General features: G+C 43.0%; 3 protein-coding genes across 10 annotated transcripts; 2 read left to right on the forward strand and 1 right to left on the reverse strand.

Annotated features, from left to right (window-relative positions):
- Positions 1 to 5167: 5167 nt before the first annotated feature.
- Positions 5168 to 15259, forward strand: PRDX4 (peroxiredoxin 4). 2 transcript variants are annotated; one of them, XM_061453281.1, is made up of 8 exons: positions 5168 to 5454; positions 9208 to 9325; positions 10320 to 10436; positions 10993 to 11115; positions 11766 to 11896; positions 13491 to 13525; positions 14751 to 14797; positions 15137 to 15259. In XM_061453281.1, exons 1-8 carry the CDS (start codon positions 5223 to 5225, stop codon positions 15138 to 15140), a joined length of 807 nt encoding a protein of 268 aa, XP_061309265.1. In that variant the 5' UTR covers positions 5168 to 5222; the 3' UTR covers positions 15141 to 15259. The 2 variants fall into 2 exon arrangements, with proteins under 2 accessions (XP_061309265.1, XP_061309264.1); XM_061453280.1 differs by lacking the exon at positions 14751 to 14797.
- Positions 15260 to 18435: 3176 nt separating this feature from the next.
- Positions 18436 to 40762, reverse strand: ACOT9 (acyl-CoA thioesterase 9). 6 transcript variants are annotated; one of them, XM_061453273.1, is made up of 16 exons: positions 40691 to 40762; positions 39114 to 39205; positions 36786 to 36812; positions 33787 to 33832; positions 30002 to 30172; positions 29884 to 29921; positions 28015 to 28098; positions 27371 to 27474; positions 26234 to 26307; positions 24066 to 24133; positions 23021 to 23132; positions 21794 to 21884; positions 21215 to 21300; positions 20276 to 20363; positions 19939 to 20089; positions 18436 to 19694 (listed from the first exon to the last, which is right to left on the reverse strand). In XM_061453273.1, the coding sequence occupies exons 1-16, from the start codon at positions 40702 to 40704 to the stop codon at positions 19636 to 19638; spliced, it is 1305 nt and encodes a 434-aa protein (XP_061309257.1). In that variant the 5' UTR covers positions 40705 to 40762; the 3' UTR covers positions 18436 to 19635. The 6 variants fall into 6 exon arrangements, with proteins under 6 accessions (XP_061309257.1, XP_061309260.1, XP_061309259.1 ...); XM_061453276.1 differs by lacking the exon at positions 36786 to 36812; XM_061453275.1 differs by lacking the exons at positions 36786 to 36812; positions 40691 to 40762 and adding an exon at positions 31877 to 32715 and having other exon boundaries at positions 39114 to 39206.
- Positions 40763 to 47528: 6766 nt separating this feature from the next.
- On the forward strand, positions 47529 to 50535 carry SAT1 (spermidine/spermine N1-acetyltransferase 1). 2 transcript variants are annotated; one of them, XM_061453300.1, is made up of 6 exons: positions 47532 to 47800; positions 48096 to 48147; positions 48232 to 48315; positions 49502 to 49603; positions 49693 to 49733; positions 50018 to 50535. In XM_061453300.1, exons 1-6 carry the CDS (start codon positions 47735 to 47737, stop codon positions 50186 to 50188), a joined length of 516 nt encoding a protein of 171 aa, XP_061309284.1. In that variant the 5' UTR covers positions 47532 to 47734; the 3' UTR covers positions 50189 to 50535. The 2 variants fall into 2 exon arrangements, with proteins under 2 accessions (XP_061309283.1, XP_061309284.1); XM_061453299.1 differs by having other exon boundaries at positions 47529 to 47800; positions 48096 to 48315.
- Positions 50536 to 71021: the final 20486 nt, after the last annotated feature.

Consider the following 71021-nt stretch of genomic DNA (forward strand, 5'->3'; position numbering starts at 1 on the left):
GTTTGTTAAAGGAAGAAGAAGTGGATAGACCATAAACACACTTGTAACCCACCACCCGGACACTGCCCTGCAAAGACTATGTTATTTATTAGGTCAAGAAGGTGGTTTCACAATATTTGTATATATTCACAAACTCATAGATTCTGTCAGCACTTACAGAGGTGGTGTTTTAGAAACCATAATCCTTCATTGCCCAGTGACTAGCCGTATTGTCGCCCATTCTTGCCATGCTCATTCAAACACATTAATAACAAGCTCCATGCTGTTCCCATCACACAGGACATGCAGGGTTTCTGAGACCAATGTCACAAGAAACGCACCTGGCTGAAAAAGAAAGGGAAAGAAATGAAGCAGAACAGCAGAACTTTTTTATGGCAGGTATGTTTGCAGAGGAAAACCTTAAATGCATTTTCAAGTACTAGCATATTCCCCAAAAGTAGGTTGTAGGAATAAATATATCTACGATACCTCACACTGCTGAGTGGCAGATTTTAAGAAGTTTGTGTTTACATTACTCAGCTATACTGCTTCAGCTAGCTGAAAATATTAGCAGCAGTGAGAAGTCAAGATGAAGTTCCTGTCAAAGTACCACTCAGCACTTCTCAGCCTGGTATATTCTTCAATAACTCTTTGCAGTCAGTGCACACACAGCTGATCCCACCAGTCTAGCCTTACCAAGAGCCAAAAAGGAGAAGACTTCTCTAATTGGTAATTTTAATTATGGTCATTTTGATCCAATACCACTTACAAAACAGATGTTTTCTACCCTCCTTTCTCCATAAAAGCTTTCTATGCTATAGATTCTCTGTCATGCATGACAAGCAATGCAATATATTTGTTAAAATATCCCTGTAAACCATGAGGAGGATAGGACCAACTGCTAGTTTCACCAGTGCAATACTGAACATCTGCTCCATCTGTTCCAGGAAATGGTGACAGGCATCTTGCTACAATATATCATGCTAATTTTTCCAAGATATTTTTATAGTAGGTCATTTAAACGATAGTGAGGCATTTTATCACTACAAGCAAGAACAGATTGAACCTCCATAACCATTCTGCTTTAGTAGCCTGAATCACTTCCTGTTTCTGCAACTTTAGTGCTACCATGGCAGTGACACCCTGTGACAGTCACACCCTTTGCCAAAACTGGACCATCCTTGTGGGACTGCATATGGCATGGCATGCAGGAGCACAGCCCATAATGCAGTGGAGGAAAGGAAGGATTTAAGAGTTTCTCCTTTGCACATAGTAAACCCTACCAACTTCAAAAGAGCTGTGCAACTGGATGAATGTAGCACATTCGCACGTATTAAGAGCATCACTTAATTTCATCAATTTGAACACAAAAAAAAACAGCATTCAGTTCAAGTATTTCATCACTTGCTAAAGAAAGAAGGCTGCCCATGTTCTCCATTTGGATGCTGAAGAGTGATACATATTTGGATTTCATCTTGGATTGCACTTACAAAATTTTAATTTTTTTAATCACCTGCAGAAATCTTGATAGTACAGCAGCAGCCAGAAAGTCTTTCTTGTTGCTCTTTCAAACTCTGTTCCATATATTTAAACACATATAAACCTCAAATTAGTGCTACTTAACTAACATTAGATTCTGCAGATAAAACCCATTTTTGTCCTTCAGCATTTTCTCCACTCTCAAGAGGCCTTATTCTTTTCTATTTCTATAGCATTGATTTTACTGGTTTCCTTTTATAGGTTTTTGGGAATACCTTTTGACTGAGGGATGTTAACATCATGCAAAGCACATACCTCTCAGCTGCTCATTTTTTTTCAGGTTTACTATGTGACTACTTTTCAAATCACTGCCATTCCCTATGACTCAAAACACCAGCAAAAATTGAAGAACAGGAACAACCAAAATAACTTCCTATGTGAATTCATGCAGGCCACAAATGTCACTTTCCTGACAAGCACTGACATTGAGGAAAGCTTGGTAATAAATTCAGTACTCCCAGAGTTGGATCATATAAGACATTGTCCTGGGTTCAGCAGTAGCAGTCATTTTTCTCCTTCTTGGTAGCTGGTGCAGTGCTGTGTTTTGACTTTCGGCCTGGGAACAGCACTGATAGCACTGATGTTTTTAGTTACTGCTCAAATGTTTTAGTCTGACCAAGGACTTTGTGAGCCTCATGCTCTGCCAGGGAGGAGGGGAAGCTGGGAGGAAGCAGAGACAGGACACCTGACCCAAGCTAGCCAAAGAGGTATTCCATACCACAGCACATCATGCCCAGGATGCAACTGAGAGTTACCCAGAAGGGCTAGTGCACTGTGGGGTTGAACAAGGTATGGGTCAGTGCTCGGTTGGGTGGGGTGGGGTGAGTTATCGGTCGGCGGGTGGTGAGATGATGTATTCTCTTCCCTTGTTATTTCCTTTATCATTATTATCATTGGTGGTAGCAGCAGTGATTTGTGTTATACCTTAGTTACTAAACTGTTCTTATCTCAACCTGTGGGAGTCGCATTCTTTTGATTCTCCTCCCCATCCCTCCAGAAGCAGGGGGAGGGCAAAAAGGGGTGGGGGGGGGAGAGAGCAACTGCGTGATTTATGGCTGACTTTGTTTAAACCATGATAGTGCTTTTTGGCACCCAATGTGGGGCACGAAAGGTTGAGATGACAACAGATCTGACCGGATTAATAGTCATTTGTCACAGTGCTGATTTATTGGCTCTCAAAGTTGTTTCTCTTGATGTCACAGTTTCAGAATGTTGTACCTTACTTAGACCCGGTATTTGCTGTGTTAGTGTTTGTCCTGGGTTCAGCAGTAGCAGTCATTTTTCTCCTTCTTGGTAGCTGGTGTAGTGCAGTGTTTTGACTTTCAGCTCAGGAACAGAGCTGCTAACAAGGATGTTTTGGTTTGGCCAAGGACTTTGTGAGCCTCATGCTCTGCCAGGGAGGAGGGGAGGGCGGGAGGAAGCAGAGACAGGACACCTGACCCAAACGGACCAAAGAGGTATTCCATACCACAGCACGTCATGCCCAGGATGTAACTGGGAGTTAGCCGGAAGGGCTGTGGGACTGCAGGGTTGTAGGAGGTATCGGCCGGAGCTTGGTCGGGCTTGGGGGGCGAGTTATCGGTCAGCTGGTGCTGAGGTGTTGTATTCTCTTCCCTTGTTATTTCCTTTATCATTATTATCATTGGTGGTAGCAGTAGTGATTTGTGTTATACCTTAGTTACTAAACTGTTCTTATCTCAACCCGTGGGAGTTGCATTCTTTTCGATTCTCCTCTCCGTCCCTCCGAGAGCAGGGGGAGGGCAAGAAAGGGGGGGGGGGAAGTGAGCGAACGAATTACCTGACTGGGTTTAAACCACGACAGTGTTTATTAAGTGTGGGGCTTGGGCTAAGGTCCTTGCCTTATTGAACTTTATGGTAATTATTTGTAATACGGGCAGGCTCCATCAGCAGGGTGGGACAGATGTGGACTTGTACCTGGCCATCCCACTGCCCTTCACCATCCTGGCCCTCGTCCTCACCTCCATCTTCGTGAGACTGGGGGAGCCAAGGGGGAACAGCCCCGGGAGCCATCGGCAGCCAAAACAGCCTGGGAGAGTGGTCCTGGGGACCAAGCAGCAGCAGCAGCAGGGCCAGAGGCTGGCAGGAAGCCGGTGGAGGAGATCAGATGAGATCAGGCGTTTTCAGGGTGATGGGGCCATAGGCTTGAAAATCTATCAATACATTTTAGCAATCTTAAATGTAAGTGAGGCATGCCTGAATCTGAAATCAGGGGGAGTACAAAGACTTCGAAGTGTTTTTTTCCACCAGAGCCAGAGTGCTTAACACAAGTGGGATTTGTTCACCCTCCCTTTAATGAGATGCCCTTGATAGAGGAAGTAAGTCAAACAGCAGCACTGCAAAGAAGATCAAATTTTATCCTGCTTTTAGCATATTAGGAGGTATAATCAGAGACTGGTCACCATCAACTCATTGTGAAAAAACAAGACAAGGGGATCTCACGTGCCATCAAGTCCATTTCCGCTGTAGGCAGACATCTAGTACAACTTCTTATAGTTTCACACACATTGATCAAGCCCAGTATCAATGTGAGTGGGCTGTTGCAGAGCCTTACCATTCTGATCCTCAATAATCTTCAATCCCTTCAGGTGGGTAAGTTTATTACTGTGACAATAACAGTATGAATGCCATTTTACAAGCATGATCCCTAACTTGTGGAACCTCGACTGGAACTTAAAGACAAGTATGACAAGAGATGAGAAAGGAAAGAAGCTCCCTCTGGAGAGGAGTCGGAGCTTTGAGAGAAAGGAACACTAAAATCACAGGCTAAGAAGTGTGAGCATGCCTGCAAGGTCTAATTTCTCCCACTTCCATGAATTTCATTTTGTTAAATACCTTTTTAAAGGGTGGATTCTGTTGTAGGAAAACAGAAAACTAGTAGGATTTGTTTAAGATACAACGGATAATGGCAGGTGCCTTACTAAACCCTTTCTTCTTTTACAGAACCTGTATTCTTTGGAAACAGCCCCCAGCGTGTTCTTTTGGCTCTGCAACATGCCTGTTCTGTATCGTTTTTAAAAGAGAGAAATGGTACTGTCCATTCTGGCATGGGGACCTTGCCAGCCTGAAAGTACGTTTATCACAGCCCACCTGCAGAGACAGGGCGCAATGCAGATGTTCCTCTGTTAAGCACCTGACACGGTTAGCCTGGAACCACCAGTTTTCCCAGATGGTGGCATCCACAGTGCTCCAAGCACGAAAGGTCAAGGGTATCTCCAGCCCTTTGGTGTCTGAATTTTCAAGGATCCCCGTTGCAATTTAACTGATACACTTGGTAGATACTTGGTACACAGCGCCCTCCCTGACACAGGTAACAGAGATACCAGATGGGAAACCTCACATAGAGGCAGCAGTTCCCTTCGGCAGCCGCCGGCACTGCGCGACACGCACGCTCGCTCTCCACATACACGTGCCTTTTTCTTCTCTCTTTTTCCCTACACACGTATGCGATTGCCCTTTTCCTCCACTAGAACGTAGCCCCGCCGGGGCCCCGGACTCCAGGCAGCGCTCGGCCCCACCGAGAGGCAGAGCCCAGGGCGGGGAGCTGTGTGGCTGTGTGGGGTTGGGGGGAAGGCGTCGGCCTCGGGTTTCCACCCCTCCCTCCGTGAGACCGGGAGCGTGTGCGAGCGGGCCGGCCAAGCTCCTCCCCGCCGCCGCCGCGGGGACGTGCACTCGCTCGGCGGACCATGGAGGCGGCGCGGCGGCCGCTGCGGGCGGGTGGCGGAGCCAGCGCCCGGCGCTCCGCGGTGTGGCTGCTCCTGCTGGCGGTGGCAGCGGCGGGAGGAGGCGAGGCGGCGGAGTCGGCGCGGCAGCGTGGGGACGAGCAGTGTCATTATTACGCGGGCGGGCAGGTCTACCCCGGGGAGGCGGCTCGTGTGCCCGTCACCGACCATTCGCTGCACCTCAGCCAGGCCAAGAGTAAGTGCCGGGCGGGGCTGGGGCTGCCGGGCGGGGGGAGCCGAAGGGGGGCCCTTTGTAGCTCTGAGGGGCCGGGGCTGGCGGGAGGTGTCCGCAGTGCGCCGTGGGCTGAGGAAGAGGGGCAGCGCCACGTCAGGAGGGGTGGCGGCCATTTCACACACACACCGTCCTGTCCCCTCCTTCCTCCGGGGGTCCCTCGGGGTCCCCCGGTGGCGAGGCTGTTCCCCGGAAGCCGGCGGCCTGGCAGCGCTGCGCGCTGTCTCCAACGAGAGCAGACTCTGGCCCTGCAAGGCCTCCCTGCCTGGGGACCATAGCGGTTTGGTTGCGGGTGGCCCCCGCGGCGCTCAGATCTCTTCTTCTCCTTTCCCTTCCCTTTCTTTCCCTTCCCCACGTCGGCTGCTGGCCGTAGCAGTGAGCGTGCTGCCCTCCAGGAGGCCTCGGAGGGGAGGGACGGTTCACACCCCCTTCCAGTCCCATGTTTTTATCGTGGTGTACTGTCAGCGAGTTTACTGTTTCACGGACATTTAGCACGGTGTGGGATTCCACAAACAGCGACTGAGCTAAGGGAAGCGCTTTAAGCAATATACAGGAGTGTTTTGTGCTCGCACTGTGATTAGAAATACCGAACAGTCACCTCTCGTAACGCTTGCGGGTTATTACTGGGCTTGGTTTGTCGCTTGCCTTTGTGCCTAACCTCTCTTGTTGTTTAAATACTTTATGGCAGAGCTAGGTGCAAACATCTTCAATGGAGGCACAGCGAGATGCTCAGAGGCGTTATCTGAGTTCCCGTGTTCAGATGCTCTCCAAAAGTCCCATTCTGCAGAACACAGAGTAGAGAGAAGTCACATAGAAACAATCCTTGCTGTAGGAATTTACTGGTTCTGCTGAGCCATGGCCTAACTTTCATTTTAAATGTTTGCAAACAGATACTATGAAAGAAACACAGCCAAGATATTTGTAACCAATACTGTTTGTATTCTCCACCCTCTGTGGAGGGTGCTCTGTAATAGCATCTCAGACAAGTGTTTTTAACCTCCTCAAAATCCCCTTAACTGACAAAGGGGTCAAGATACAAGGTATTTTATTTAGTTTCTTTTCCTTCTCCCTCCTAATCTGAAGGTCAGTTGAAGAGAACATTTTGTTACAAAGAGATTAGATTTGGGGTGTCACAATTTCGTAAGGAGCAATGTATTTGAAACATTTTTTTAAAGCTTGAAATAACTTGGAGATCAATCATTGCTTTCACTAGAAAATAGTCCCATATGTGCAACGGCTCAATAAAATATTAGAAGTCCAGGGCCTGATATCTGATCAGAAATAATTCTGCAGAAGGCATGAGAGATTAAGATACTTTCTTCAAAAATGTGAACTGAATTTGTCAGTCAGTCATAACTGCTGACCCTCTGTACTTGTATTGCTGCATCCCTTGTGGGTTGTATTGAGTGAAGCCAAAGACGACTGACTTGACTGTCTTCTGCGTCACAGGCACCATCAGTCTGATGATTTGGGGTGGGTTTTGCAGTCCTTGTTATACATCCTCACTATATTTTACAGCTGTGGGACGTACTAAGAAAAGGCAAGCCAAACAATGCAGTCATCATCCAGATAATAAAGATTCCATATATTTTTCTCAGCAGCGTTTCCCTAATTTCCTAGAGCTGTATGTCAATGTCCTTGACATCACAAGTGCATTCACATCACCTTGTATCTCCAGCATACCCTGTCCTTTTTCTCAGAATTCACATTACTTCGTTGAGGAAACAAATGCCACTCCAGTCTTCATAAAGGGCAGGAAGGAGGACCCTGGGAACTACAAGCCAGCCAGAAGGTGATCAGGATTAGTCAGCATAGGTTCACCAAACAGAAATCACACTTAACCAATCAGCCTTCTATTGATGGTTCTGTTCCTTCTGGCTGGATAGATGAGGGGAGAGCAGTGGATGTTGCCTATCTGGACTTCAGCAAGGCTTTCGGCACCATCTCCCATGACATCCTCATAGGCAAGTTCAGGAACTGTGGGCTGGACAAGTGCATGGTGAGGTGGATTGAGAGCTGAGGAATGACAGGTCTCAAGGGTTGTGATCAGTGGCACAGATTCTAATTGGCGACCTGTAACTAGCCGTGTCCCCTAAGGGCCACTACTGGGTCCAGTATTGACTTGCTCGTCAATGACTTGGGCGAGGGGATAGAGGGACTTCTCAGCAAGTTTGCTGATGATACAAAGCTGTGAGGAGTGGCTGCCCCCAGAGCTGTGCTGTCGTTCAGGGGGATCTGGACAGGCTGCAGGGGTGGGCAGAGAGGAACCTTTCGAAATTCAACAAAGGCAAGGGCAGGGTCCTGCACCCAGGGAGGAGTAGCCCACAGCAGGCTGGGGGGTGAGCTGATGGAGAGCAACCTGGGGGTCCTGGTGGACAAGAACTTGTCCATGAGCCAGCAGCAATGTGCCCTTGTGGCCAAGAAGGCCAGCGGTATCCTTAGGAAGAGCAGTGCCAGCAGGTCAAGGGAGGTAATACTCCCTCTCTACTCAGCCATGGTAAGGCCCCACCTTGAGTACTGTGTCCAGTCCTGGGCTTCTCAGGACAAGAGAGACGTGGAGCTCCTGCAGCAAGTCCAGTGAAGGGCTACCAGAATGACTAAGGGTCTGGAGCATCTCTCATACGAGGAAAGGCTGAGGGAGCTGGGCCTGTTCAGCCTGGAGCAGAGAAGACTCGGGGGATCTGATCAATGTGAATAAGTATCTGAAGGGAGGGTGTCAAAAGGACAGGGTCAGACCCTTCTCAGTGGTGCCAGGCAATGCGACAAGAGGCAACAGGCATGAACTAAAACACAGGAAGTTCCACCTGGACATGAGGAAGAACTTCTTTACTGTGAGGGTGACTAAGCATTGGAATAGATTGGCCAGGGAGGTTGTGGGGTCTCCTCCCCTGGAGATATTCAAGAACCATCTGAACACAGTCCTGACCAATGTGCTCTAGGTGACCCTGCTTGAACAGGGAAGCTGGACTAGATGACCACTGGTGGTCCCTTCCAGCCTCAACCATTCTGTGATTACTGTGAAAATAGCACCTGGCAGAAAACTTTTTTAGTATTTTAAATTCAAGGTTAATCCATTTTGATAGGACTAGCAAATATACTTCGTGTGTTTTAATTGGATTTTTTAAAAACACAACTATGTTCAAGTTACAATTTACTTGAGAGTTTTAATTTAATAAATATATACTGCATTTTTAGACATTTATCTCTAAAGATGCTGCATGTATTTTTTTGTGAACTTGAACTCCAAGTAGTTTTTCATAGTTAAAAAGCAGCAAATTGAATTTGAACCATTTTATGCTTTTACGCTTTCGGTTCACAACAGCTATCCATAACAAAATAGTTAAGGTTCTTGAAATGTTCAACAGCTTCCTCTTCAGTCTAACAGGTGTACTGCTGTGACCTGGTCATGCACACACATGGTTTGTTCAGTATGCTCAGATAAGGTTTGTGTGGCCTTGGTTAGTGATTCACAAGGCCCAAGTATAAGCACTAGTTGGCCAAATTATTTACTTTCCACGTGTACTGAAACCTACATTTCTTCATCCTGTAACCTCCGTCTCAAGCAGTAAGGCAGTTTCATTTTGTAACTGTGTACAGTAGGTTGTTTTCAAGCAGGAAGGGGAGTAATGGTTGTCCTTGCACACATGCTATCTAATGCACAGCTTTGAACACATGCTTTGGATTCTATCTTTTAAATGAATGTTCTTCATATTTCAGTCTCTAAACCAGCACCTTACTGGGAAGGAACAGCAGTCATTAATGGAGAGTTTAAAGAGCTGAAATTAACGGATTATGAAGGAAAATATCTTGTCTTCTTCTTCTATCCTCTTGACTTGTAAGTCAGTCCACTGTCAACATACCAAGACTGAATGCAGCTACGCTAGACTTGTAGTTCATTAATTATTCTTTTCTTTGTGGGTCTTGTTTTTTACTTTGGTAAGGGCTTGGGGGAAAAGAAAGTGATGGAAGAAAATATATTCTTTGCATTTGTGTTTTCATCATGCATTGGTAAAATTGTAACACAATCTTTGTCCTAATAACTGTCTCCACTAATTTGTGTCTCCACATAAAAAAATAACCTTCATTCTGTAATACCCATCAGGCAGCCAGTAATTCTGTATGCTGCTGTAAATCACTGCTGTAAATCACTGCTGCAAATAGGAGACAGCATCCCATCTATACTGGGGGATGTATCCAAGAGATGGCATTTTCCCTTTAAGCTCATCCCATAAAATCCTAAGAACACTTAACGTTACCTTTCTTTATTTAGAATTCAGTAACTTCCCTGGTTGGGTAAAAGCATCTCTGCTTTCTACCAAACAATCCCATTCTTTTCCACAAAATGAAGAGGACAGAGATGCATAACTACCTTAATATTACAAAGGAAATAACCCACCTCTTCGCCCTTGGCTTCAAGGCCCTAGATATTGTGATCTTTACTACTCTATTTCTTCTGTAGTGGAAAAAGTTCAAGTCAAAATAGTTAAAACTTGCAGACAAGCACAGTAACAACAAATTACAGTATGGGCCTCTGGGGAAAAAAAAAAAGGGCTTATTGTGCTTAAATTCAGCCACTTAATATTCACAAAGTCTAAAGGCAAGTAACTGTAAAAACACATGAACCCAGACTGTAAGCTAACTGTAGCTTTATAATCTTCAGTAACAAATCATTTATACAGCTAAGCTAGAGTCTGAGGCTGGAAGATTTGTCAGGCAGCATTCAAACAAAAGCTGAAATCATTTATGATAAATCCACCATTTTAAGTTAAACAGAGAACTTACTGGATGCTTCATGAAATTCTGAGTTTATCTTATCTTACATTATCTAGTACATTTGTGTGTCCAACTGAGATAATCGCCTTCAGTGACAGAATCGAAGAATTCAGAGCAATAAACACCGAAGTAGTAGCATGTTCTGTGGACTCAAAGTTCACTCACTTAGCATGGTATGTATCTTATCCTTGTCTTTCAGTAAAAATTATCCATGAGTCCATCTTAGCTGAAGAACATTATTGCAGATATTTAGCCTATGTAGGTATATCATAATGAGTAAAAGCATGATGCTACTTATACTGATGTTTAAAATATTTTTCAGTGGTAAAAATTTTTAACCCTAGTCCATGAAAGTGCCTTTATCTTTGAAGCTTGTTCAGTATGTTACTTGAAATATATTATGTCTCAGTCCAAAAAATACTATGAATACACAAAAAAAGAGGTAAGAATACAAGTATCTGTCAGTGCATTACACTGACCAAATTCATGAGCACATTAGTATAAAGGACCTATGACTGATAAGAAAGAAGTTGTTATTAATGGATATGGCAAAAAAATCTACTGAACATTTTTCTCAAACCATAAATAGTATTCATCTCTGTGTGCAGAATAAAAATGTCACTTGTATTAAGTCCTTCTGTCTGTGCTGCTCTGGTTTGTGACTTGTAACTTTGTGTAGGGAATATAAATCTTCATGAGAAATACATCTGTATCTCATTTCCTTCAAAGGATTAATACTCCCCGAAAACAAGGAGGACTTGGACCTATGAAGATTCCACTTCTTTCAGATTTGACGCACCAGATTTCAAAAGATTATGGAGTATATCTGGAAGATCAAGGACATGCGCTTAGGTATTTCACTTGGTTAGAGTTATTTTTGGGGGTTTGGTTTTTTTTTCCTAGGGTAGTACTTACTATTTTATATTTAAAAAAAAAAAGCATTTTAAAGTCTTTGAGAGCAGGTTTTACCTGAGGATTCATGCCAAGAGACAAAATAAACATTGAAGAACACAAAAAATAAAGGTTATAATGAGTCAGAAGAGGGGCTGAGGTTAATAGCCTGTTTAGCAGCCATTAACATCAGTGGATATCTAGGGCAGGGCAAACAGAATTCCCCAGAACTGCAGTTACTCAGAGCCCTCCCAAGTCCAAGTGGAATCAAGACTAAAGGTAACTAATGGCTTCAAGAGATGTATCTTTCATAAACTTGATTAGTTGCTTTTGGGATCCCTGTAACATCATAGCATCTGCAACATCCCCTGGCAGGGCCTGTCAAAGCATAGTTTTAGGTACTGCAGAGAAGTAGCCTATTTTGGTTTTAACTTATCTGCAGCTTGTGTCATCTGATATCCCACATAAAATAATAGTAGGTTACTAGCATTCTAACGTGTTGGGCATTGTATGGTGTTTGCAGAGATCAAATTCCTCCTGTTCAGCAGATATAAAATAAACACAACACTGTAATTCTGTTTCCTAACACACAGAAAAAACTGTTTTCACAGAGGCCTTTTCATTGTTGACGATAAGAGAATCCTTCGACAGATCACGATGAATGACCTTCCTGTTGGGAGATCAGTGGATGAAACACTTCGTTTAGTACAAGCATTCCAGTACACAGACAAACATGGAGAAGGTACTCTTTCAGATACGTTCATGTTGAAGATTGTTTTACTTATACTGCAAGCTGTATTTGTAGCTTTTTGGAAGAAAGGTACTTGGTAGCATTAGAGACTAGTCTCATGCACTGAGTGAAGTGGTTTGATTGCCCTGCTACAAGGACCCAATATCTCCAGAGGTAGTTTCTAGAATAGTAATTCACACTGTGCCTCACATCCATGAGAATGCAGTACATAAAGCATTCCTTAATCTGAATTAAGTCCTTATGTACCATCTGTCACAAGCATAAACCTGCACAAAACATGAGGCCATGAAGAATCAGGCCAAATATTTCAGTACATTTAGCATACTACAGTAATTGAGATGCAGGCCATTCTTGTCCTGTGTCATTTACTGAGGATCTGTGACAGGTAATTGAGAGTGATTCACATCAAGATACATGCTGATACTGTGGAAGTTAGACCGCCATTACTTGTATTTTCTTTACAAGTGCTATGTGATTATCTTCCCCTGACAAAGCAGCTTTCACTTCAGATCATTACTTTGCTTCAAGAATTCATATTCCCCCAGTTCAAGCATAAGGTGAACTTTTCACATTCCTTTAAATACTGTGTTTAAGAAACACATTAATTTATTTAAAGATTTGTTTAAATGTTAATACACATGTTCAGCAGCTTATCTTCTATTTCAACTCAATTTCACCCAGCATTTGAAAGTACCTTTATGTGAAGGTACAAAATCATTATTATGCTTTCCTGTACAGACTTAAAAAGATATATGATGATACTTAGGCTACATGCAGTTCACAAAGGAAATTCAGCCTCATTGAGTTACAAAGTTGTCTTACAGAATATCAATCTCCAGAGCAGCACATTTTTTTCCAGCTTTTGCAGTAATGATGAGAATAGCCTCCCTAGACACCTTATTGGATTCTTTGCACAGAATAGGAATTGTGGAGAACTCTTTCTCCTAACTGCATTTGTGGCATTTTGTCTGACAGCACACCTGAAAAGCAGTGTAATATGGCATAACTCACTAGGGTAAAGCCTCAGAGGGAGAGCTCTGAACAGAAAAGAGCTTCACTCCAGAATGTGCAACTGTACAGGTGGTCACAGTTAACTGCGTGTTAACTGCACCCTCTAACCCCTTTACTTCTGAGCAAGGCTTCAAATAAAATCACTCGATCTCTTGTGGAATCTTTGAACTGATTTCTTTGTTAAAAAGTTCCCCTAGCATTGGTTTTCAAGGAATGTAGGTCTCTGTGTAGTCACCTGAATTTCATTAAGAAACTTCTGTTTCTACTAGAATAGGGGCTCATTCTCAGATACTGCTTTGCCAGCACTTTGTCTAGAAGGGCATGAGAATTAAACGAAGGCATAGATATCCATCCAGAGATAGGCGGTTCCCAGTTAACAGGAGTGGTAGGTGGTATCAGGCATAAACTGTTACACCACCATCCCATGTATAAAGAAAAATGCATATTTATTAGTTACATATATTTACATGTGATGCCTGCATGCTCTTTTACTTCAAGTTCAGAAAGAGAATATCAAGTGTGCAAAAGTGTATGTAAATATACTTTTACTAACTTTGTCCTTTTTCTTTTCCAGTTTGCCCTGCTGGTTGGAAACCTGGCAGTGAAACTGTAAGTCACTGATTATATTTAAATGCATATACTACTAAAAAACACTCAATTATTATTTCCACTATAGCTAAATCCAAAATCTTTGCAACTTTCAGTTAGATGATACAAGTAAACTCACATTGTTACAGTTACAGCTTTCGGATTACTACCAATTTCATTAGAAGCTCAATTATGTCTAGTGTAGAATTATAATTTCCCTCACACTAGACTTATTCCAGTTGTTTCAATTCCCCACGTGAACAGAACTTTCTTAAGCAGCAATGAGTTTGTGATCAAGAACTTGTTTCCTGTTAACACCTGATGGAAGAAGTTGGAAACTCTCGAGTCTGTCCTGCCTTCTCAGGTTTTGTCCGTATCAGTTGTTGGTTCTGTCAGGTCTTACTGTGGATCCTAGGCACTACCCAAAAAAAGAAAGACACAAGGTCCCAGGCTGCTGTAGTATCTGACAGAGCCAGTGCGCCATTAGAGCTCCAGCAGAGAGCACTGCTTTGCTGCACAACAGCTCTTCCTCCTTTGCTACTGTTCGCCTACATGTAAGAGGACAAGGAGAAAAGTGAGGGTTCAGATAAACACCCATTTAAGGTGTTTGTGTTCTGTGGCTTTCATCAAGCCTCAGCAGAATAATGAAACTTTCACTAGAGGGCTGAGCTGCCTAGTTCAGATGAGCTCACTGTCATTTATTTGAGCATGTGGCTTTCTTCTGAACCATTTGGTGATGACAAAGAGTTGTTGTTTAAGAGCTGTCTCAATCAAAAGCAGGTCCCAACAGCCTCTAGGCAGAGTAGCCATCGTTGTAACTGATTGATAGTAAAAACACCGGAATGTTAAAAACTGTGTTTCTTTGCTGGAGTACTTCCTGGGATAACTGGAGGCTAGGAATCACCTCTTTCAAGCTAGAGGAGGAGCATACTGAGAGAAACTGGATATTAAGACTATAAGATGAAAGAGGGTTGGCTGGCATAACAAACATTTTGGCACTGGGAAGTTAGGCCCTCCATAACCATGGATCACCTAAATAATACAATATTAACATATTTTTAAAAAAACAGTCTAAGAATGCTGAGATTAACAGCTTTAGTACTATCAGTTTAAAAATCTAGAACAATACATAAGCATTCTCTTTCTCCTCTGTGCAAAAGATGCAGATAATCTAAGTAGCAAAGTAGTTCAAAAAGCCTGTCTCAAAGATGTAGCCATGCCTTCTAAATGTGTTTGATTTAATTAGATCAAACCAGAGGAAGCCATGAGAGTGTGGTGGCCAAGGGAAGAACTGTAAGTAAATCCTAAGACTGCTGATTACAGACGTTAATTGATTAAAATCTTGCTTTGGGGGCAAGGAACATACATGTATGTGCTCCCAACTGCCAGAATTCTTCCTTTGGTAGGCTGCACTCTCTCTTCCCCCAGTCAGTTAAATCTTTCTGCTTTCAAGTATCTTCAGAAGTAAAGAGTAATCTAGTATCAAGTCAGCTGATAAATTACTCTCCAGTGTTGCTTGTGGGTTGGCCTTAATATCATGTTATGAAATATGATGCTGTTCTGGTTTTATGGTTTGTTGTGTTTGCATGGTTTTGGTTTTTGACTAACATTTTCACTTTCTTTCTTACACAGATAATTCCAGATCCAGCTGGAAAACTGAAGTATTTTGATAAACTAAACTGAGGCTCGCTCCTGTTGAATTACATAGGTCACATTCCATTTGATTTTGCCAATAAAATTTCATTAATTTTGTTACTTTCCTGAGTTTGACTAATATGTAACTGCGGTAGACTACTGAAGGCCTTGTTGCTTAAACAGGAATCTAACCTGTGTGAAGTCCAGGGTGAGCAGAACTCCACTGAGCCCAAGCCTCCCCATCCACCCCTGCAAGGGGAGAGGAGAAGTTCCTGTCTACATATAGAGGGTAAGGGAAGCACAGCAGGACCAGCACCAAACACCCAAGGCTCGTACTGTGCTACGAAGCCCCTATGATCTCAAGAGGGGAACAAGTAGAAAGCCAGTTTTTTATGTTACCAAGCTGTAAATCAGATGCTTGAATTTTACTCAGGATTTTGTTTACAGCTTTTATAAATCCTGAAACACCAAAAAACATCAACACAGAGAATGTTCAAATAACTCCAAGCAACTGCAACGTGATGAATGCAGGACAGGCTGTTACATGGCTATTCATAAGCAGCCTAAGGCAAAAAACAAACCTAACACTTGTGCCTGCCCTAGAAATGGTGCTTGTGCCCTGAGCTGAGAAAATAAAACAGGACTGAGAACACTTAGTGACTGAAGAAAACCAAGGCCATCTGCACACCTTGAACATTGCAGAGTTAGGTCCACAGCAGTGTAGCTATGTCAAATTTGAAGGCCCCAGCCCTCTGAACACATGTGGCAAAGAAATGATTAGCTAATGGATGAAGGAAATGTGTTTGTTTTTTTTTTATAAAAAAGCAGTTTAATGGGGATGAAAAGTTTTAGAGAAATAGTCCTTAAGCAAAGACTTGAGTCATCATGTGACATACTTGAAATGAAAGATTATGTATATGGAAAAAGAAAATAGGGTTTTTCAGAGATCTGGACATGCTGATGGAGAAGTTTACGAGAGAAAAAAGAATGAGGAAAAAAAAAAATGTTTGAGGTGGGAAAGGTGAGAGTTGACCAGGGAAACAGGGTGGAAACAAAGGCAGATCCTTAGTTACACACTGCCTCCAGGAAAATGAAGGAAGCAAAAGAAGTGAAAAAGAGATTCCTGAATGAGAGAGTAACATTGGAAATCAGGGGGAGGAAGAACCCTGAAATCTGTGGGTTTGGGATCATTAGTATTTCCAGAGATGCAAAACAACTGGCAACCTAAGGATTTTGCTTACTGTTACCTACAAAAGCTACTGCACTGTAGCAGTGCAAGACCCACTCCTCTTCCACACACATCACTAATTCTTGCAAAGTGCTCCAGTGTATTTTCTATGCAGGTATCAACTACAGCTTCCACAAAAGGAGTCCCTGCTTTCTCTTTCATGAAAGCTGAATATTTGCCTTTTTATATTCCCATGAGCTAGTGCCTAGCCCATGAAGAGATAATCTCTCCCACAACTAGGTAAAACTGCATTTAGAGGAGTCATTACTGTGCCCACCAGGCAAAGGCTGAACTGAATGTGCAGTACAACCAATTAAACGTGCAGTAAGTTTGGAGCAGGTTTCTAAACTGAAACCCTTGCTCAGTGGCCCATACTGCACCAGCTCCAGCAAGCTTCTTCCCAGAACACTGCGCACTGCAATGTGGCTGCAAAGGATCTGTGCGCATTTGAAGAAGGGCTACTAGAAACTGTTCCAGTAATTCTGAGAAAGTCATTTTATTATTTTTTAAGCACAGAAACAATAAAACCATTTGAAACAAAGTGCTTTTTCAGGCACTGTGCTCAGCCAGTCCCACAGAAATCTTCTTTTATATCACCACTATGTGAGAAGGTATGCGGAGGCAATCCAGCTAGCACACACTTCCTCCTCCTCCTCACTGTATTCCGAGATGTGATGGGCACAGAAACATTTACCTCCCACTGCAGAGCCACAGCCAATTACATAGAAAGGTTCACTACAAGTAAGAAGACTTTCTACCAATATCTTTAGGCACAAGCCATGCTAATGGCTAGTCACAGACAGCAGTGATGGGGTGGCCATTAAGTTGCAACATAAGCTCACCATTATGTTAAACATTTTAAATTTGAATGTGAGATACAAGAACAATTTTCTCTCACACATAAAGGTACAGAGCGACATGCATAAATAACACCCTTGAACAAAGACACATTTAGCCTCTTATCAGAGAGGGTAAAAACTTGGAGTTACCTTCTTGGAGTAAAAAATACTTGAGCACATACTCTTTATCTTTCTGTTTACTCCTGTATATGTTTGTATATCTTTTACATATATGTATATATATACACACATTCTGTGCAACTGTACATACATTTCTTTATCTACTGTGATAGTGGTATGCGTTTAAGTTATGATGAACTCTGAAAACACACTAATTTTTCTAAGCATCTTCATCTGTGGTACTCATTTTCTTCCTACTCTTGCTCCCTACTCTACTACATATATTTTGCCTCTTTCATCCCTTCCCAAAGCTGAATTGACAAATTACGATATATACAGCTGAAGAGGCATTAGAGGAAGAACTTGGTACCCCCTTAACTTACAAGCGTTATACAAAAGTGACCCAGGTAGGACCACTGGGTTGATGTAATCCTTCAGACAGTCTGACATAGATCCCTCCACTTCCTGCCTTCCAGAGTTTCAGTTCAGTGTCTCAGTTCTTTATATGTGTGGTCAGCTAAGCATATTCAGCTTCAAGAGGTTTTTTTAAAGGATAAAAATAGAAAATACAATATGTATATACATTGTTATATCTGTAATAAAAAGACTGTAACAGCATACAGCTGGATCAGCACTGGAGTGTGTCTGAAGAGAGGAACTCCATGCAAGGAACCAAGAGCTTGCTATCACTTCAATGTATCCAATACAGATCCGGCAATGCCCCTGTGCCTCCCCTGGAAAGATAACTAACTTCTGAAGGCAGCCAAATGTTAGGAAAGGCTGATGTATAACACACTGATTGTTTCAACACTCACCCTCCTTGTGGGAGTACCAATCAGCTGTTAGGAGCCATGACCTTCATGCTATCCTAGCTCCAAAGGAAGCTCATCTTAACTGTGAATTTCTCAAACTTTCCAACTAAAAAAAAATTTCAACATGTTGCTTTATCAACCTGTTTTGTGCATCTGTGCTGATTCACATAACTTCTACATACTGCTTCCTGATTTCAAGATTTTAAACCTAGCAGGGAAGCCAGAGTCTGTTCTTGTGTATTGTAAGATGTCATATTTCATCCATTTAACCTATCATTGAGCCTAGCTACTCCTGATATTGGAGATTATTTAAACTTTCTCCACCACATCAGAAACACTTTGGTGCCAAGTACTTTCTCCCTGTTACTTAGATACCATAGTTATGTCCCCACGGTGTCCCTTCTGTGACGGAGAATTACTCTGCGCTTCACAGATAAACTTGACAATTTTTAAAGCTGTGCAATACTCATATTTCATTACAGTCTACAAAGGAACCAGAAAATAATCCAGCCAAGGGGGCTTTCCTCTAGCTCCATCCTCAGTGGGATAAAAATCCTCTCTCCATTCAGCAGCTGACTTGGGAGCTGCTCAGTGCAGATTTGCCAGACCCCTAATGCCAGCATTAAACATAACCATTGCCATTTGAGCAGCATTTTACTTTTTCTGCTCCCAATCCCTAACAAACCAAAACAATCTACCCTACAGTGCTGTTTCCCAGTCCCACCCAACCTCACCAAGCACATCTCTACAGACCATGAGAAATAATTCATAAGGAACTTACAGTTATATACAACAAAAAAAGTTAGAAGAGGCTGGCAAGGGCTAGCTGTACACAGACAGAATGCCAAAGAGGCCATATGGTCACCTCATTCCATCACAAAATCCATTTTTCTCCCAAGGGAACCATGAAAACATCCAAAACAGGAGCTGTACAGCCTTGTAAAATCCCAGCTAATGGAAAGCACCTGCTTTACACTGAGCACACACTAGGAACTTCTGAGCTTATGCTTGCTGCCCAATGCAAAAAAATAAACCTAATTTACACAAGAATGTAGGTCAAATGGCTTTATCTGTGTGTATCTACCTATTGCACACTTTTTTCTGATAAAACTTCTATCCCTTATCAGGGAAGCACAAAGGAGAGCTACTAAGAGAAAGAAGGCAGATGGTGACAAGATAGCAAAGGTCATAATGCAATTACTCAAAGCAGACAAAAAGAAGCTACCTGAAGCTTAGTACTGTATTTTTTCAGGCTTTTTTCCTAGCATTAGCATGTGAAAATAGATTTCAACAAATCCTAGTAGCAAAGAATAAAAAAATCCAAATATATGCAAATATATAAATAGCATTTAAAAGGTGTTTTCTGTTGTGGGGTTCAGGTTTGTGGTTTTTGGTTTGGAGGGGATTTGGTTTTATTTTTTGCACCTGTCTGTTAGCCATCTCTGGTGACAATTCTTTCCAAGACAGCATGCTGCTATTCTGCTGATCCAGTGCCTGTCAGATTTCTTTCATCACAGCAGCAAAGTGTCGCTTCCCATCTAAATACAACATGGACTCTGAAATAAGGTGGAGAAAAGAGAACCACATTAGTACCCTAGTGTCAGTACTGCGCAACTTCATAATTGGTAAGATAAGAAGCAATCCACATGGTCATGAAAGCACAAAATAAACTCGGTTTGCCATGAAACCCTGTTACATTATTCAAATGCCATTAGTTCAGTTATTAGAATGACCAGTGTTCCAACAGAAAGTCATCTTTTCTACAGAGTTATGACAACAAAGCATTAATTGCATACTTGCCTCCATATGTTTTGGGGACAACTCGTGGAACCTCATTTTCTGATATAAATGTAAAATGGAAGATATTGGTTGTGTGGTGATCCCTGGTGTCTGCATCATAAACCTCAGTGTGTACTCGAACCTGGATGTAGTTTTTTTCTGTGTAACAGACCTGCACAGTTAAGACAAGATTTGTAGTTCCTACTTTATTACTGGCATTGACACACTGTAACAGACCTCATTACACTGTCTAACAATCGAAGCGCACACTCTCATAATGCACTGCTCATTATCAGTGATTAACAGCGACTACAGCAAAGATAAGTTTTTCTCTTTTAAAAAAGAAATTGACTCCTACCTGTCCAGAAAGCAGTAACAAGGATCCAACCTCAACTGGCCTCTGAAACATGATGTCATCAACAGATACAATAAAAGGTCTGGAACCCCTGAGCAAGAAAAAGAGAAATTTCTTCTCAAGACTAATGAGGGTGTTTGGAGAAATTTAAAAATATTTCCTCATCAGCTTTTGAATGAAGGCTTACTACAGCATATACCTTTCCTAAAGACAGGCCACAGGAAGTGCTACAGAATTATGTTATCACCCACAACAAAAATAACTGGAGGCAAACTCTCACACCAATAAAAGCACACATTCTCTAAGGACACGGCAGGGGGGTTGGAACTTCATGATCTTAAGGTCCTTTCCAACCATAACTATTCTATGATTCTATAACATGTTATTGCATCATTATTCTATAACTTATACTTGCTAGGCAATCTTCGTGCCATCACTGCCAACAGTTTTCCAAGCACTGACATGAAGCACTTCTCTTTGCATCAGGCTAGACATACTCCCATTAAACTTATGAATAGACCTTTGCTGGCTGATGACCTCAGTCACACTTTCTAAGCACAAGAAGCTACTAGAAGAACCTCAGAAACTATTTTGCTTTTGTACGGAATGATATACTTATTTGGCAAAATGTCTATTTTATATGGTTAGAAAGAAAACGTATCTTCAAAAGTCAATCTCAATGGCTTGGTAAGATAAAAGAAAACAGAAAAAGGATGTATTTTCTAGCTTGACATGTGATGCTTAACAAGAAGCAAGATGCAAAACTCTGTAAATACAAGAGACTCTCTAGATAAAGCAGTGCTGTGCACTAACAGTGCAAAATTCTACTAGACACCTACTTTTCTACTCAGATTGTCATTAGGCTGGTTAGTTTGGCTTCCCAATCTATGTGTATGTGCACAGTGCTCTGGATTATATAAATATTGAAGGTCTACAACTCACCCATAGCTGCAAGCAATTGCCCATCCAAGTTCAAACGCCTTTCTCATGAGAAAACCTCCAAAGATCCTATTGAAGATGTTTCGTTCCTATAGGTGGAAACAAAAAAAAAAAAACAAACTGCTATATTACATACATTATTTCCAAAGCATCATGTTGAAGTCTGCACTTCAGTTCACAGTATTTAACAGAACTCCCAATACCTGAATATAGAAAAAGCACTACTGAAATACATATATAAAAGTCAAAATAACTGAGGCAACTTTACTTCATAGAAGCTGACTCTGACATCATTTGACTCATTTGACAACATAAAACCTCAGAATTGTGCAGCAACCAGAAGCCCAACCTTAACACTTTGAAAAGGACTCTCTTTACATAAAATTAGTAGTCTGGTAAGAAAACAAGGTAATTAAAAATCTATTTTGCAGTGGTAACCAATATAGGTAACAGAAAAATGACAAAAGAAACTGAGATCTAAATACATTGCAAGGACTGCAGAACTGAAACAAAATAATGGATTGATTAATCTTACAAGACAATTCATAAGTAATTGCTTCTGTAATTTATTTTTCAAAATACCTGAGGATGGCAAATCTGTAGCCCTTTTAGCTTTGTATCTTCCATCCACACTGAATTGGGTGGTAATTTACGACTCCGGAAACTTACTGTCCTTTGGAAGAGATAATAAATTTTATAGCCCACATTAGGAGAATTCAGCAAGTGAAAAATGCACAAATAGCAAATGCAGACACACACTGAGGAAAAGGAAAAAAACAAGACCAATAAAACAATAAAAAAGGACCCCCCCCAAAAAAGTATAAATTCCTTCACTAAAAGCTGTTCCAACTGACCTTGAAGCCTTATCTAAAGTGATACTTTGATTTTTACTGCAATAAGCCTATGCTCCTGATCTTTCAAAAACTTCTGTTAATGCTCAAGCTTATGTGAATGAACAAGCTCAAGAAACGTACATGAAAGAAAAGATGAATCACAACCACAAAGCCTGTCAGAGAAAGTCTTACTGTTTTCTAAGTCATAACAGGACTTAAAAGCACTCAATGAGCTAACAGTAATTAAACATCAAACATGTAGACAGTTTGAGGTTTTCAGATCCAGACAGAATGTGTACAAAATACATCTGCTAATTTTAGGGGAAAGCATGTCTCACTTTGGTAAACAGCTTTGAAAATAACAACTGTGTAATAAGTTAAAGAAATAACAAATTATCCACAAATACGCCACTGCATTAATGCCCTTAGGCATTGTTCTATCACCACTGGCACTGGATGATTTCCCACAAAGCTCAAATGTAAGAGAAGTACATCAACAACAGTCTCCCCCAAATACTGCTTTCATGTATTATATTTAAAACACATGGCAAGGTTACCTGATCAAAATATGGCCAATTCCTACCCTGACAGGTTTTTATCTAGATATCAGGGCAGAAAACTCTCAGACTGCGCAAGTCACACAGCTGCAAAACCATTCCCTTCCCTTATTTGGTTAAGCATCACTAACACTTTTCCTCAAGATTCTTCCTAACAACTGGCTCAGAAGCATTTTGTGCTTATAGTGTCACTTTTCATCATCTTGGCACAGCTAACACTAACAACAGAAGACTCTTTCAAGAGATGTACATTAAAATTTGTACCTGTGTTTCAAATAAACTGCCACAGAATTTAAATGGTGAAATGGGAAAACAAAATGCATGCTTTTATTCCAGACTACCCTCTTACAAGCACCCACTTAAAAGGCACATGACTTTTCCAAAAGACTTCAGTTCTACTCCACCCCTCCCCTTCTTGCCTTGTGTCCAACGTATTAAGGAATATGTCATGAATAATGTTTCTTTCTTCTGCAGTGGGCGCCATTTTCAGTAAGGAAGCGGTGCTGAAATCAATCCTCTTCAGTTTGTTCACTAAACATTTTTAAAAAAAACATATTACAGTTCAAAGAAAAAAAAAAAACATTTGACTTGCTCTGAACATTTTAACATGGAATCAGCCGTCTCTTTCCTTTTCTCTTTTTCCCCCAGAAGCTAAAAGCTGTAACTCCACAGTCCCATAGATTCAAACAGAAATCTGGCTTTTAGAATTGACCGTATCAAAGAAAAATAAGGTAGAACTTCACTGTTTCCTCACCAATGTGATATACATAACTGCTACCCACCCATGGCTCCTACAGAAAACTTCAATATTCCCCTCAAAATATAAAAAAACATATCAAAGAAGAAACCTTACAGAACAACCAACCTTCTTCAGGTTTTGCCAATGGTACAAGAATTCAAATTTATGACAGACTTTACTACCGTAGGCCACAAGGGTTGAAATTTTAGATCTTCAGTTCATTCAGTCTTTAATGTTTCTCTAATTCTCTGCTTTAATATTCCAGCTTCAAACAAAATAAGATGGAGATACACAGTCCTTCCCTGGTTCCCCCCCCTTTCTTTTTCTGAATTTCTTTCCAAAAAGAACAAGGAACTCGACAGGCAGGAAGCTGTGATGAACCCAGCAGGCCCACCATGGGGGCAATCAATCAGCCAGAGCATTAGGAAAGCCTGTGCTGCGCTCAGATCTGAAGTGGAGAGAGCATCCTAGAAACTGAGAACTCTACTTGGGGTGCAGAGCACATAAGGAGTGCCCTTCTGTGTCAGTTTAGCCAAAGAGTTGCCAAGAATGGTGATAGCAGGCTTTTAACCTCTCTTACACTACTGACATATGAGACAGAACAAAACATAGTTTTGAACAAATTAGGAGCATTTCTAAGTAGCAACACTTCTGAAGTTTATTTCCTTCTAGCTATTAAGTTGAATCTGAGGCACATGTGCATACTACCAGGAAATCTGACATACATTCCCCTTGATTGAAGATTTTTTCTTCCTCAGGGCTCTCAGGAACTAGTGGATTAACAAATGCTGGCCTATGGACAGGAATTTCTGGTTTAGTTACAAACTTTACAATAATATTTCCTCCAAAAACATTATAACAGTCTTCTATTTTTGCTTATATACACAGTACAAGATGAAAAGAGATACCTGAGGTTATATCATAGAAATAGATTATTTCATATTGTGCAGCTGCCAGCAGAATACCAAATTAGCTTTAACTCTCAAGAGGCAGTTAAATGATTCAACCACTGTACAGCATAATTAAGAAAGGGTGATGCATCTACGCTTCTTAAAGAGCTAAATCTGTACACATGGATTAAAATGAAGATTTTTCAAGCTGTTTAAAAATTCAGCAAATGAAGATGTGATGACCTAGGATAGTCCAAAACGAATACATAAAACTTGAATGGTACCACTCCTCATGGAGCAGAAAGCGCACAGTGCTGTAGCTAGCAAGTGTTTTTATAATCTACATGTTCCCGTGGCAGTCTTATCAACAGCTGAAAGCTGTTTACCACATATACCACTTATCAAAGAAGATATGAGGCTGCCTTGAGCCCAAATTTGTGTGTTTATTTTTCTGCACAACTAAGTTTATTCTGACCTAATTACATAACATTATTTATTGTCACAAGGAAAGGCAAACACTTACTTTCAAGAGCCATTCTTCCCCATAATTTCTAATTATTATTTTTCTATTTCAACATTAATACAAATGCTCAGAACAATATATATATATATATATATACACATACACACAAACAAATATCTGCTGAACAAGACAACACTGCCCCAAGCCTTTACTTGAGATGGTGACAGAGGCATGCAGAGAGGATGTTTTAGCTTAGAACAAACTGCTCTTTCCTGGTTTGCTAAACCTCTGGATTTCAGAGACACACCAGCTCCTTCTCCATGATAGAGCTCATGCACTCTCTCCGCAGCTCAGGACACATCTACAGCAGCTGTCCTGTTCAAGACCCAAGCTGCAGAGATGAGCGTTTGCTATAGCCCAAGAGCCACACATCCATGTTTTTATGGCACTATAACTAACCTAACATACCCTGTGCCTCTCTGAAAGGTTTTTACTTCACATAGAATAAATATCTTCCTTATATGGACAGAATGCTTCCAAAACGTAGCTGGCTTGAGAACAGCAACTAAAGTTTGTATCTATTTGCACAAGTTCATATAGGCTTGTCCTAGGTCAATCTGCTAGTGTCTAATTACATCAGATTTGATGTAACTCTTTTGCAAAATAAGTCCTTAAAATGAGAAGCATAATTATATATAGATATTTTAACGTACACTATGTTAATAGGGTCTAAGAAAATATTACAAATCTGAATGAAACCAACCTAATAAGAACTTCTAACATTATCAGGACTAAATAACTATGTCAAGCTAACCCCCCCTCATTAAACATATCCTTTTTCATTAAATACAGGCAATTATTAAAACTAGTTAGAAAATCATTTATCACTTTTACAGGCTACACAAGAAAGAGGTAAGAAATACAACCGATTTTTCTGGTGCTAGAGGCAAACCAAAACTAAAATTAAGCAGCCCATTAGTTTAATGACTGAGGAGTTACAGAATGAGAAAAACCAAAAAATGGTTTATGGGTTGTTTGGGTTTTTTTTATGTTCTGTAAATATTTATTAGTTCCATGCTACTTAGATAAGTAAGTTTTAGACTGAATTATTCTGATGAAACCTATCGTATCTATTAGGGAATTAATGGCATTATTCACTCAGACTATTTAACCATCAAAACTCTATCTTTTCCAGTTTTATGGCAAGATGGCAATTAATTCTAACAACTCTTAGAATGCAGGTGGGTTTGTAACAGACTCATTCATTTCTGGCCAGTCATTCAAATGCAGAAAAAAAAAACCTAAGAAAAGGGTCCAATCCCAAGATTAACAGCAATTCCTGGTATCACCTGTTAAATCAGTGCTCCAAAGCTTGTCACAGGAAAGTAACACTTACCAGCAGAAAACATCAACTATGTGATTGGTCACCTATGCTACATGCCTTATATGTGGCTACATGCCACACACATAGCAAGCTGCCATGTTTGCTGTTTTCACCACAGTAGGAATCTGAAAACTGTTTTCCTCTCCTACAACTTACCCTTTATTCTCTGGATCCCGGGCTACCATGACAAAGGTTGCATCTAACACAGGGCTGTAATCACCATCATGTAGCTAAGAGAGACAGGAAACAATTATATTCTAAAAATACAATTATAAATGTGCTTAGCAAACTATTCAGTTGACATCAACTATGCCATCACACTGTTAATGCTGTTTACTTTCCCATTCTGTCATCCCATCCAAGATCTCTCACAACAGGTCAAAAAGAACGAAATAATGCAAATTAAAACTCTAGTTTCAGGAATACTTCAATGTAAATATTACACTGGGAATACTTATTAACTACTACTTTCAGCTGGGTGGGGAGGAAATCAATGCAGGCATTGTAAAAGGACCCTTTATTCTGCGAAACACCAGAACATTTTCTGTCAATAACAAATTGCCACTAATGTCAGCACTGTGAGGAGTTCAGACAATAAAGGTAAAATGTTATTGCCTATATCAAAGGCTCCACTTAGGGAGACCAACTGAATAAAAAATATTTACCTGTTTCTCTGAATTATAGCCACTAACATAATTTAAGTGGTCATAGCATATCTTTGCTGTCCTAAATAATTAAATAACGGAATTAACATCTGAGTTAACTAATCAATTGACAGTAAACATTCAATAGAAATTTTTTAATTTAATTATGAATATTCCTCTTGCTTCCTGCACAGTGTAGTCTTGTTACACCTTCATTTATTTTCTATTCTTTAGTATTTAATTATTTACTACAAAAGTTGTGCTACACAGCAGATAAGATGAACACAAGAGATACAATTTAACACTGAAACTGACTACCAAATAAAAAAATAAAGTTTGCCAAAAGCAGGGGGAAATTAAGAACATGCAGAGCACAGCCACATTTTTTTTTCCTGTAGGAGTACTGTGTCACAGTTTAATTACAAAACACTGGTTAAGAAAAATGCATCTTGAAAGAAAAGTAAGCAACAGAGTAATTTGCTGCATCTAGACTACTTGAAGTTATCTTATTCTTGAAACACCAGGACTGCCTCAAGCCCTTTAAAGATAGTTATACTAGAAAATGTAATTCATATTGCTAATATCATCCAGAATTCCTCCGAAGCGTTTCATCCCTGTGATGAGATGGAGAGAAGTCACAGGAACTAACCTGCAGCATGTGCATCTTCACTTCCATTGAGGTCTTCCCAACCCAAGAAACATTGCCTATGAATTTGATGTCACAATCTGGATATATAATCCTCTTGCACAAATCTACAACACAAACATTAGAGGCTGCTGGATCACTAACATGTAACATTAGAAAGACTGGATTTTCTAAGACCTTTTGTGTTCTGCAAGTGGCAACACACACAAAGTCAACCCAGAAAAGACAGTTGTTGCAAGGGACCACACTGCCAGCCTGCAGTTTCTGCCTTGTCAGAACAGGAGAACAGGAGAAGGAACAGAAGCCAGAACAGAAGGAAGTACGCACACAAATGGCAGACCCACAGCAGTGTTCAGCAGAACATGCGACACAAGCGAGATCTAACTCCACCAGAACAAAAACTGTTCAATAATGAACCCAAGAAGCTCGTGTCAAAATGAAACCAAACACAAATGTCCATGAAATTTGTATTTGAAAGGAAGGGAAATGCGAAACATGAAATGCTCCCCCTTCAACAAAACAAGATGAAGTGAACTAAACAGGAGTGTGAAGAAGGTATCTTCAGTAACAACCCAGGGACAGCAGTAGCTGCTGAAAGAGGAAGACAAACAAATGAAAACATTCCTACTGACCGAATTGCCACTTACTGATTTTATCCACCAGAGCTGTAACTATTGATAAAGGAGACTTTGGCTGCATTTCCTGCTTGGTGTGAGTGTAGCAAATAAGAACTGTGGAGAGACCAAAAATGAGTCAGCTCTTTAACAAAAAACTTCAGTGGAGCAGATCAAAGCCATCTTTGTGAAGCATGAGAAGTACGTGTAAAACACAAACTAAAGTATGTTTCAGAGCGCACATGACTTCCACATTTTGTGTAACTCACAAGATTGCTATAAAGAAAAATGATTCAGTAGCTGTCCCAGTTATACGCATATTTACTGGCTACAAATAGAAATGTAATTGACCACTTTAACTCATCGCTCCACATCCAATCCCACATAATCTCTTCCCTCTACCCCTGCAGCCCACAGTCTCAGATCCTTCCTACCTTTTATTTCGATTTCATGCAGGTTATCCAAGGATACATGCTGTCTGAAGACTTACTTTCAACTACAGATTCCTTTAAGGAGGTGCAGATTAGATAAAACTGTGCCTTACAGGTATGAAAGCATAGTCAGACATATTTATCACACTGTAATTACTACTAGCTGAACCACTATTTAAATTAATTAGCTCTGCTCAGAAGAGCATATCCAAGTAAAAAGACTTCTTGGAGTAATACAAGGCTGCAAAATGGTTTGTTTTTTTTCCTAGTACTCGTGACCATTAAAACAATATAACCCCAGCAGAACTGACTGAAGCCCAGTATGACTACAAACAAGGCAAACATTCTGTGCTCCAACACAAAAAAAACTCAGAACTTCACAGGTTTCCAGAAGAAATAAGACACAGAATGAAAACCAGGCTCATCTCATCTACCAATAGAAGGTAGTACAAATTGTTTCAAGTTTCCTTCTCTAATTCAAGACAGGTACTGAAGCCAGCATCTTCCCTGTCCCAGAAAGAAATACCAATCATCTAGTTGTTTTGTCTATCCTCAATAGGTATATGACACATTAACTTGTTTCCCTGCCTTCCTCAGTTTTGTCCACCTGACTCACAGTCTTTCATTGCTGCCCCTCCACCCTGGCCCAAAAAAAAAAATCCCTGTTCCATTCAGAAATTCCTCTTAATAAGCACTTATTCTTTGTCAAAAACCTCAATCAAAATGCTCCCAACCAGCTAGAGAACTCCAATGAAGAAAGAAGTCACCTGGTGACATTTTAAGAGAAAAGTATCTCCAAGTTACATTAACAACCTGCCACTTGTTTTAGCTTAAAACAAAAGTCAAAGAACTTGAACTTTTAAAGCCCATAAATAAATAGAGGGGAAAAAAACAAACAAAAAAAACCCCAACCCTAACTCATGAAACAACTGAGTAACTTTTACCCGTAATATCAATTTGGAGACAGAATCCAAGAACCTATAGACTGTTTTCCATTTTTCCTCAATGGATACAGTCTGTTCATTCCACATTATAATATCTTCTCCCCAAAGGGAAGACTGAAATAGTTGCACCTCACGATCTGTTAGGTTTTGTGTTGGTTTTGTTGGTTTGAGTTTCCTTTTTTTAAGAGCAAAATTTGGTTTAATTTGAAATAGCGCACTTTGCAAATTTTCTGATTTAACACTCAATGCATATTCATAATCTAGGATCATTTCTTAGTAAATTATTCCTGAGCTGCTCCTTTACAGAACTGGCAGAGGCAAGAATGTGAAGCTGAGCAATTTTGCTACTGTCCTTTGTCATCCTTCCTTCTCCTTCAGCATCAGTATCTTTCAGGTTTTTTCCTTCTCTTTTGAGAAAAAACACTGATGTGATTCCCTCCCTGAGGTCATACTATACCAAACAGTAGTGAACAAACTCACTTTCTCTGCATTACTTCTGCATTCTTTACACGGGCGTAGATACGTACCTCCTAAACTGTCAAGATCTTCAAGTATCCTTCCAAACCTGCAAGATACGGGTTTTGACAATTAAATACCTACATACATAGTAAATGAAAATTAACACTATGCTGGTTCCCTTGTTACCTTACACTGTTGTGTACATTCAGGTACTTTTCTCTTATTTCAGGTTGACTTCCTAGAGGTAGAATAACTTCCAAGTAGCTATCCTTCATCCTCCTAGGAGGGAGATCTTCCTGCTGTTTTGCCAGTAAAGTATGAAGAGCTTTTCTTTCTTGCATTGCTTGCACATGATCCCTTGTAAGGGGAAAAAAAAAAAAAAATGGAGCATGACAACAGAACTGCAACCACAGCTAAAAGATGTCACATTGAAGATTATCAAAATGAAAACAAAACAGTAGTAAAAATAGCAAGACACAGTGAGTGTGCCGTGAAAAGAATGTGAAATACTCCTAATGAGATATGCTAAGCAGGACTACTGCAGAAAACTTTTAAGTATTTTTGTGCACAAGTGGCAAGCACATACTTTGTGCTAAAGAGATAACAAAAATTTTCTAATTCCGAATGCTACCAAAATGGTTCCCCTTGAAAAGAACAAATCAGGCATAAACCTATGAGGTTTTGTGTACATTCATGTCTTCCATAGCTACCATATCACAACTCTTCCTACAGCCACAATTTTTGAAGGACTGCCAACTTATAATCTTTCCCAAAAAGTAAAGCATGTATAGTGTTGGTTAGCACTAACAACAAAAGGAACTAATCTGATAAGACTTGCTAGCATCCACAGGTGAGCTCTCCCTTTACAGCATCAGTTCATACAGCATACACTTGATCGGCAAGCTAAAGGAAAGGGGAAATTAATCTATTTCCCCTCTCTATTCCTACCCATAGTCACCTTACAACCACATAGGAAGGTTATAGAAATAAATAATAAAGGAAAAGGAGCACTATCCCTTCAGAGCTGCTTTTCCAGCACCAAGTCAGAGGGGTTGTAACTCCCACAAGGGAGTAAAGGACAACTTGCTGTCACTTCTTTACAATCTACCCAGTTGGTTCCTTGCACAGGCATCTTACAATTACCCTGCCCAACATTTTCTCTTACCTGTTCCTCCAAATGTTTCTCCCTTTAAAAGTGCAACCTGACTAAAAAAAAGCAAGTATTTCGTACAATTCCTAGAATCAACAACAAAGCATTAAGTGTCTTAAGGGTTAAACATGCAACAGTTCCAGTATAAAGCCAAAAGGTATGGAAACCTATGAATTCATTTCACAGAGCAAGAGAAGGCATAAAACACTATGTAACCAAACTTGATTTTAAACTTGTGGAAATGTGCTATTCATTCAGTTGTGCATGCTGCATTGCTGAGACCTGAGTGCCATTGTGTTTTACAAAACCAATTTAAAAAATAGAAAAATAAAGAAAACAACAAAAAGAACCTTTTCACCAAAAATTAAATATGTCTTCAATTTTGACTTTGGATAAATTCTGGGCATTAGCCATTTAAGATTAAGACTTTTCTGCTTTGAGCCTTATTTTTGGAAGAGAAGTATAAAGCCGTCATCCTGCAACATATATATATTCCCTCTTTCCTGTTTAAGAATTTGGGAGGAAATATGAATAATCCATGATCAAAGAGGGTAAAAGTCCAGCAGAAATTTCTGTTTGTTTTAAACATGAAACATGGTTTACCACATCTAAACAACAAAAGTACTGCAGAGTTCAGAGAAAATAGAAAGATAACAACCTCCTCCAGGGGGTTAATGTTTGAAGGTGTGCCACTGCATAGAAACAGAATATACTAGATGACTAAGAAAAGATGCAATGTCCAAGATGATGCACCTTTATGCTTTTTAAAATATTTGTTTCCAAGGTCTTTCAGTGAAAGGTTTCAGAGAAATTATATCAGAAAGTAAATCTTAATCAGACAGTAAACCAGAAATTTGTCTACAAGCATATAGAGACCAAACAATAAAAATTTAACTATGTTTTGTTTTCACCAGTCCCATCCTGGCTCCTCTGAGGTCAGCACCAGAACTCTTCTTGACTTCAGCTTCAGAATGTGCTCTTCAATATACAGAAGTACTGGTCTCAAGGCAATAACATTTTTCAACAGATAAATACTGTTACACACTGCAGCACCAGTCATATAGTAACAATAGTTCATCTAAATATTAACTAATGCCTGCCCTAAACATTCTGAGAAATTATGCTATTTATTTCTGAAATGGCCACAACTGTATCTAGACTGTAATTAGCAATGAGCAGATTAACAATTTTAATTACAATTTAAGTTCAAAACCAGAATAAATACATACCCAAAATATTTCTTTCTGATACAAAATGTTACCGGCCGTTACAAGAGAAATCATGAACCAAAGTTTCCTTTTAGCAAAAATAACAGCCAAAAGCATTCCTCCAACATGTATCTCTCCTCTCTCCCAGTAGACCAGTTGCATGCGCACCAGTCCTTCCCTGCCTCACATTTAGGGACCCCTACCTATCAAGCTGTTCTTAGTTTGTCCTCTTTAATCATTCTTCGGCTTGACTTAACTAAAGCAGTGGCTGTTCAGTCTCCACACATATCAACTCTTTGTCACTTCATTTTAAAAGTATGATCTCAAAGGCAACATGATCCATGTCCTTCAGACCTCACATATTAACCCTGTCATTCCCAAGCACTCCCAGCCATGGGCTCCCCAGCTTTACTTCTTCATAGTAGTTACATACAGTACTCCACAAACCATTTCTGTTGTAATTTATACACCACAAGAGACATACCTATCTAAGAAAAGCACTGCTGTAGTGATCCTGGCTTCAATCTACTCTCCTCCCAGGGCTGGAGCAGTGGGGAAAAAGAAATGGATAGAAGATCAGATTTTTCCAGAGCCTCTAAAGTCTTGATCCTCAGGTGGTATTTCTATATAGCGGGGCTCCTTCCCACCCATTGTGGGCTGCAGGAATGGTTCTTTTAAGTGCCCTTTTCAGCTGACTTAATGAAAATTTCAAGCCCTATCATGCTTAGGTAGCAGTCTTACTAAGCAAAAATCAGCTTTTCAGATTCAGACCTTTTCTTTAGTGTGACTATAATCCTGTCTAGATAAACCTAGTCAGAAGGCCTAGACACATCAAACACTCCACTCAGGCAAGCGTCTCTTCATTTCCCTATCAGTGTACAAAGTGTGAAAGAAGAACTCAGCAAACGCAGCCATAAGAAAATTAACAATAAATACAAAGAATATGGCAACAACCAAACTACAATACATAATTCCCTCAGGCTATACTGATTTTAAGAACTGATAACAGTGGAGGATTACAGTCAACTCTGGCTTATTCAACATGATGGAGGGGAAGGAAAGTAACCTAAATAAAGCCAAATCATCACTCATTTAAATTATATGTAAATTAATATTAAAGTACAGCAGAGAAAAGAAATGCCCAAGATGCTCCTGACTAAGGAGACCCCAATCCCAAGCTGACAATTTTCCAAAGTGACATAAGTGCTGCCAGTCCATTAACGATGCAGCCTGCTTCACACTGAGCCAGCTCAGCTGCCTCTGAATCCAGTGCAGTATAAATCCACCACGTTGGTAAGACACCAACAAATAACTCAAGAGCAACCAACAGCAGTGTAACATTTCCAGCCAGACTCTAGAGCTCTTACACCTTCATTGGATTCAAAGCTGATGGGAGAATCTTTTAAGCATCAAGGTCACTTATTTTGTTCCTTTGGTGGTACAGACCTTGTGATCCTCAAAGCGACAATTCAGAAACCTTGCTTGCATTACTTTTTAGCTGTATCTCCTTTCTTCCCCAGTCAGCAAGCTAACATGTTAACTTCCACTACCACAGCCCTGAGCTCTACCTGGGTTTCACAAATAAAGTAAAATACATTTAATGCACACTGTACCTCCAGTTGGTAGATGCTCCCACTATTTCCCTCAATCTGCTTCGCACTGAAAAAAAAAAAAATTAATCAAAAGCAAATCAAGCTTAGCTCTGCAAGTGATGAACATGAGGTTGAGGCTGCCTGGTGCTAAGAGGCACCATCCTCATCCCAGAACAGGAAAATTAAGTAAATTCATGCAAATAGCATTCCAGAAACAAAAGTCTGGCCAAATTCTCTGCTGCTGTTAGTAGGCATGTCACAATAATGGATTGAGTAACATGATTCTGTAGCTTATTGTGTTTAGCCAACAAAGAGTATTTGCTAATGCAATCAAACACCTGCAGTGCTAATTAGCAGTTGAAAGACACAGCAGATCAGGATCAGGTTAAGGAATTTTGATGTGAAAATATTTCAGCCTAAACACAAACAAAACTGGAGATAACACAAATCAGAAAGCCATAAAAGAACATAAACAGGAACAGTGAAGCTGGGAGACTGCGACTGAGGAGAGTATTTTTTAAATAATCCCACTCATGAAGGCAGGTAATAGCATCAGACTGGCTCTTGCCAGCAGGGTTTCACAGACTAAATCTTTATCAGTCTCAAAGAACACGTTGTTAAGACACTGAAGACAGGTCTATAAAATTAATTCCTGCACTATGTGCACTTAGAGTTGATGCCAGTTCTGCACAAGTATTTCATAAACTTCAAGAATAATCTGCATATGCAGTTTCTCTACTCTCCTTGGATGAGGTTATTAAGTGTGCTAACATCCCATCAACTCTATCTAACTGCTCCATCACGATTAGGCAGGTAAATGTATGCTATTTGGAAACACCTGAAAACAAGCAGCAATAATTCCCAAGCTCAGAACAGAAGCTGAGAATGTATAGTTGGGATTCCTTGCTTATTTACAAAGACTTTTATACAAAGGGGTTAAAATACTGGGACAAAATAGGGACACATCTAGAAGGGCTACCAAAAAAAAAAAAAAAAAAAATTTCAATGAAACAGAAAGAGGGCTGCTGCATTACAAGCTAGTCCTTTATACTTGCAGGTTATTAGGTACCACCAGGTTTGGCACTTTTCAAGCTAAATGCCTGGTCAGTGTATTCGCAGTGATCAGCAAGCTATCCTGTGAACCCTGGAACAAGCAGAGTTTGATTTCATCAGTATTTAAATCACATTCCCCTATCAGCCAGACCAGCTCTGCCGTGTCCCCACTCCTCCACACAGTCACTTTTCTGCTGCTTTCCAATCCCAAATCCCCCACACCACCACCACTGCAACACCCCTTACCTCCCTTTTGTCCCTTCCCCTGCAACACCTTCAGCTCTCGTTCCTGCACTCCCAGCCTAATTCTATTTCGCCTGCCCCCTAGACAAGCACTAGCATGAGCTATGGTTAGCCTAGACATATGCAAGGGGCTGAACACCAGCCAGTCAGCACAGAGATCCCAGTCGCTCACCAGCTGCCAGCAAACACCACAGTCCATGGCTGACCCAAACACTAGCTCTGGCACCCTAATGAACCTCTGATTCAAAGACAGTTTTCACAAAGATTGTGGAAACACATTTCTCTTCAAGATTTGTTTCTCATCTATTTTGGCTGACATCAAGAAACAACTGGTTCTGGAAGAAGAGGGTGACAAGGAGATAGACAAAGACAAAACAGATTGCTTAGACCTCATTTCTTTAGGAAATTTGGCTAAAAAAAGTATTTTGAAATTAGAAGAGTTCCACTACAATTCTAAGGAAAACAAAAATTATGAAAGAAACTGATTTCAAATCTTAAGAGTTAATTTTTATTTTTTTTAAGGGGGGAAGGTCAGATTCTTTTTTCTTAAGAAGCAGACAGCTTATTAACAGAGTAGGTACTACTTTTCTGTTACTCACACTCCACTTGTGAAGCTGCCATAGCATGCATTGGATCGACATAGTGTTAGTAGAAACACTTTTACAGCTTCTAGAACACAAAAATTCAATTTTCCGATAGTGCACAGACTGTGCTGGGATGGAGGGGGAATAAACAGCACCTTCTCTTTGTTTAAACCAAGTTCATCTTCCTTTTCAACTCTAAACAGTAGAAAACTCTGAAAAAACCTCTGGTCCAAACCTGTAAACATGTATATACATTGTTAGTCCAATTTAATACTTCTGATTTCAATTTTAGGCATACAAGTGAACATTTGCCAGGCTGAGACCACATACTTTTTATTTTAACAATAAAAGGGATAAAGCATAAAAATGTTCCTAAAATGTCGTGAAGCTAAATTTAGTCCATTTTACAGGTTCATAAGTACATAGTTTCTCTCTTCCCTTCCCCTGGGGAAGACTACCTTGCTCTTGCAACAGAAATTTAAGTAAGTTATTAAGCACAGACGTCCATAAACTCTTTCCCTTTTCTTATTTGGCAAATGTCTTAAAAGTGCAAAACAATTGCACCAAATGGGGCTTATCTATTGTTGTACATTTCACAGTATCTCCTAAACTACGATCAGTGGATCATTAATGCCAGAGCAGGAGGGTCTGAGTATATTTGCACTGTGATGTGAAGAAGGACACAAGGGCAGCTGGACAAGATCACTGCATTCATCTCTGCCAGTGAGATTCACGTCCTCTTCTGCTGGTGTTACCCCAGGCTGTATCCAGGTTCAGGTAGACCACTGTCACGTATTTTACCACCACTATAGAGGTTGGTCTTAACTTACTGAAAGACGCAGATTCAAATGTCTAACCTGAAGCTAAGTACTGCAGGAGTTGCTGTATAAGAGATTTTGTATCCCACAAGCTCTACGAAACACGTTATCCAGCACACCACCAGAAACACAATGTGCTGAGAGAGATCTAGGACAACACTGCCACAGAGCCATTCACTGAAGGCGAAGAGGCTTTAAGCAAGTCAATAGACAAGAGTAATAGCATTTCATTTTTCATTAATGCTCAAGTAATGAAAAACAGTAGCTGTTTAGTTTAGTGTTATAGCAAATATTTTAATATGTACAGATTACCACAACACACCATTATTCACATGAAGGGGTAAGTGTCCTGTGGAGTGGAAAACACAGGTTAGATTATCAATTAAAAGAAACAACGCAAACTACATCTAGTAAGGAGTTACCCGATCATTCTACCTGCTTGAGTTCCATTTAAGCATGTGTCCTGCAATTTTAGTAAGCAACTGTAGGCACCCTGTCTTCGCCTGATTTACACTCAGTATCTTCATGTTTTCAACTGAGTTCATCCTTTCCTTCAAAGCCAGTTTTGTGGTTACTTTGTTTACTGGCTCTGTGTAGTATCTGCTTGCAGTGTAATTCCAATCAGTTTTTCAAACTCAGTGTTACCATGTGCTATTGACAAACACTATTAACTTTGGAAAGAGTATCTGGAAGATTTTTCAAAACATGGGATGAGTTGTCTTTAAGAAAACTTCCAAAGTCCTGCTTCATGTAGCCTTTGGGAGAATCATGGAGGAAGTGGGGATATTCACAACTGAGACCCAAAGTTGCGAGGAAGCATATGAAAAGCTAGTAAATATTTGGTGTTTTGTGAAAACAAACTAGTTTACATATCAGTGAAAGTTTGTATAACATTATTTGTTATAATTTTAGAACAGAATCTCAAATACTTACAGTTATACAGTCCACAAAATATTAGTATTCCTTGAAAACCAGAGGAAGGCCAGCATGGCTTCACAGATTCACTGTTTCCACTCGCCTTCTAGGTGGCATCATTACAACTTAGATATAGAGAGCAGGGTAATATTTGCAAGAATGCAATATTCTGTATCCATGCTTCTTTCCTTTCATTTTCCAAATTAGCATTTATTAACTAGCATGAAAAGAAATTCACTAACAATGAATAACCCTCATTTTCTCTTGCACTGGATAACCTGCGATTTCTATTTAGGCAACAAAATGGGCAAGAAGATCTCAGAAACAAGCAGAAATCCAAGTCATAGAATCATAGAATCATAGAATAGTTAGGGTGGGAAAGGACCTTAAGATCATCTAGTTCCAATCCCCCTGCCATGGGCAGGGACGCCTCACACTAAACCGTGTCACCCAAATCTCTGTCCAACCTGACCTTGAACACTGCCAGGGATGGAGCATTCTCAACTTCCTTGGGCAATGCATTCCAGTGCCTCACCACCCTCACAGTAAAGAACTTCTTCCTTATATAGAATCATAGAATAGTTAGGGTTGAAAAGGACCTTAAGATCATCTACTTTCAACCCCCCTGCCATGGGCAGGGACACCTTATGCTAAATCATATCACCCAAGGCCTCGTCCAACCTGGTCTTGAACACTGCCAGGGATGGAGCATTCACAACTGCCCTGGGCAACCTATTCCAGTGCCTCACCACCCTAACAAGAAAGAATTTCCTTCTTATATCCAACCTAAACTTCCCCTGTTTAAGTTTTAACCCATTACCCCTTGTCCATGAAGGAATTATTTGTACCTGGCAACAGCCCTTTTCCTCCTCCCCTTTTCTCAGTACCTGGGATTAGAATGCAAGAAAACTTTTTTTAAAACTTCTGCAACAGGCACATTATGGCTTATTACTACAATTAGAGTGCCAAAACAATCCTTCAACACAGAGCGCCATTGACAAGAACATTTTCACAAGGCAATGCTGCTGATCTGATTAAAAGATTTCTCTAAGTTTACAAAATTAGTGTTATTAACACACTAAAAGTTCTGTAAAACATTATTCCCACTTCGCTCCTTCATCTGTTGGTCATTTTATATTCCTGGGTTCTAGCTATGAAAAAAAAAGGGTAGCAAAAAAGTGATACTATAAATTCAAAAAAGATCAAGGACAGGTTTAAAAGGCCATTAACTTTTTTTTCTGCTCCCCAGACTTTGCTAATTCAGGACTCATGACCCATGTTGCACTTAAACCCTTTGATTATGGCTTCATTTATGGTAATGAATGTCAGTTAGAAAATAGCAATATTCTTTACTCTGACATTTCATTTTATTCCTTCTGCGATAAGATTGGATGAGGATTTGAGCAACCTGGTCTAGTAGACGGTATCCCTACCCATGGCAGGGAGGTTGGAACTGGATGATCTTTAAGGTCCCCTCCAACTCAAACCATTCTATGGTTCTACAATTCTCTCCAGTGGTCACAGTATCTTTCTGTACTACGTTTCCTTTCTGCGCAGAGCCAACTTGAGAAGCAGTTGTCCCTCCAGAAGAAGAATCACATGTTCTGCCAATGCTAAAGAACCAGATGAGCCTCCATGTCTGTAACTTTAATGCGTGTGCATATTTGTTGCCATTAATCTCCAAACACACACAGAAATACTGCCACGTCTTCCAAAGTACAGTCAATTACCTTACCTTCATTCATGTCAGGAAGCTCTGGGGAGCCAGTGGTCCCAGAAGTGAGTGTCCGAGCCAGAAGAGAAGGAAGCTTCCTCATCATCCACAACCTACAGGCAGAAGAATTTACTGTCATTAAAACTAATGCCATGGAAGTAGTTTAGGATTTATTTTTGGAACAGTGCTGATTACTTTAGAAACCACACTCTTAATTTTTAATCCTGATTTTTAGAACCACACACAATCAGTACAACAGTTCCAAGCCAGCTGAAATTTCAACTGATACCTGTCCTCATCTGAAAATAGGAAGGAAGAATGATTCACTGGCAGTAACTGGTCTTTTCACTGACTCAGATGTCCTGGGACAAACAGCATCTTCTATCCTGTAGGCAGGTCCATGTGCATCTGGGAAATCATCCATGACCCTAACCATAAACCTGTCCTGAACTTGGCAGGTGTCCATAGCAGTGGAAGGTGGAAAAGCCGAAGAAGGATATCACAAGGCCTACCACACAGTCACATTCAGCTAAGCCCGGTCTTCTCCTCCCTGGCTTACTACTGCTGCAACTCAGAACAAGCCTAATGTGCAGGATATAATCCTCTTAGCTGTTCAGCAAGAAGGGACAACCATGAGAACCCTTCAGAGAATGTAATCCACCCAACAATTCACTAAGAGTTCAATCAGGTAGCAACCAGTGCAGCTCTTCCAGGCAAACAAAATTGTGATAGCACAAAAATACACAGAGGGTCACCAGGAATAAAACTCCTCATGATAATTTATAGTGTTATCCTGACAAGAAATAGGAACTCTGCCCTTAATTTTATTCAGCTGAGGCTGGGGTTTCAGGTCAAAAAAGAGGCAAGTTCCCGGGCTCCAGAATCATAGGATGGTTTGGGTTGGAAGGGACCTTAAAGCTTACTCTGTTCAAACACCTGCCATGGGCAGGGATGCCTTCCACTAGACCAGGCTACTCAAAGCCCAATCCAACCTGGGTACATGTCTACACACATATATCTTATATACATGTTTCCCCCTGTCTGCAGGTACACCAGGAGTACATAAGAGAGAAAAAGGGAACACACACACAAAAATAACCCAACTCAGAAGCCAGCAGTCTCATACACACCAGAGAATGGCAATGGTGAAAACTGTGTAAGTGATGCAGCCTCTGGACCCGTGGCACAGTCAGGGAATGACTCCTACCTCAACCCCGCCCGCACCCCCGCGGGACCCTATCACGCCCGATGCCATTTCAGGCGCCCTGAGCGAGGCGCTCCTCATACCGACAGGCCAAGACGGCCAAGGCCAGACGCCTTCACCCTAAACTCCAGGCAGCCACACCCGGCAGCGCCCTGCCAGCCATGGCTCGCACTACACACACACACCCCGCCCCGCCAGCCATGCACCGGATCCCCTCCTGGGTGCAGGCAGCCTAGCCGCGGGACCCGGCTCGGTCCACAGCGCCCCCCGGTAAGGCAGCAACGGCGGCCCAGGGCTCTGCCTCACCTCCCCGGGGCCCGCCACAGGGAACCGCCACCATCTCCCCCGGCCCCGCCGCGGCGGCGGGAGCTAAGCGGCGCGGGGGCAGCCTTACCGAGTAGCCAGCATGGTGCTCGCCCAGCCGCCACCGGGACCGAGACCGTCACCCGGACCGAGACCGTCACCGGGACCACGCCTGTCCGAGGCACGCGGTTCTCCCAGGACAGCAAATGCTCGGCGCGGCCCTTCCGCCGCGTTGTGCAGGGCGGTCCCAGCGCAGGGCCGCTCAGAGCCAGCTCCCCTCTAGTCCCTCCGGTCCCCAGGCAGCTCCGCTCAAGCTCGGCCTCCTGCCAGCGGCCGCGCCTTTACTCAGGGGCGGGCCGCCGGGGCCGCCGGCTCCGTGTGCCCTGCCCAGGGCGGAGCAGCCGCTCTGAGGGGCCGAGGTTGGTGCCACCGGCAGCCGTTGGACACCGGGCGAGCGCTGTCCATGGGGAGCTGCGTGGGTTTCGCGTTTAATAAGTACCGTGATGAGTGCGTTATTTTTGTAATGCTCCTGTTTTCCACTGTGTCTCTCAGAGGCATACCATAGGGCCCAGGCGCTTCCCGAGCCGGCGGGCCTGCGGTTGCTGGATGTCTACGCAGCCGGGGAACGGCCTCCGGCCCCGGCCGGTCACTTGGTGGCACTGTTAGGGAAGGCAGTTGAGTATTTGGTAGGGGGAAGAGGTTGAAGAAAACACTGCAGGTAAATAAATAAGCTGCGGGTGAATAGTAAACAAATATAATGAAACAGAATTGCTTCTATTTATATAATGGGAATTGAACAGCCTTAGAGCAGAGAGGACAATCAGCCTGTGCCAAGGTCTGTGGGCTGCAGAGCAGCTCCTTGCTCTGCACAGAGACTCCATAGAGCCAGTGAAAATCTAAATTTCAGAGGCCCAAGAGCCAGTCAGGATCTAACTTCTGGAGATCTAGCTGCTACCCATGTCAGCAGCTCTGATGAACTAGTATACAAGTGGCCAGGAGCAGCTTTCACACAGACCAGAATATACAGTCTCACTGGTCATTTCAACTTGTGAGCAAACTGGTGCTTACAAAATGTACCAGTTAGCAATGAAGTTGTTAAACAGACTTTGCTAAAGACTTATTCAAGACACCACTAAAACTCTATGAGGCTATGAGAAATGAATGTTCTCGCAAACAGTGAAAGTACATTAACCAGATTATTGTTCAGCCTGGAGAAGGCTCTGGGAAGACCTTCTATCTGGGGAGGTCTTCCAGTACCTAAAGGGGCCTACAAGAAATCTGGAGAGGGACTTTTTACAAGGGCATGTAGTAACAGGACAAGAGGCAATAGCTTTAAACTGAAAGAGGGGAGAGTCAGATATTGGGAAGATTTTCTTTACTGTGAGGCACTAGAACAAATTGCCCAGAGAATCTGTGGCTGCCCCATCCCTGGCAGTGTTCAAGGCAAGGGGTTTGGAATTAGATGGTCTTTAAGGCTCCTTCCAACACAAACCACTCTAGGATTACCTCACTTGCAAGAGTAACACCGATAAGGGGTTTTTTCTCTACCACCTTTTTGATAAATTGCTTCCAAACAACCTAAACTCAAGCTATGTGAATTGAAAAATAGGATTTGTGTCTTTTTGTGAGACTTATGATAGATTGCAGACTTATGTATGCAGACTTAAAGACGGAGAGACTGAAGTTGCATTGACACACGGATAGACTCCACAACTCGTTAAGAGTTGTAAAGTAGGTATGCATTTATTCAGCGCTGAGGTGCATGGGGATTGCTCATCCAAAAGCATGCGTGCCTTTCCTTTGCCATTCAGTTCATTTATATTACATATAATGATTACCTAAACATGAGATTGCTTCACACCTAATACAGATGCAAAACCTATTCCTGTCTAGTATTATAATTAGTTTTCTGGCATTCATTCTGTTGGTGCGCCTGGTGGGGGTCGTGAGGATGAAGGCCTGCAGTTCCTCTTCCTCACCGTGAGTAATCTCTTGCTTTCACGCAGATTCAGTAGGGTTTTGGCTCCTATCCAAACCTCAGGTTCAGTACAAGCTGGTTTTATGTATCTTAAAGCAGAAACTTGTCAAGTTTGCAAATTTTGTTACTCTGGCTATCTTTTGTTCCTTTTCTTTCTAAAGATACTATTTAAACAAGAATGTCTTAAATGTTATGAATCTTATCTACTACAATTCTGCCTAGCAGGTGTAACTCTTACAATTCTGCTTCACCATTCTAGCAACTTTGACTCCTATGGTTCTGCTTCACCAAGCACAGAGACTGCTTAAGCAAGCAGGCACAAAGTTAACCCTTTATTTTCTGGTATCAGTGTGCCTTGCACACTGAGCAAAACCCACCTGGAACTGACCCTTGTTACTAGCACAGTTTTTCTGTCATGGATGTGGTGTGTGTGCCTCCCTCCTGTTTTGTGACTGCATTAACGAGGCACAAGACAGAGGCCTGGTGAGTGACCCTCCTTCATGGGGGAGGAGGCAGAGCTGCAGGACTACTTCCCAGGAGAAAGGCTCCTCTCACTGGGCCCATGCCCCCAAACATCCTACAAGTGCAATCAACCTCTACCTGTTTACAGAGTAAGAAGTTGAAAGAGCTATTGCAAAGCAGCTCATTCATCTGGTCATCAGTAAAAAAACATGGAAACCTGGGATGGGTGTGCGCTGAAGGTTCAGAAACCAAGATGCCACTAGGAGAATCACCTACAGACAGTGCAAAAGACTGTGCCAAATGACACAGTTGTGGTTGTGACATGTAAGAAAAACATCTGCTTATCATGTGAACCGCCATTAGTTTTAAGAAAGTAAAACAGATTCCCTAGGTTTCTTTTTAGAGCCTGAGATACTGCACCCAAGAACAGTGACTTAGGTATTTTGCAGGATCAGAGCCAAAGGGTCTTCTACTGTATCCGAAACGTAAGTTTATAAAATCTAGGCCTGGCTTGTTTGGTTTTTTTCCCCCCACCATTTATTTCTACAGATTTATACCCCAAATTATTTGCAAGCATGGATGCAGACACATAATGCAGGCACATAATTGGTCATGTCTAAATCCAAAATTCATCAAATTGCATAATTACAAATGGCAGGCGAGATGTATTACCTTGCAGGAATAGGGTTCTAATGACCTAAAATATGTCTTCAAAGATAATAATGGAAAATTGTGACCCTTTTATTTCCAGCATATTCATGTAGTTTTATTATGTGAAACTGTTGATTTTGAATTTGCCCCCAAATTCTGAGCAGTGCTACTGCAGTATTTGTTCACTATTCTTACTTTTCTTACAGAAATTAATGTTTTTTTTTCCATGTACAGTCTAGTGTTGATAACCTGTAATTGTAAGATGCTTGGAAAAAAGTACCTGGAAGCAATTGTGAGCTCAGAAATATCAATGCAGGTTCTAAGTATTAGGAAGAAATTATTCAGTTGAAAATGCTCAGAGAATCTGAATGAAAGACTAATCTGGAATAATTACAGGTCAATACTGAATATTAATTCAATTTTCCATATTTTGCTCCAGAGATTTCATGGGAGATATAATTTAGAGGTACAGTTTGGATTGAAATATTTGAGAACATTTAGTCGTAATATCAAAAATTCTTAAGTCACTGCATTTAATATGAAATAAGCAGTTCTCCTCCCTCCATTTTCATTTATTACGGAGAACCTTTGAGGCATGAGAGAGGCATTCATACAGAAATTCAAGGAATTTTCCTAGAGAAGAAGGAAATAAAAAATTAGAATACAAAAAGTAAAGAGAGTTTTATTAGTTGAACAGTAAAGAAAGAAAACTGTTGCCCACTTTGAGGTTTCTGTCCAACCTGCAAGAAAAGAGGATATTCAGAAATTCAGATGCCAATAAACGTGTTGTCAGTACAAGTCCAGCTGAGGTCCCATAACTCTGAATAAATTGTTGAGTTGCATTGCCACGAAAGTCTCTTGGGGAGCTAGCACAGCTATTTCCTGTAGCTTTAGGCTGGACAAGACCTCTCTCTCTGGAGAGGATGTGGAGAGAACTTGCCTCAGTCAGATATGTAGTGCTGTGTGCTTTTATTAACACCAGTTCTTGTTGCATGCTATAAAGAAAGTACTGCTTTCTATTTCAAATGATTTTTTCTGTTTCTCCACTTACAAGATCTAGGGGGGAGATAAAACAAGTATAAGAGGAACAATGTTTTTTGTAGGTATTTCTAACCATTTTACAGGTTCTTCTTAGGTATTTCTAACCATTCTACCCCTCAAACACCAAAGTGCCAACCCACCTGGTGGAAATGTAGATGGATTCACAGTCAGCAGGTTCTGCGTGGAAGAATATCCCTTTGTCAACCACTTTCCACCATACATATTTGTGTAATTTGAAAAAACCTCAGACCTTTTCAGGAGGCTTACCACTACTCATTCCCTTGGAGGCAAGTGTGAAGAAATAAACAGGCTGACAATTCAGGGGTAAAATCTGAGCCACGTGCAAGTCATTAGAGATTTCATCACTGACCTCAGTTATGTCAAGATTACATGAAACCTGCTCAGAGACAAACAGACCTGAGACAAAAGGAGGAAGCTGTAAAGAACAAGGTCTGGCAGCACGATTCATTCACAAAACCGAGATCTTTTAGAATCCCTTTGTAAAATATTCTTACCATTCTTGTTCTGAAAATATATCTCTAGTAATATATAACTAATTGCAGATTTAGTTATCTTAGGTATTTTTTTTTTTAATTCTCTGGATTCCATTTTGTTTCAATAAAATATTTTTGATACTTTAGGAAAATTTTCAGTATATTTTTATTCTGCCTCATGAATTTGAAAGCTAGCTCCAATGAACTGTATTGACTGGGTAACAACATCAGCATGTTTCCGAGCAAGTTAAAGCAGGACTTTTGAAAACAGTCAAGGTAGAAAACATTGTGGTTTTTTTTTTTGCTAAAACTTTAACAACTGAAATCATTAAGACTTGTGACTTGAGAATGAAAGAAAACCAGGCACTTTCTGCTCTTACACAACAGCAGGTTTCCTGACAGCATGACTTCCTCATTGTGAAATGCCAAAGACTTGACACAACACACGACTGTTAAATCTTTCACGTAGACAGTATCTCTCATTTCTGATCCCAGGCAGAGCATTTATAGCGACTGAAAAAAGGTACATTCATTAAACGTATGTAGTTAGGCTGAGTCTATTCTTTGCTAGTTTATTCAGATTCAGTGTCTATATCAAAACCCCTGTCCTGAAGGGTTTCCATAATTCATGAAACTAATCTTACTTTTTCTACTACTAGTCGTTGGCTGTTGCTTTGTGTTTTGGAAATGCTTCTGTTCTTTGGGCATCTCCAGATAAACTGATTGAGCTAGGGTGTTTGCACGAATCCTAAATTACTCTTCCAGGACTCAAAGCACTTTTCACTGTGTGACAAAGGATTTCTTGGTTAATATCAGCCACCAGAATACACACTTCTTCATGCAGTTTTCATGTAGTATCATGTTGCATGCTGGCCCCTCTGTCAAAATGAAGGCGAACCTTGTAGGCTTTTGGATATACTGGAAAAAAAAAAAGAATGAGAGTGTTCGGGAATCCAGGTTTTCAGGATTGTTGCTAAAGGAAGTCATGTTATTTTGCAGCAGTAGCATGACTTCCTATATCCAAAATCACTCTTAAAAGAAACCAGATTAAGCTAAATGCAAAATTAAAAGACCCTTTATGCTATCTAAGAATGGACATTATAGTTGCAATGTTTACAGAAGAGGGTGAAAACTACGTGTATGCTAAAGAATCACACTTCTCCTCTGGGTGGCCTTGCTGGTAGGTCTATACATACACTTGGCCATCTCTCTCATGATCCAGCTCCCATTCCATGCCACAGGTCAACATCTGTAGGTAATGTTTGGGGGAGGAGCTGGGCTGAGGATAATTCCTCCACCCTTTCATACTCCACGGCCATTTTGGAGAGTTTATCCAGATATAATTTATTTATCACGCTCACCTCCCTCCTCAGGCACATCCACACCTCCACTGGGAAGGAGTCTCATTCTCTCATACAGCAGAGTATTGGCACATCCCTTTCATTTCAAAAACACTCCCGTGCTTCATGCTTCTCCCCGCACTACCCCTTCCTCTGCAGTTAGGCCGGTAAATAAACCGGGTCAGTTATGGTCTGAGTGTATCAGACTGAAAAACGTCCCAAAACCAAACTTAAACGCCAATGTTTTCAACCCTTTTCCATCAGGACTCCCCTGCCCAGGGGCGCACCTTGGTACTAGATACCAAGTAAGATACCAATAGTAGCTACCTCCTCCCCCCGCAGGGGTTTGATGTGGGTCATTACTTAGTATTTCAAGCAAGTACAGAGGTTCTTCGGGTTTTTTTCTCCACACGGCAGTGAAATTCCCGGTGCCGAAAGCCGCCACCCTCCTAGACATCACAGCCTGCGGCCCAGGCGGCGCCACGGCCCCTAAAATGGAGCCTGCAGACAGCGCCCCGAGGCAGGCGGAGCCGTACTCGCTGTGGCAACAACGGGCTCGCATTTCGGGGCAGGCAGGCTTGTTCGGCGCCGGGAGCAGCCCGCAGCCCCGAGTGGCGCCGGGACGCGCTCCACACGCCGGGCTGGGGGTCCCTCAGTCCCAGGTCGCTGAGGAAGAAGCGGCGCGACCTCAGCAGGGCGCGCTGCTGCTCCGCCCGGCTCTGCTAGGGGGAGCCCTCGCGCTTGGGGGGGTGGCGGGGGGAAGGGGAAGGGGAAGGGGATGTGGATGTGAGTGTGCAGGGGGCTAGTCACGAGACATCCCGCAGCAGCTGTTGCTGGCAGGCTGAGGCAAGACTCCGGGAGGAGCACTGTCATTGGCCGAGGGCGAGCACCATCGGCGCTCCCATTGGCTTGCTTGCGGGGAGAGGCGGAGTGCGTGCGTCTATAAGTTCGCAGTGCGCCGGGTTCATTCCGCATAGCTCGGGTTTGAGAAGGTAGCGGCCGGCGGGGGGAGTTGCCTATCTGCACAACGCCGCCGGGACATGCTCGCAGCCTGACTGACCGCAGGTGGCCGCCGCGCCCGGGACACGAATGAAGAAGCAGCTGCTCCTCCTGTTCACACATCGGGGACTTGTCAGCCGAGGGGGCCGCAGGGGGAAGCGCCGTCGAAAATGGCCTCTTTCAGCATCCGCGCTGCACGTCCTGAGGACTGCCCCGACCTGCTGCGACTGATCAAGGTGCGCGGCGGTGGCTGGGGGTTTGGGGGCGGCTGGAGTCGCTGTGGCGGTGCGCGAGCGCGGCCGTCGAGCACCCCGTGAGCTCGCTGGGCCGCTGAGGGGAGCGGCGGGGCCCGACTCCCGTCCCGCGGCCGGGTTTGAGGCAGCTGCGCCGCCGTCAGCGGCCGGGGGGGTACCTTTGGCCTTCGCCTGAACAAAAACAACCTCTTGCGCAAGGCTGCGGGGGGGGGGGCGGGCAGCCTCCAATGGGGAAGCGGGTGCGGGGAGAGTCCGCTGACGCGTTCTTCTCTTCCAGGAACTGGCGAAATACGAGGATATGGAGGACCAAGTGGTGCTAACCGAGAAAGGTATGAAAGTGGGATCTGCGCGCTGGGTCGGTAGCCTAGTGGCAGTATCTGTAGCTCAGGTGCCGATTTATTCTGCTTTTCTAGAACTGCTTGAGGATGGTTTTGGCGAGCACCCTTTCTACCACTGTCTGGTTGCAGAAGTGCCCAAAGAACAGTGGTCATCTGAAGGTGAGACTTCCCAATACTTATTTTTAGATGCTGAATACACAAGAGGCATCTTATACTTAATGTTATTGACTATACTTAAGGTTCCACCAATGGACTGGGGTAGGCGGAGCAGGTTAACTGTTAAATGTAGTAACATATAGTTATACTCAGTTGAAGTAGTTGCTAATGCTGGAGGCATGGGAAGATCAGGTATAGCATAATGTACTTGACTCCAATTAATTAAATGGCTTTTCTTGTTTGACCCTGACTTACCTTTATGTAATCCTGTTGAATCACATTTTTTTCTTTAATTTGTCCCCAATCTTCAGGTTACAGTCTCTAGCTTCGCCATGTACATGGCCCTTCTGTGTACATGGATGGGCGGGGAGGTAACTAAAAGATCCGTTACACAATAAATAGATGATCATAATATGAGGTAAGGTCTACAGGGACAAGTGCTATTCCCAAACCTTTACCAAAGACACAGTAGATCAGAAATCTGTTTGCACGTTTCCCTTACAGTATGTGCAGCATTATGGAAGGTACACCTGCAATACTCCAGGATTGGGTTTGAGTGGGCTGCCGTTGGAAGAGTTAGTTTCTCTTCCCTGTTGAGCCGCAGAGTTATAATTGAAGCTGTAGATTTACTTACCTGACTTTACAGTGCTGAAGGTAAAGAAAATAGTGTAGTGTTTTCAGGGGGAGTGTAAGTTGAGGTGCTGGAAATGCTGCTGTAAGGGTGGCCTGTGAGTGTGCCCTCTGACACAGTGAAATTACTGAGGACTATACACTGAAGGATCAATGTTCTTAGTCTGATAGACCAGTTTGGTTGCTAAGGAAGAAGAGTTGGGGCAGTCATCTAGATTGTGGACTGCTGTGTAAAGCTTTTACGTGTATTCCAGAATGGGAATGCCAATAAATCAGTAGGGTATGCACACCCTTGTGTTCATCATTGACTAGGGTAGGATAGCGCTTTTGAGGATCTCGAGGTATGACCAGGGTAACCTGCATTCTCTTAGGCCAATAAAAGTTTGTCAGAACTCTTGTTTTCAATTGTATGCTTATTTGCAAACTTAATTCTTAATCCTAACCTAGTAGCAAATGACTGCATGTCACAGAAAGAATCTGTATGTTTAAATATGTATGTAAGTCTTAGTGGTTTTGCCTTTTAAATTCAGACTAGCTGAAGTTCCACCCCTTGTTTCAGAACACAGCATTGTGGGCTTTGCCATGTATTACTTCACCTATGATCCGTGGATTGGAAAACTGCTGTATCTTGAGGATTTCTATGTGATGGCCGAGTACAGAGGTATATATTCTGGAACTATATTGGTTGCTTCCTGTTAGAGCTTCTTTAAAACTGAAGTTTCTTTATTTTTTGTTTGTTTGGGTTTTTAGGACTTGGCATTGGATCAGAAATTCTGAAGAACTTGAGTAAGGTATGTCTTAAGTGTTAAGCCTAAACAAGCAGAACTGGGGACATGTGGCAAGGCACTGTCCTTGCCTTTCTAACTGCATATGGGCTAATCAAAGGAGGTGATGGAACAGTAGATAGCTTAAACCATTGTCTAGGGTGTGTTAAATAGTGACAAGTGGTGAAGTGACTGACAGAATGAACTTGATGACCTCTAGTGATAATGCAGTTGCTGAGTAGTCCCACCAGTTCCTGCTAGGCTTATCATCTGGGGCTGTCTGCAATGTGTTGTGCTGCATGCTGTTGCAGGTTGCTGTGAAGTGCCGCTGCAGCAGTATGCACTTCCTTGTTGCGGAGTGGAACGAACCATCCATCAGGTTCTACAAGAGAAGGGGTGCCTCTGATCTGTCCACTGAGGAAGGGTGGAGGCTCTTCAAGATAGACAAAGAATACCTCTTGAAGATGGCAACAGAAGAGTGAAAAGATCATTCCAGCAAATAAAATCTGTCTACAGATACTTGTGCTCTCTGAATAAACTCCTTGCTTTCTGTGTACAGTTTGTAGTGGAATAAAGTAGTGTGGATGCTAATCCTGAAAGTGCTACCTATGCAGATGTGGTCATAGAATAATTGATACTGTGATCAGCAGTTGAGGCATCTCTAAAGCCATGTATGTGCTTGTGTGCATCCTTTACCAGTGTGGGCTTGTAGTCTTTGTATATGGAAACTTCATTCTTGTAAGTGTCATTCAAATGTGTACAATGTACACACTGGTAGGGTTTGTTTTAATTATTGCCTTTTATAAAAATAAATAGTGGTTTCACTTCATGGCAGTAGTTCGGACTTTAATTCTCATGTATGGTTCTTGGGTAACATGCAAATTTAATAAAAGATTCTCTAATTCACCCACTTTCTCAAGTGGAGCATGATGTAACCATACCACAGTCTCAGAGTGACATGCATGTGTGTGCTTGCATGGCCCAGGGTGATCGCCTGAGCACCTCTGCTTGATGCTTGAGTGTGTGGAGGGTGTGAGATGATTAATCTCTACTTCCTGTGTTCTGTGCAAATGAGCTGCACTTGAGTTGCAGTTGAACCCCAAAGTGAGGCTAGTGGTCTCTGGAAGGCTGCTCCAGAAAGTCTAGAGCTTGTGCCATTGCCACCTTGGGGCTCTCCGTTAACCTCCATCAGGAGGGCATAACCTGTAATGGGGAGGGTGCATCTAGTTGTAGTTTCAAAGCTCATATTGCAAAAACAGGTTTGACTGGTCAAGAGTAGAAGGAAGTATTTTTGCAAGCCACAAGAAACCTTTCTTGTGATTGTTAAGACATGGAACTTGAATGCTGCTGGCAATACAGGGTTATATTCATGATATTGTTTGAAGGTTTTTTTGCGTACGTCAGTGGCAGTGGTGAGCTGCCTAGAGTTAAGTGCTGTATCAAGCAGTTGAAAACAGATCCTGCTTCCAGGATCTGTGAGCCATTGTACAGAAATAAATGAAAACAATGCTGTGTATCATTTTTTTAATTTTCTTTGAAACAAATTTGTCAACTTTGCAGTACTGTGTCTGACCTTCTCACAAGCTGGTGGTGAAAGTGGACGTGCAAGTTTTATGCTGCTCTTCTCTTGCTCTGTAGTACCCCCACATAAAGAGCTTCATTCGGCCAGTGCTGCTTTCACTTCAAAGGAAGAGAAGAGACTTACCTGCCTTGTAAGGTGCACTGCTTTAAATAAACAAGGTCTTACACAGATTTTGATCACTGTGTAAATCCCATGTCATCAGGAAGATGTTTACTCATCCTAAAGAGCAGTGGGCAGTGACTGCTTCAGCCATGAATAATGCTACACGAATTTTAAGAACAAGATATCCCTCTGCCTGGTGGCAACAGCAGGACATGAAGGGCATTTAGCATGAAACTGTTCTTGGTTTGGTTTTGTTTCTAAAGAAGGCGTAGGCATCAGAGTGCCAGCTCTGCCCAGGTGTGAGGTATGGCTGTCAGCTGCTGCTTCAGGAACCAGAACACCAGTAAGAAATACAGGAGCTCTTGGAAGAGAGCAGAAGGAAGTGTATGTCTGAGTGGTTGTCTGGACAAACAGGCTGGGCTAAGCCCAGAATCTGTCATGTAAATTACCCTGATTTAGCAGATCAGGTTCAGTCACTTGCAGACGCTCCTTGTGTCTGTGCAGCACCTCAGCTGCTAAGCTCAGGAACCTGAGGCTTAAACTCCTTTCCTGCCTGAGAGGAGCAGGATGTGTGTCTCACCTGCCTGCGGATGAAACGAGGCTACAGACTGCCCAGCTTGCACTTGCTGTGCCTGTCCTCTTCCACAATACAGTAGGCCAGTGGAGGTGGGAGTAAGCACACCCAGTGAACCAGCCCAGGAATTAGTGCTGAAGGTGGTATAGGAAGGATAAAATGGTCTCCAGTGGCTCTCACTGAGCATCAGGGTGTCATATCTTCTCTCTGGTGAAGCTGCAGGAACTTCACTGGCAACTCTGTGAGCAGCAGCAACCTACTCGTGCATCTCAGTCCTAGTGGAGTCTGTTTTCAAGTTATTTTACACAGTGCTTTTGGCTCTGTGTATCAGTCCAGAAGATAATCACTAGAAGAGTAGTTTAAGAATGTTTTTATTTTCAAATTAACAGTTCATCAGATAACTAGGACAGACCTGCTTAAATCTCAGGCCCCAGACTTCTGGTGCACAATAAAGGCTATCAAAGCCGCATGACTGAATGGAACAAGCCAACTAATTAGGCATTTTAATTAGGAAAGTAAGCAGCTTAGTCAAATTTTCAATCAATTTAAGTGTTTATCATGTCTTGTTCATCTTCTGCCAATGAAATTTGCCATTGCATTTTCTAAACAAATTCTGCTGAAACAGATTCTCAGGGAGTCAGGGAAAACAAGTGAGACAGTACTAAATTAGAAGACTTTTTCTAGTCAGCTGTGGTAATTTTAAACATTCACATGTGAAAGTAAAGACAAGGACTAACCTTTCAGATGAGATTTTCACTGAGATCCTAGTAAGAGGTAGGCAGTTTAAAACCAGCAGAAATATTCTCACAGTTTTGGTAACAGAGTCTGTGACACAGCGATGCGGTAATGTCTCAAGAAAAGATCAATTTTAAATCCACTCAATAACTTTTTTTTTTTTCCTTTCTGGGGGACCAGAGTGACTCTGTAACTACAGTCCAGATGTACAGCAGAGTATTTCTGTGGTTTAGACATGGGAGAAACCTGATCTGGCTTGGCTTTCTTCATTTCCAGGATCCTGATCACATCACCGAGCTGCAGTGTGGACATTTGTCTGGGGTTAAGCAATACCAGTACGCTTTGAGCTGCTCACTGGTATCACACCATAGAATCAAAGAATGGTTTGGGTTGGAAAGTACCTTAAAGCTCATCTAGTTCCAACCCCCTGCCATGGGCAGGGACATCTTCAGCTATACCAGGTGGCTCAAAGCCCCGTCCAGCCTGGCCTTGAACACTGCCAGGGATGGGGCAGCCACAGCTTCTCTGGGCAGCCTGTGCCAATGTCTCACCACCCTTACAGGGAAGAACTTCTTCCTAACATCTAGTCTAAATCTCCCCTCTTTCAATTTAAAGGCATTCCCCCTTGTCCTATCCCTACGTGCCCTTTTAAAAAGACCCTCCTCAGATTTCTTGTAGGCCCCTTTAGGTACTGGAAAGCTGCTCTAAGGTCTCCCTGGAGCCTTCTCTTCCCCAGGCTCAAGAAGCTCTATTCTCTCAGCCAGTCTCAGCCTGTAGGACTGGTGCTCCAGCTCTCAGATCATCTTTGTGGCCTCCTCTAAACTCGCTCCAACAGGTCCGGGTCCATCTTGTGTTGGGGGATTCCCAGAGCCGAATGCCGTACTGCAGGTGGGGCCTCACAGGAGCAGAGTAGAAGGGTAGAATCACCTGCCTTGATGGATTCCCAGTGGGAATCCATCACAGCGCACAGGGCTTGCGTAAAGCCTGCAGGTATGTCAGCCTTCTGTGTTACCCTATTTATTTCCTCACTGCAGTGTGACTGCCCCCGGGGAAGAGTTAGGGAGCAGGTGTTGTCACAACCCTAATAACATCTCTGCAAGTGAGATGCAAAGATCCTCCTTGCTCTCAAGCTCCTGACCCAGTAAGTTCTCCTTACACCGAGCCAGCCAGCAGAAGACTTTGTAGTTGCAGTGTTTCCATGTTCCCATCAGGTGGGGATGGAAAGGTGGCCTCGGACAAAACCACGGCCAGAAAACGCAGCAGAGGGCTGTCCTTGGCTGCAAGAAGCACCAGGCTCACTGCCCCCTCTCCGCTTGGTATTTTCCTTCTCACAAGCTCCTGCACAATGACCCGACCCGCAGCCATAGCAACGGCATGGAACAAGGCTTGTCTACATGATTTGAGTTAAAACATAATATATGTGAGAAAAACAACCCTTCCCCCTCCCCTCTTCTTTTAAAGGGACTTTGCTTGCAACATAATTCAAAACCCCAATGCAAACTTTTCCCCTAAAGAGTATATAGGTGCTTTAATGCATTCCTGTACATGGCATTTTGTCTTGGAACCCCTGCTATCCTGGAGCCTTGCCAGCTGAATGCAAGGTCCCAGCTGCAGAGAAAACACCAGCTACGTATGGAGCAGGAACTCAGGAAAACATTGCGTAAGTTTTACCTGGAGCTGGAGGCTAGCCCGGAGACGTGCTTCGTGCCTCTCTTTTGAGCTGACCAGAAGGTTTATTTAGAATCATAGAACCACAGAATCTTTTAGGCTGGAAAAGACCTTTAAAATCATCAAGTACCACTGTTAACCCAACACTGCCGAGTCCACTACTAAACCATGTCCCTGAGGGCCACATTTACATGTCTGCTAAATACCTCCAGGGTATTTAGCACTCTATAGTGGTATCAGCCACTTCCTTGGGATCCTGTTCAGTGCTTAACAACCCTTTTGGTAATGAAATGTTTCCTAAAATCCGACCTAGATCTCCTCTGGAGCAACCTCAATCCATTTCCTCTCATCCTATCACTTGTTACCTGGGAAAGGAAACAGACACCCACCTTGCTACCTTCCTTTTTCCCCCGCTCCCCTTGCTCCTCTGAGCAACCCTCCACACACCTTGAGGGTTGCTAAACTGGAGAAATGCACACAAACAAACACATACACACGAGTGATGGCAGCACTGATGAGAACTGCAGTGTGTGTCTGTTTGCTTGGCTTAAAGAATTCATCCCACTGAACTGACTTGGCGCTGCCCAGTTGTTTTGCTTGCCTGGACAGGATTGCTTATATGCCTTTTTTATTCGCTTGTTCGGAACTCATGTTTCAGAGAAGTGGCTACAATGTAAGTAAAGGCATTAGCTGCGACCTGAAGTAAAGCAACACACAACTAGGTGCTTGCCAGTAACAATCTCACTGTCAACACAGAGCAGGCTGTAACTTCACCACCCAGGTGCGACTCCCTCCCAGAACTCTTCCTTCTCCCGCCAAGACCTAACTTTTTGCTGCTGAGCAGGTTTTTAGCAAGTGCAACCTTAATGGAGGGCTTTAGGAGCTCAGACTAGTCCCCATAGGGGGCTTGTGGAGGACGGGGTGCGAGGGTGAAGGTGGTGGATGAGGGCACTGGGGTAGGAGCACAGCCCAGCACAAGTGCCTCACCCCAGTGTCCTCTGACTTCTGCAATCAGAAATGCTCACCGCAGCTGATAACAGAATAAAGCACAGCTACACACCTCTGTTAAAAATAGGTGGGGGGGGGGGTGGGGTGAGAGAGAGAGAGAGGGGTGAATTTCATCTTCAAACCAGTTTTGGTTTCATTTCACAGATCTACTGAAGGCCAAAGCAAGAAATAAAAAGCCCCAGGGGATAATTAGCTCATGAGGATGAAAAACAAACACCAGTTGCAGAAACTCCTCTAAGTTAAATAGTTTTGTTTATTTGCATTTAGACCTTTGTATATTACTATTGATCGCAGAGCAGGTGTCAGCTAGTCAGTTTACTCTAAGGGAAAAGGCAGCTACATTTTCTTGAGCTCTGTTTTCCTTCTCCTCCAAAACAGGTTTAAAAACCCCGTTCTTTGGTAAGAGGAAACCACATGCCCGTCCTCTCTTGAAAGTCTGCTGTACGTCTTCCAAATCACCTCCCAGGAGCCCACCATGCAGGGAATAGACATGAGCCCCAGACATGCCTACTAGAAACGTTCCTCCACCTGGGGAAAAAAGCATGAGAGAGATGGTACCTTTCCATCTGAAAGCCCATCTGTGTTTCCAAGTAACCTGGATATTGCAGTGGTGTTTTCAAAACACACTAGTAAAAGTGCAGGGTGAGAGTTTTTCAAAGCTGGTTCCTATGATTAGGCACCCAGATACCACCACAATGATACCTTTGAACAGTCTTCCTCTAATTTCTCTCATGATGAGAAAACTCCAGTCTGGGCTCTTCACCATCTCCCTGAACTTTCACATCTGACCCGTTTCAGTCACCAGAAGAGAAACACTACTGCACAGCTTGTACAGGAAGAAACAAAAGGACTCACAGTTTTTGTCTATAGTCACATACCTTTTGCAGTCAATTCATATGGTACAATTTCATTCTTTTTCCCCAGCCGCCTTCCTACCACAGGCCATCATAGACGTACAAGAACATTTCCCACCACATAGCCTGAATATGATTTAGCTACAGTTGCAGGAACATGCGTCTTTTTTATTATTGCCATTTTTTTTTCAGAGCTAATGTGGAGGGAAGGATCAAAACCTGTGTTCGCCACTCCTAGAGGTAATAACCTCCAGTATAGGGTTGTGGCTTTACCATTGTGGTGGGAAATGAAAGGAAAAAAGAGGCAGGAAGAGGGGTATGCAGAGGTGAAGGGATGCCAGGTGCAGGGGCTGACCACATACCCTGCCACACGAAGCCTCAATGAGGAACTGGCATCAGCTTAGGCTTCATTCTTTCCAGGTAAATATAATCAGAAGGAACTAGAAGGCTCTCATTTTACAAAATCATAAGTCTCATAGGTAGATTCCTGGGATATGTTAATAATTTCTAGATTGTTTTTACCTTCCATTGATCTCATTAGCCATAACTCAGTGGATTAGCAAGCGCTGGACTTACTGCTGCAGGACCAGCAATTATACATTGCTGAAGAGCAACAGGCAGAACCAGCAGACAGGCAGCAACAAGTGTCAGCATCGAAGAAATAACACTATATTAATCCAGTTTTAAACAAAACCAAAACTAGCTGAAAATCCAAAGGATCATAGCAGTCAGCGTATGTTTATTAGTCAGGCAAGGAAGCACACCCATCTAGTGTAACTACATATCTCTGAAAGCTTCCAGACTGTAAAAAAGGCTGATAAAACAAAGTCCACCACATTACAAAGTACAGCTGGTTCAAATGACACTGAAGTGAGGACAAGGGGGAAAATATCCCAGAGGAAAAAAAGAAAAACAAACTTTTCCTAAGTAAATACTCAGGATTTATAGGCATCAGTTGACTACCTTCTCAGCACAGGAAAGCAATAAAATATTCCTGCATTTCCATGCTGAGTTTGCCATCAACAAGATTCGACTGAAATTTGATTACAGAAGTCCTGGGGGGGAGCCAGAACACCAGAGCTCTTTTTCCTGCCGTTCGGGCTTGGTGTCAGCGAGGTATTATTTTTTGCTGATAAAAGCCAAAGCACTTTTCACCCCTGCAGTTCAACATGCTCAGACATCCCTGCTATACTTCCAGGCAGGACCAAGTTTGCTTCTATGTACCCATAGCCATGTGACTCTCCAGCACAGTCCAGGCAACTGGACTTCCTTTTCACACAATTACGTCTGGTTTCTCATAGTATCATAGAGTCAACTACTTTGGAAAAGACCTTTAAGATCATCAAGTCCAACCATTACCCCAAGACTGCCAAGCCCACAACTAAACCATGCCACTAAGGGCAAACTGATCTCCCCTCATGGCTGCCTCTCACCATCTCCACTCACAGCCAACCATCATCTGCCTCCCAGAGCGGCCCACAGTGTATAGCTGCCACCCCTGCCCTGCACGGATAACCCTCACCCCTCATGGCCGCCCCTGCTCTCCCCTCATGATCTCCCCTCATGATCTCACCTCACAACTGCCCCTCATGGTGAACCCCACATCCCATGGCCGCCCCTGCTCTGCCTTCGCAGCCACCCCTCACATCCCATGGCTGATCCTGCTCTCCCCTCACATCCCATGGCTGACCCTCACGTGCCATGGCCACCCCTGCTCTCCCCTCATAGCCACCCCCCATATCCCATGGCCGCCGCTGCTCTCGCCTCACAGCCACCCCCTACCTCCCATGGCTGCCCCTGCCCTCCCCTCATGGCTGCCTCTCACATCCCATGGCCACCCCTGCTCTCACCTCACATCCCATAGCTGCCCCTGCTCTCCCCTCACAACTACCCCCAACATCCCATGGTCGCCCCTGCTCTCCCCTCACATCCCATGGCCACCCCTGCTCTCCTGTCATGGCCGCCCCTGCTCTTCCCTCAAGATCTCCCCTCACGATCTCCCCTCACAACTACCCCTTATGGTGATCCTTCACATCCCATGGCCGCCTCTGCTCTCCCCTCACATCCCATGGCCACCCCTGCTCTCCCCTCACAGCTGCCCCTGCTCTCCCCTCACGATCTCTCCCTACAGCCACCCCTCTCTCCCTCTCCCTCTCCCACCGATCTTCACTTAAACCAGCTCAAAATACAGCAGGGTTCATTTTCTGTCACTGTTGTCAGCCAAACAAGAAAATAACATCAGTGGTGACAAAACATGATGGAAATTTGTCATTCTCCCTCTGGTTTACTCAGCTAGTATATTTCCTAGAATAAGCTCAGGACTGCAAAAGTCAAAGTTCCTCTTAACACGAGTCAAAAAGCAAGAAGTGTCCATGACATGAAGAAGAGGACTTGACTTTGAGAAGCTAGGTCTCTTGTTCTGATCTCCCATTCTTAGAGGAGCTGTTTAGCCCTTAGGGTACAAGAATCAATGGTTCTTTCATTTACTATATAAAGCACCAGGTGCTCCTGTTTGCAGAATTTAAAACCATAAAACAAATACGAATCTACCTAAAGCCATGTACAACTTGCAACAGAAGGTTTAGAAATACAATATGCTATGGGCTGCAGCTGGTCCTTCTGCTGCATGGTCTAAGTTCAGCCACAGTGGTCCTACTTTGTGGAGCTCCAAACAGCACTTTCATTCCCCCCCCCCCAAACTTGGCACAGGCACTGCAATACCTGTTTCATATGAGCTTCTGTGGGAGCTGGTGCAGGGTGGAGGGGCATGGTAGCTGAGTGGCTGAAAGCCCTCCACCCCTTGGTGCACAGGCACTTGCCCTGTGCTGAAGATCCTCACGTGTACTCCCCTGACTGCCTGTGGAAATGGTCATGAACAACTCCCAGTGCTAAAGTTGCACAGCGCTGTCTCTGGTGCCACTGCAGCCAGCAAAACCTGCCTGGCTGCGGCATGGGGAACATCTGCAGGCTCAGGGCCTGATGACACACCAGACAGACACACACCACTGACAGTCAAAGCTCAAACAACATCCCTTTCTAGCGAGGCTGGGCCCCAGCAATCTCATGACATGGCAAACAGCATTTGGGAAGAGCCCGGTTTCATCAGAGACAGCTTCTCTGCAGCAGGGCTGAGCTGTGGCAGACAGATTTAGTGCCTGCAGGATATAAAAAACACAGTCATGGCTGTGGGCTTGTCGTGGTCCATGGTGGGAGCGTGACAGAGGAGAAATCAGCTGAGATGAGCATGGGAAGACGTGGGGAGCAGGTGTGGGTTCATCCGTCCTCAGGCACTGGGGCACCTGACCAGCCATCGGGGAGGCCCGGGTGTGCTGAGCACAGGGGAAGGCTGGCAGCGTGTCTGCTCCATGCTGGGCGCCATGGCAGCCATTTCACATCACAGGGAGAGGAAGCACACACTCCTCCTTCAGACAAGGAAGTGTCTGAAGTGACTTTTGGTCCTGAATGTGACACAAAGCGCGTGTTATGGGCTGTCTCACAGGCTGCATGCTGGCACACTGGGTAAAACATACACCACTGGGTAAAACATACATTGCCCTGCAGTGAAACAGCAGGTGTTCCCAAAACCAGCTTTTCACCACACGGCTGGCATGAAATGTAAATACTGTTTCCAAGGATCGGCCACCATCTTGGCCAGACAGCTGGGCCTGCACGCCCCTGTCTGGGGAGAGCACCGGGGGTGTCCCTGAGCCAGGGAGCACAGCCAGGAGGATGTTCAGGGCTCACCTTGCACCAACCCCCGCTGCGGCACCTGGAGTGACCTCCACGGGCATTCGGCAGAGCTGCTGCCATTAACAAAATCCCCTTTTCTTCAGTATACTTTATTAATTCCCATAGCCTCAGTTACGTGTGACTCATGTGATGTGTGAGTGAGCACACGCGAGTTCCTCTTTTGCTCTGTTAAAGCTATAGTTACAAGACTTTTCCCATTAAATATAGTGGAATTTTACTTCATTCCCAGTAAATACAGTGCCTAAGTGATAATGTGCATAAATAGTGCCTAAGTCACAATGTGGTTTTTGTGTTGTTTCCATTAAAGGAGTAATGGCGAGCTTCTAATGCCCATGCCCAACTGTGGGATGAGTGGGTTTATGGTGAACTGGGTGAAGAAGCTGAATGCACTATTAAGCTAGTTTGTTGACAATACTAAACTGGGAGGTGCTGTTGACTCTCTAAGGGGACAAGGTGCCTTGCAGAGGGATCTAGATATAGCACAGTGGGCTCTGATTAATGGATGAAATTTTACAAGTTGGAATCGTGGATTCTACACCTAGGACGGAGTAATGCCAGGCACAAGTATAAATTGAGAGAGGAGAGGCTAGACATCAGCCCTGTAGAAAGGGACCCGGGGGTGCTGGTTGGCAGCAGGCTCAACAGGAGTCAGCAGCAAGCCCTAGCAGCCAAGAGGGCAAACCGCATCTGGGGTGCATCAAATACAGTGTAACCCTTCCAAAGAGGTGAGTATCCCACTGTATTCAGTGTTGGTGCAGCCTCACCTCAAGTACTGCGTGCAGTTCTGGGAACACAATTTAAGGATGTGAAGGTCTTTAAATACATCCAGAGGGCAGCAACAAAGCTTGTGAAAGGAGAGAAAGGAATGTCCTATGAGGAGCAGCTAAGGATGGCTTGGGCTTGTGCTGTTGAAAAGCAACCTCATCACGCTCTGCAGCTTCCTGAGGAGGGGAAGTGGAGAGGGAGGTGCTGATCTCTTCTCCCTGGGATCCAGTAACAGGATGCATGGCGATGATTCAAAGCTGTGCCAAGCGAGGTTTAGATTGGACATTAGGAAACATTTCTTTACTGAGAGGGCCAAACACTGGAACAGGCTTCCTAAGAGAGGTGGTTAGTGCCCCAAGCCTGTCAGTGTTTTAAGAGGCATTTGCGCAGTGCCATTAACAACATGCTTTAACTTTCGGCCGGTCCTCAAGTGGTTGGGCAGTTGGACTAGTTGATCCTTGTAGGTCCCTTGCAGCTTGAAATAATTCTGCTCCATTCTCACAAGACAACAGAAAGTGTGTTGAAGACACAAAACACTGTATTTATGCATAAAGTAATTTATTCTACGTGTTTTCTTCTTAAGCAACTGTAAAAACAATTGCATAATTAGAGCATTAAATAAGAGATTTTTACAACCATCTGTAACAAACATGTACTACACCTTCGGCTGTGGGAATTGCTGCTCACTGCAACCAGGTGTTGTGTTTTGTACGTCCTTTGCCCAGCCAACAAAGACACACTCTGCTCAGCAGCCCCTGTGTGTATCCAGCCGCATCCCAGGGCATCGAGGAGCTAATCCCCTCAGCAAGGACCAACAGCCCCAGAGCACCCTGACCCTGGCCAGTACCTGCTGACTGCATCCCTGGAGGTGTTGCAGGGGTTTTTGGTATGGGAGGAGAGCCTATATCCTGCTGAGCCCTGCGGTGAGGCTGTCTAATGGCTGAGCCAAGCCTTCAGTGCAACTGTTAGTTTACAGAGAGCCCATCTCCCCTATTTTCCTGGAGGGCAGGAGCTGGCTGAGCGTCATTTGGGTTTTTTTTCTTGCCTTTCATTTTGGAAAAAGGGCAAGGGACCCTGTGGCAAGCCCCTTGGCTGCCTATGTTGCCCTGACATACAGTGTGTGGGGTCTCAGCATCACCTCAGGACCACCTTCCTCAGCTCATCACCTTGCGAGAGGCCCTGGTGCACCTGGTACACCACAAGTTTGCACCAGCTCCCCCTGCAATACCAGCTTCCTGCAAGTGAGCCCTAAAAATATCGGCTGGGCACCTGCCATCTTCCAATTTCTTTGTAATCAGAGGCTCGCAACACTCGGTTTTATCTGTCCTTTCCTGTCCGGCAATAATCCCTCATTTCACTGACTCATCTGAACATAAATAATGCCCAGGTAACCCGGTGTTCAGCAGGAAATCATCACCTCTGCTATGGCTGCCAAAAGGTGATGAGATACAGCCACAGCCTTGAAGCGTGCACCAGGAAAAACACCTAGGTCACTTTTCAGCAAAGTGTTTAACATTTGTTAATCCAAAACCACCACTGCACTGGGATTATCATATTACTTCAGGGTGTCTACTTTTGTTTTCAGTAAGATAATCAATGGCTCAGGCTCACTAATCTATAAAGAGAATTAGGACACTGTAATTGCATGGGCATGCTTGAGGAGGCACAGATAGCTGCTTCTTTCTAATAAGCTCAATTCTGCTTGCTCCTTCCTTTTTTTTTTTTTTAGGTCAAATTAAATAGATCAAATGAATAAATCACTGGCTAAATCCCCACCCCAGGAGAAGCAAGCAGCTTTTCTGTATGCCTTGTTACAAATAAGTTACCTTCTATGATGTTTTTAAAAGCCTCGTATCAATTTCCTTTTCCTGAAGTCAAAATGCTTAAATGTCAAAATGTTTAAAGATTACCTTGAACAAGCCAAAGAAAACTCATGACAAAATATGTATTTCAGCATTGCCTTTCAATCTAATCTAATGATCTAATTCTCACATTTGTTATGAAACATACTGTTGAAAATAAATCCTACCTAAGGAGAAAACTCTATGAGATTTATTAATAGGCAGGGTTTCTCCTCTGCACACAAATTAGTACTCAGCCTCTGCTATTCCTTAACACAAAATAAATATGAAGACCCTCTGAGACTAAAAGAGTACATCAGGACAAAGCGACTATAACAAGACTTACTGCAACACCCTGAGTGAAATAGCGCTGGGAGGGCTGTGTCATTGTGTGCCTGCCTTGTGTATCTGGGAGAAACAAGTTTTCCTCTTACATGACTAAAAGTCACCCACAATATCCCTTAAGCTTTAGCCTGGGGAAGAGTGTGGCACCCCTCCAACTGTACTGCTGAGCTGGGAATAAGAGAGGGGGGAGAGGCAGGAAACCAATCCTTACTAATGGGTATGGAAAGTCTATGAGAAGCACACATTAAAAAATCATGCATAGTTTCTTTGCACATTGTCACTGCATCCTGTCTGATCACAGAGTACACTTTTGCCATCTCTTGCCCTGAGGGTTTTTTTTTTCTCTGGTTTGCCATTGCCTTCATCCCCGCACTCAGCACAGAGGGAAGGTCAGATCCAAGCTCACCTGCCCAATGGTGCCACCACATCTGCCAGTCAGGACAGCTTTCCCCATCATTGCCTTCACATGAGCAGGAAAATGAGCATTAAAAAAACAAATGCAACCCTAATCTCTTAATAAATAAACACTCATATCCTTCAAACATGTCCCTTTTATGCTAGGCATGCTATAACACCTTTGCAGAAGGTTTTGGCTGCAGATCTGCCATTGGCAGGCTTTCAGGGACAGCCCAGATCCGCAGCCTCTCCCCCAAGGAAGAAGCTGTTGCTGTGCCAGTGTGGGGAGACAAACTGCACACACACACACGTCAGCACTGGGTGACGTGCCACAGCCCCATGCACCACATGTTTAGGAATAACGGCTCTGGGGGCACAAGTTGTCCTCCAGACATACTGGTACAGAGCTGAGGCCCCACTGTACTTGGTCAGATGAGGGCATGGGGCTAGCACTGCTAAAAATTAACCTAGCTCAAATCCTTGATGTTTAAAATAATCTGTATTTATTAAAGAGAGTGAGTGTAGTGTTCTCCAGCTCCCAAAATAGTAACTGACCAGGTTTTAAGGAAACACTGTCCCAAAATCAGCGATAAAAGCTGCTAGTGGTAACCATACATGAGAAGGAACTTGAATCCATAAATGAGAAACCTTGAAAACAGGAGATGAGGTGTTGGAATTCCTCAAAAAATGACCAACGCGAGGGAAAAATGTTGGGAAGGCCTTAGCAGGAACCCCAAGCAGGGCAGTGCTCTGGACGAAGCCATGAAAGTCTGCCAGAGAGAGGGGTCACAAAGACGGTGAGAGGAAATAAGATGGTGCAGAGATTCAAGTCAACGATCAAGCATGGAAATATTACAAGATCTTCTGCCTATGGACCCCAGCATTGAGCTCCTGTAGATGTGGGTAGAAGGGATCCCTCTTTCCCAGTTGGGAGGGATGGTGTTGAGCTCTTCCATGCTCTAAGAGCATCCCTCCAGGGCTGGCAGATGAGCTGTGTGGTTCACATAATGCTCCTCAGCCTTCCTTTAGGCTGAGCAGCGTCAGCTGCAGGGGAAGAGAGAACTCATGTGCAAGGAAAGCCGTTTCCCTCATGGCTTTCACTCAGTGAGGAAAAGACAAACATACGGGAAGACACACAGGATCGCTAATTAAAATTACCAATCCACACCTCCTGAGTGGTTGCGATTGTATTTATGGCAGTTTACTTGTGATTGATGGCTATAAATTTATTCATGGTAGTGAACCCTACAGCCTTCCAGGACAAAAACCAGGCCCCGAGCACAGCACGTTCTTAGCTCAGAGAGTTGTGGCCTGAGGTATGTAACAAGCTCTACACATCTATGTTACACCTTAGCTTACCCACCAGGAACCTAAAAACCACTTGGGTTTTTTCTCTCCCATAGTTCTTCTACTTTTGAGTGTGAGTCACAGGCTAGGCAAGAGGTGAGGGCTTTTTTACACCACTGCTCCTCTAACATTCCTCAAACAAGAGTCTCCTTAGCAGGCTAACCTCATCTACAAATAGAATAATGTAAAAACAATAATGCTCAAAAGTAACCTGTAAACATTTGGCTTTTTAAAGAGTTTGAGAAGGGTCATAGTAATAAAAGAGGATGTACTCACTTTCATGTTTAGTTCCCTCTTTTTTCCACAAGCTAAGACTTCTTCCCCTTTACTGTTTTCCTCTTGGTCAAAATACAGCTGCTGATCTTAGCATCTGTGTATTTTGCTCTGTTGTACCAGGATAGATTGTACTGATCTTACTCCACCAAGGCAAAAGTACAGCCAAAGGTTGTTTGGCCCCAGGACACGTCCTTGTACAGTCGGATGCTGTACAAAAGCTACAAATGGCAGAGGACTCCAGCAATATGTATGAATTGGCTCACTCTCTTTTGGCAGAGATGGAGGAGTGCTGAGCAGATGCACATTTTCTTCCTCCATCAGCCAGTAACAGCTCATCTTTTTTATTGTCAGATGAACTTGGCGGCGAGCACAGGAGGGATAAACACAACAGCCTCTGCTTCACTGATCCCCTACCAAACCACAGGCAGGAAAGGAAGTCCTTTGCCATTGGCAGCAGCTGAGTTTCCTCCAGCATCTCCATTCAGTTTAGCATAGAAAGGGCTGCCCAGAGCCCTGAGCCTGCCCGGTCTTGCCAGCGAGGCTGCTGCGTAAGCATGGTGCGTGGCACTGGGCCGGGGCTTGACTTGCTCACAGCTCCTGATGCCATTCCTCATCTCTGTCAGGATATGAAAAATGCATCAAGCCTGGCATATGACAGCCAGTATATTCCTTCGGGCTGGCTTTGGCACCTTTGCCAGCCTGTTTCAGCTCAGGCAGTTACAATGTGCTTGAGAAAGAAGAGCAAAACCCCACTGGTGCTGCTCCTCAGTGAATGATGACTTCAGTGGCTGTGTTGAATAACAAAACTCTTTTTTTTCTGTATGGCACCGAGCAGTGACTTGAACGGAGGTTACCTTTATGATTCACAGCATGAATGAGCACTTAGTGGGTGCATACAAGAGCGTACGAATCAGGAAATGGCTCTTTCAGGTCTCCTTACAAAAGGAAGTGAGTCTGAAGCTTGCTAAATTTACAGAGAGGACATTTGGGAACTTAATCTAGGGCAGGGGATGGGGGGAAGGGAAGAATCCCTTTTCTTTCACTGAGGTTTGATATGAGAACTGTGCATGTTTCTCTACATGATTTTTAACACCAAAAAAAAAAAAAAAGGGAGGGGGCTAAAACTGTGGTGGTGAGGGCTGTCTCCACAGCTGCCTGCATACAGCCATGAAGACTCTTCTGCCTTCATGCTTCAGTGTCCAACCCACTGGTGGAAAAAGTAGAGCTTTTCTATGTCCCCGAGGTAAAGTCCTGAATTGGGACAGAGGGAACATCATCACATCCCTCTGCTCAGGGCATCTGTCTTTCCCACGGTCACACAGCAGGCTCGCAGGGCGCCCCAGCACTCCTGGCCAAGTGCTGGATGCGGCTCATTTTCAGTTCAAAGGCACGGGTGCTGTGCCCTGGAGTACCTAAAGGTACTTCGGGTTTCGACCTGGAAAATCTGGATGCAGTAGGACACAGAAGACAGGAGGATCTGCAAGGTTTCTGTTACGGGAGGTGGTATGGTCCTATGGCCTTCACATTGTAACAGCCACACAAGGCAGAAATTAGGTTCTCCTCTTCAGATTATTCTTTTACCCAGGCGTGTGGTTGCTGAGCAAGTCCCTGCAGCGAGATGAGGTGCTCACATGCAGCCCTCCAGCGTTTGCACAGTGGTCTCAGGGCTGCAGGCCACCTTCCTTGAGTGGAAGGACTGATGAATCCAAATGGGTAAAGAACTGCAGCAACAGCCTTCCTGCCATAGCATCAGCCCTCTCTGCCAAAACATGTGCAGCAAATGACCCATCTTATTCCTTCATGGGGCTGTCTTATGAACTTGCCAGTATTGCTAAACAAGACCTGGACACTCAGACTATAAACAGAGCATGTCCTTTAGCTTTAGTCTATATCAAATTAAGTTCTTGAGTCTTGTGCAGGTTTACATTCACACTATAAACAAATAAGGAAGTTCCCTGACCAAGCTGTCCCATTGTTTCAAGGCCAGGTTGGATGGGGCCTTGACCAACCTGAACTACTGGAAGGTGTCCCTGCCTGTGGCAGGGGCGTTGGAACTGGATCAGCTTTAGAATCTCTTCCAGCCCAAACAATTCTATGATTGCCCTCACTGCTGTTTTCACAGTGGGCAGAGACTCCACAACTCTGAACCCGAGCACAGTTCAGGGCTACTCCTGGGCTCACAGCCGCAAATCACCTGGGATCCAGCTATCCTCTCTCTGGAAGACCCAGCAAAGCTTACCAATAACAACATCATGCCTCAGTAACCATGCCTAGTGATGGATCATCGCATCTAACTTGCCTGCCAGAAATGAATGTAGCCCACCTGACTGACTGGCTTTGGCTGTTAGTTGGTAGATTTAGACCTTTAAATAAAAAATAAAAAGCAAGGAGGCACGAGAGCCTGGCAGCTCATTCTGTGCCAGGCACTGTAGCTCCCTTTCCCATGCAGAAAGATATTTTTAGAGGAAGAAGACTGGTAATGAGCTGTGATATATCCTGAGCATATCTTTGATTTCTCCAGCTTTCGAAACACCAACAGCTTGAAAATGTGACTGTGAGAGCAGCATTCTGGTGGAACCCGCAAGCTTCAGGACAAGATGAAAGTCCAGATCAGACTTTAGTCTTTAACCAGAGATTGCCAGTAATGAACTGCACTAACCACAAACAAGAGAAAACACCACCACTGCATCAGTGCATCAATGTTGCTTACAATAAGTCCCTGACAAAGCTGTCAGCCCCACTCAATTTAAGAGCCAACCACAGTCAAAGAATAGCAGACTCAGCTAATGGTCCAGAGTTAAGAGGCCAGGAGGTTGTTATGCAATTAGAAACATCTTCTATTCTGTAAAACAACTTCTCCTTTATAGTTATTATCAAAGGTTTTCCTTGTAAACAAGAAGCTTTTGTACCTGTGATAAACGCTCGGCAGCGGGATGACCTAGCCAGCTGCCAGGCCATCCAGGTGCAATAGCTGACACTGCTTTAAGATGCTGCAACCAGGAGGGTCCAGCAGGAAGCAATGCAGGCTTCCCCAGCATGCCTGAAGAGCCAAAATGCTGTTTATCAATAGCAGTTTATTATGACAAAACTGGCTTTACAAGGAACTTGGGATCCATGGGAAGGTACACAAATAACTCCTAAAAAACTGAAAAAGCAGAAAGGAAACACATGCAGCAGGAGTTCATATTTGTTCTGAGGTAAATGTGCTCATACTGACATTTTTTCACCAGGGCTCATAAACAGAGCAGTAGCGAGCCCCTCCAACTCCCAGGGCATTCTGTTCTCTAGGTCTAAAACATGATTCCCTCAATCTCAATCTTTCTCTTTCCTGTACTGCAGCTATAGCTCTCTTTGAAGGTGACAGAGGCAATGAACAACAATCCAAAACATTACATTTAGTAAGTCTGTGTCCAGGGCCTTCTGCAGTTAGAGTACCAAATCTAAAAATTTTTGCAATGGTATTTTGGCACAAATGTTCACGTTTTTATTCATGGCTGCAAGACTGTGGATATTTACCTGGGCCAACAGGATTACTCCAAGTTGTTGATGCTCCTTCTAGCACAAGGAGAGGCTACACCGTCCACTTAAGACAACTAACACAGGAACTGTCATGGCAGCACTGAGGGGTGCATGGGCCAACCTGACGATCTCAAGTTCTACAACTTTCACATCCTGCAGAGATTAAAGATCATGTTTTTAAGAAAGAGCACTGCAGCCTGGCCCCAACAGATCTGCTGACAGCCGCTATGGCTGAGGGTGTCCAATGAGAACATGATTTCCTCAGCTGCAGACTCCAGTTACTAAGACAAAAGGCTCAACAACCAAACTGTTGACATGAATCCTGGGTGGAGAATATACTGGTTTTCACTTATGTTGTAATACCCACTGGCAAAGGAGAACATGTGCACGCACAAATTAGTTCCACACATCTGTGCATCAATGTAGATACATACATGAACAGTGGTCAACTACTCTCCTGTTCCTCATTAGAAAGTCTGTGCCAAGCAAGTTGAATATTTATGATCTCTTTGCACTCTTACCAGCATGAAAGTTTTGTTTTCTGTACTTGTAAAAAATACAAGACACAAGGAAAGGATTTCAGTTAAGGATATCTTGCTCACATTTTGGAACCATCTCCTCATCATGTGTGGAAGCAGGTGCTCCAAGGCAGTCATTTCCTGCTAGATAAAAGCATTCTGTTTTGATGTCAATTGCCTAGGACATTTTCAAGCAGCACTGTAAATATGCAGTAAGAAGATGTGATCAAGTGAAAAGCATTTAAATCAAGTGATACTTATTTAACCCAGGACTTTTTAAACAGATGTAAACAAAAATTAAAAGCCATGGGGTTTTTTTGTATGAGGATTAGCTAATGAAAAAGACTGGACATGATAATTTTCACTTTATTCTCCCAGGCAGCAAAGGAGACAGACCAACTAACAACTGCATTAAAATGAAGAATGAGGAAAGCACCCCTTGGGGGAGTTTGGGGGTGAAAATACCTGAATTACCAAGTAATCATGTTCTTAAATGCCAATGTGGCATATGCCAAATACTACTGAAAAGAAAAATACAGGCATCTAAAGACTATTTTTAAGGGAAGAAACAAATCTATGCTTGTACTGCAGGAATGGTGTAACAGAGCAGTTAAGAGCTATGACCAGTATTTCCCAAGTTTCCTTTCTACTACTGACAAAAACACTACTTTGATCCTCCCAAGCCTGTTTGAACTATGTTGGTGAATTTAAAGTAAAAACCAAAAACACATACCCCAAACCCCACACAAGAACTCTGCTCCCTTTGCTAAATCAACATCCATCTTAACCAGCCTAAAGCAATCATAAAAACACATATTGAACATGTTGGGAGATACTGTTTTTCTGCCTGAGGTAACCACACGCCTTCTGCCTGTATTAAAAAAGAGTTGGCCCACTTTATAATGCCCACACAGACTGGCATTTGCATTGCCAAGGTCTGGGTTTTTTCCTCTAAAAGTGTGGGATACACTCATCTGGAATATCTAACCAAGTACTTACGAAGATGTTTAAAAGCATTTTTAATCCAATCTACATTGTATTTTCTTCCCTGTTCTTTTTAGAAAGTTAATGTATTGAACAAGCACACATTTAATTCCATCCTTCCCCCATTCCTCATATTCTGATTAATTTAGGAACATTAAGACTCACCAACAGTGCTTTAAATTCTCTGAGCTACTTGGATTACAGTAACTTGTGAAGCACCATGACCCAGAAGAGACACTCATGGAAATGGCAACAAATGATGAAAGGCTTTTATTGTGCAATGATTTCAAAATGCTGGAAATCCCTTTGTATTTCCCTTCACCTTTTCCTCCCCTCCCTGGATGGGAATAAGGAAACAGCCAAGTTATTCTATAGCTGGTTCCCACCACCATAACATTCTGGTTCCCACTGAGCTGTGCCTTCAAGCAGAAACAAGAACAACCATTTACAGCTGCATTCCCATCAATCTACTAGACAGGAAATCACAGATGCTTCATTATATACCTCCTGCTGGCATGGATGAGGTAGAAGATTTGTATAGAAAGGAGAGGGAGACTTGGACAAAACACAAGAGTCATTGTAATTGTCCTCATTCGTAATTCTATTAGCTAATGTCAGCCAAAACATCATGCTACTTTAAGCTTTTCCTCACTGTTAAAAAATACAGGCATTGTCAACAGCATCTCAAGAACCTTTCACAGACAGTGCAAAGGTCAACTACATGAACTTAAAGAAAACAGGAGGAGGGAAAAACAAAGGATCATTTTGTGTGACTGAATTATATTTTATATATAAATAACAACAAGAGGCTGGGGAATTTTGAGACTTGCTACTTGCAATGCTGATCCTGCAATGGGACAAGCATGGGCAGACATGAGTTCCACTGCAGAACTGAGGACAAGGTCTCAACACTGCCCCAAAATACACAGTGTCCTTTCAGTTTCCATACCAGAAGGCCAAGCAGCACACCGCCAGTCTTTCCTGAGGCAGAAGGCAGATTAGTCACATTCAAAATCGAAATAGATTCAGATGGTTTTCCTTTTTCTTGGGA

Source organism: Pezoporus flaviventris, unplaced genomic scaffold (genome assembly GCF_033815535.1).
Source record: "Pezoporus flaviventris isolate CSIRO_AGI_PZ_B2104156 unplaced genomic scaffold, CSIRO_AGI_Pfla_v1 ptg000015l, whole genome shotgun sequence".
Classification (NCBI taxonomy): Eukaryota; Metazoa; Chordata; class Aves; order Psittaciformes; family Psittacidae; genus Pezoporus; species Pezoporus flaviventris.

Excerpts from the sequence above, each read along its gene's own strand:
- PRDX4 (XM_061453281.1), top strand. The coding sequence starts at position 5,223 with ATGGAGGCGGCGCGGCGGCCGCTGCGGGCGGGTGGCGGAGCCAGCGCC. Across the intron at positions 11,116-11,765 it reads GATCAAGGACATGCGCTTAG|AGGCCTTTTCATTGTTGACG; the intron begins GTATTTCACTTG and ends CTGTTTTCACAG. Across the intron at positions 11,897-13,490 it reads CACAGACAAACATGGAGAAG|TTTGCCCTGCTGGTTGGAAA; the intron begins GTACTCTTTCAG and ends TTTCTTTTCCAG.
- ACOT9 (XM_061453273.1), bottom strand. Across the intron at positions 27,475-28,014 it reads AGCTCTGGTGGATAAAATCA|ATTTGTGCAAGAGGATTATA; the intron begins GTAAGTGGCAAT and ends TTTGTGTTGTAG. Across the intron at positions 26,308-27,370 it reads TGAAGATGCACATGCTGCAG|CTACATGATGGTGATTACAG; the intron begins GTTAGTTCCTGT and ends TGTCTCTCTTAG.
- SAT1 (XM_061453299.1), top strand. The coding sequence starts at position 47,735 with ATGGCCTCTTTCAGCATCCGCGCTGCACGTCCTGAGGACTGCCCCGAC. Across the intron at positions 49,604-49,692 it reads TGTGATGGCCGAGTACAGAG|GACTTGGCATTGGATCAGAA; the intron begins GTATATATTCTG and ends TTGGGTTTTTAG. Across the intron at positions 49,734-50,017 it reads TTCTGAAGAACTTGAGTAAG|GTTGCTGTGAAGTGCCGCTG; the intron begins GTATGTCTTAAG and ends ATGCTGTTGCAG.